We start from the raw sequence: 72,089 nt of genomic DNA, 5'->3' as shown, positions 1-72,089 counted from the left end.
GTGAGCAGCGCCCGCATATGTAAACGGTGTTCAAACCACACATGTGAGGTATCGCCGCGATTGGTAGAGTGAGAGCAATAATTCTAGCCCTAGATCTCCTCTGTAACTCAAAACATGCAACCTGTAGAGTTTTTTAAACGTCGCCTATGGAGATTTTAAGGGTAAAAGTTTGTCGCCATTCCACGAGCGGACGTAATTTTGAAGCGTGACATGTTGGGTATAAATTTATCTTTCATAATATTAAAAAAAATGGGGATAACTTTACTGTTGTCTTATTTTTTTATTAAAAAAAGTGTATTTTTTTCCCCCAAAAAAAGTGCGCTTGTAAGACCGCTGCGCAAATACGGCGTGACAGAAAGTATTGCAACGATCGCCATTTTATTCTCTAGAGTGTTAGGATAAAAAATATATATAATGTTTGGGGGTTCTAATTAGAGGGAAGGAGATGGCAGTGAAAATAGTGAAAAATTACATTAGAATTGCTGTTTAACTTGTAGGGGCATATTCTTAAAGATCTGAGGCGGCGGAACGTATGTCCTTTACGTTACGCCGCCGCAAGTTTAAGTGGCAAGTGCCTGATTCCCAAACCACTTACCTGTAAACTTGCGGGGGCGTCGCGTAAAGTCCACCCGCGCAAGCCCTCCTAATTCAAATGATCCTGGTAGGGGGCGTGGATCATTTAAATTAGGCGCGCTCCCGCGCCGATCGTAATGCGCATGCTCCGTCGGGTAAATTACCCGACGTGCATTGCGCTAAATGACGTCTCACGGACATCATTTGTTTTGACTGTAACGTAAATGGCGTCCAGCGCCATTCACGGACGACTTACGCAAACGACGTTAAATTTTCAAATTTCGACGCGGGATCGACGGCCATACTTAACATTGAGTACGCCACCTAGGGGGCATGTTTATCTTTACGACGCGTATCGCTTACGGAAACGACGTTAAAACACTACGGCGGGCAAGCGTACGTTAGAGAATCGGCGTGACTAGTCATTTGCATATTCTACGCTGACCGCCACCTAGCGGTCAGCGTAAATATTGCAGCCTAAGATACAACGGCGCAGGCCGTCGTATCTTAGGCATGTTTAAGTGTATCTCAGTTTGAGAATACACTTAAACATAGGATCGGACTTACGTCGGCGTATCTGCTGATACGCCGGCGTAAATTATTTGAGAATATGGCCCTCAATGCTTAACTTGTAATACCAACGGCCACCACCGGATGGCGCCAGCTTACACATCTGGTGGTAATAACTTGTAATACCAATGGCTCACCACCAGATGGCGCCAGCTCGCAGAAAAAAAATATGTATTTCTAGTCGCCATGGCGACCTGGCGACCGGGATTTGTCGAGCCCTGTGTAAAGGTATGTGTTTTTTTTTTCACCTTAATGCATTCTATGCATTAAGGTGAAAAAACATCTCATTTTATTTTTATATATATATATATATATATATATATATATATATATATATATATATACATATATTTATTTTTTCCCCAATGAAAGTGAAGTTACCCTTTAAGTCTAATTAATCATGGCCACAAAAAATAATAAAATGAAAGGTATTTCTCAGGTCGGTATAGTATGCGATGCGAGAGACAATTTTCTCTGACCTTCGGAGTCTCTCTCTCTCTCTCTCGTCTCACCTGCAATGTGGATAACGATAAGAATTATTTGATTGCCTTCACTTTTCACCATGGAGAAATATCCGCATCGTTTTACTAAAAGCCTTTCATTTTTATGGCTGGATGGTAATTAGCTGTTTTTAATGAACTATATTAAGCAATACTGTTAGAAACCAAAATGGAATCGGCATTAACTGGCCTATTATTGGTTATCTTAATTACGACGTGAGTTGCATGGTAATGGGAGATGATACACGGTCAGAAACATAATCAGGAACCCCAAGCAAGTTTGAATCAAGCTTCTGGAGCAAATAGGGAAACAACGGGAGGAAAACGTTACAAAGTATCCATTACTGAGAATATTAGCTGGATTCAGAGAGAGTTAGGTCGGCGTATCAGTAGATACGCCGACCTAACTCGGAATCTGCGCCGTCGTAAGTTTAAGTGTATTCTCAAACTGAGATACACTTAAATCTATCTAAGATACGACAGCCTGCGCCGTCGTATCTTAGGGTGCAATATTTAGGCTGGCCGCTAGGTGGCGCTTCCATTGAGTTTGGCGTAACATATGTAAATAACTAAATACGCCTATTCACGAACGTACGTGCGCCCGTCGCAGTAAAGATACACCGTTTACGTAAGAGATACGCCGCCTAAAGATAAAGATGCCCCCTATTTGGCGTAGCCAATGTTAAGTACGGCCGTCGTTCCCGGGTCGAAATTTGAAAATGTTACGTTGTTTGCGTAAGTCGTCCGTGAATAGGGCTGGACGTAATTTACGTCCTCGTCGAAAACCAATACGTCCTTGCGGCGTACTTTGCCGCAATGCACACTGGGATATGTACACGGACGGCGCATGCGCCGTTCGTAAAAAAAACGTCGATCACGTCGGGTCACAGTTAATATGCATAAAACACGCCCCCCTCATCCTCATTTGAATTAGGCGCGCTTACGCCGGCCTATTCACGCTACGCCGCCGTAACTTAGGAGGCAAGTACTTTGGAAAAAATACAGTACTTGCCTCTCTGACTTACGGCGGCGTAGCGTGAATAAGCTATGCTACGCCGCCGCAAAGATGCGCGCCCCTACCTGAATCCAGCTATATGAGTCCTTAGTGGCTACAAGTGGTTTAAGGTTTATTAGTGATTTATTAGTGTTTTCAGCTTAAATCAGTATTAACCTTTTCACTGCCATTTCCGTTTTTGCATTGTTTTTTTTTTTCCCACCCATGTTTAACCACTTGATCTCCGGAAGGTTTTACCCCCCCTTCATGACATGGCAATTTTTTTGCGATACTGTGTTACTTTAACTGGCAATTGCGCGGCCGTGCGACGTGTGAGTACACTTCTCACATTTTCGTATCTTTTCATGTGTCAACACTGAAGAAATGACACTTTGCTACAATGTTGTGTAGTGAGTGTACAGCTTGTATAACAGTGTACATTTTCTGTCCCCTCAGAATAACTCAACACACAGCCATTAATGTCTAAACCGCCGGCGACACAAGTGAGTACACCCCTAAGTGAAAATGTCCAAGTTGGGCCCAAAGTGTCAATATTGTATGTGGCCACCATTATTTTTTAATCCTGGAGGTCACTATATATATATATATATATATATATATATATATATATATATATATATATTTTTTTTTATTTATATATATATATATATATATATATATATATATATATATATATATATATATATATATATATATATATATATATATATATATATATATATATATATATATATTTTTGTGTTTGTCACATTTTACTGAGCAAAGTGCCCACATTACCCTCCACTAATGAAGGTCTATATACTGTGACCCGGATTCAGATACGAGTTACGACAGCGTATCTCCAGATACACCGTCATAACTCTGAGTGTGCGTGGTCGTATCTATGCGCCTGATTCGTAGAATCAGTTACGCATTGATTTCCCTAAAATCCGACCGGCATAAGTCTCTTACGCCGTCGTATCTTAGGCTGCATATTTACGCTGGCCGCTAGGTGGCGCTTCCGTAGATTTCCGCGAGGAATATGCAAAGTAGGTAGATACGCCCATTCAGAAACGTACGTCCGCCCGGCGCATTTTTTTTTACGTCGTTTACGTTAGGCTTTTCCCGGCGTAAAGTTACCCCTGCTATATGAGGCGTATCCTATGTTAAGTATGGACGTCGGGCCAGCGTCGAATTTTCCGTCGATTGCGTAATTCGTTCGCGAATAGGGCTGTACGTAAGTTACGTTCACGTCGAAAGCATCGCCCATTTGCGGCGTAATTTGGAGCATGCGCACTGGATTACGTTCACGGACGGCGCATGCGCCGTTAGTCAAAAACGTCATTTACGTGGGGTCAGCCTTCGTTACCATACAATACGCCCACTGCATGGAGAATTTGAATTTCGCGGGCTTACGCCGGACCACATACACGACGCGCCTTAACTTAGGGCGCAAGTTATTTCTGAATACGGAACTTGCGCCCTAAGTTACGGCGGCGTAACGTATCTGAGATACGTTACGCCCGCCGATAGATACGAAAATGTATCTGAATCCGGGCCCCGGTGAATTTAATAGGATTTCTTCTGAATGTGATTTCCCCGGCGCAATATTGTATAATAATCCCCTTACAATAAGGAGTGAACATCAAACAATTTGTCTTGTGACCTGCGTGGCCTCCGATCTGCACAGGTATAGAAGAGAACACTCGACTGACTTTCTAATATCTTTTTGAAGTTGTATAAATCCATACTTTGATGTCCGACTGTTACCTCTGATGTACTTTCTGATGCGTCCTTCTAAGAACTTAACTTTTGCGGATAAGTTAATTAGCAGCCATATTATTATCATCTTTTCCTCCTCTTTAAGTCCTCATCCAAAACGCTACTTTTTAAGGGCGTTTGACAATTTTATTTTTCCTGCCTCTAATTGTGTTTGTGTGCATTAAACTTCATTGAAGGTTTACGCCTGCGTGTAAAGGCAGGTGTCCCAATGCTTTTGACAACATAGGCCCAGATTCTGAAAGGGCTTACGACGGCGCAACACCATGTACACCGTCGTAAGTCCTAATCTGGGCCGGCGTATCTATGCGACTGATTCTTACAGTAGAATCAGTTATGCATAGATAACCATAAGATCCGACAGGCGTAAAGCTCTTACGCTGTCGGATCTTAAATGCAATTTTTTTGTCGCCGCTAGGTGTCGCCTCCGTCGTTTTCCCGATCGAGTATGCAAATTAGCATAATACGCAAATTCCCGAACGTACGCCCCCTAGTGGTTAACTCCTTCCCTGCCAGTGGCATGTACACAGTAATCGGTGCATTTTTATAGGACTGATCGCTGTAAAAAAGATGACAATGGTCCCAAAATAGCATCAAAAGTGTCCGATGTGTCCGCCATAATGTCGCAGTCACGATAAAAATCGCAGATCGCCGCCATTACTAGTAAAAAAAAATGAATTATTAATAAAAATGCCATAAATCTATCCCCTATTTTGTAAACGCTATAACTTTTGCGCGAAACAATCAATACGCGCTTAGGGCCAGATTCACAAAAGAGATACGACGGCGTATCTCCTGATACGCCGTCGTATCTCTGAGATACGATTGTCGTATCTATGCGGCTGATTCATAGAATCAGGTTACGCATAGATAGCCCTAAGATCCGACAGGTGTAAGTGACTTACACCGTCGGATCTTAGTCTGCAATTCTAGGCCGGCCGCTAGGTGGCGATTCCATTGCGGTCAGCGTAGAATATGCAAATGACTAGTTACGCCGATTCACGAACGTCCGTTTTGCCCGTCGCTGTAATTTTACGTTGTTTCCGTAGAGATACGCGGCGTAAAACTAAGCATGCCCTCTAGGTGGTCTAACCAATGTTAAGTATGGCCGTCATTCCCGCATCAAATTTTTAAATTTCACGTTGTTTGCGCAAGTCGTCCGTGAATGGCGCTGGACGCCATTTACGTTAACGTCGAAACCAATGACGTCATTTAGCGCAATGCACGTCGGGAAATTTTAGGGACGGAGCATGCGCAGTACGTTCAGTGCGGGAACGCGCCTAATTTAAATGGTCCCCGCCCCATTTGAATTAGACGGGCTTGCGCCGAGCGGATTTACGCCGCCACAAGTTTACAGGTAAGTGCTTTGTGAATCAAGCACTTACGCTGTAAACTTAAACGTAACACATTTGTATGTGAATCTGGCCCTTATTGCGTTTTTTTTTTACCGAAAATATGTAGAAGAATACGTATCGGCCTAAACTGAGAAAGAAATCAATTTTGGGGGATATTTATTATAGCAAAAAGTAAACAATATTGCTTTGTTTTTTCAAAACTGTCGCTTTATTTTTGTTTATAGCGCAAAAAATAAAAACCACAGAGGTGATCAAATACCACCAAAAGAAATCTCTATTTGTGGGGGAAAAAGGACGCAAATTTTGTTTGGATGCAACGTCGCACGACAGCGCAATAGTCAGTTAAAGCGCCGCAGTGCAGAATGGCGAAAAATGGCCCGGTTATTGGGCAGCCAAATCCTCCGGGGATGAAGTGGTTAAGCAGTCCAGTATTTTGGGACGGGGGATCGGAGCCGATCAGCGCCGTTCGGAAATGCACGGAAAGGCCAGCTCGGCTAACCTCGAGAACGGAGTCTTTTCGAGGTTTGCCGAGGTCAGCCAAGGTGTCCTTGGGCCTTTCTGGCCGTTTCCGACGATCTCCGGTGCCCCCACCTCTGGCCACATGCGGTATTGCATGCCATTGAAGTCAATGCAGAACAAATTATTTTCGTTTTCCATTGACTTCAATGGGGAAAACTCGCTTTGATATGCGAGTGCTTTGGATTACGAGCATTCTCCTGGAACGGATTATACTCGTAATCTGAGGTTCCACTGTACTTGAATATCAAGACATCGCTTGTATATCAAGTCAAAATGTATTAAAAAAATGTATATTGTCTTGGAAAACGCTCTCAAACCAAGTTACTCTTAAACCAGGGTTTTACTGTATAGCCATTTTTAGAAGGGGTTCCCTGAGATCAAAATGTTACTTCAAGGGTTCCTCTGTATTAAAATGGTCGAGAAAGGCTGCTCTGACCCCAGATCACTACTGTGTCCAATAGTATTAGAGGCAGGGCCGATCCTAGGGTCACAGACGCCTGGGTGCAGTAATATTTCTGGCGCCCCAACATGGGCGTGGTCAACTCCTACCCATGTTTCTATGGCTACGACTCAAACACAGAGATGCTCCCCTAAGAAGTCTTCATTAGTGTCCCCCATCAGAGTCCCCCCAGCAGGTGTCCCCCATTAGACAGTGGGAGGTATGCGCTCTTGTCAGTTGCCAGCGGAGAGAGCAGGTGGGATGGGGAACCGCAGCACCCGCTATATGCGCTCCGCCTCTGGACACAGACAAGGAGGAGGGAGGGGAGCGCTTTGGAGCTTCAGCGCCCCCACCTCTGCGGCGCCTGGGTCCAGGGCACCCCGTGCACCCTGCCTAGGATCGGCCCTGATTGTAGGATGCATGAGCTCTGCAGGAGCTTTTGTAATTTGGTTGCCCAGCCACCACCCAGTCCCAGGGCACAGAGGGCAAGGAAAGAGTCCATAGCCCTATGTTAGCCATGCAAAAAAAAGGACAATCTTAAGTTTTCTTTTCTTCCTGTACAAGAAGTTGGGGATTATTATAATGGATGAGCATAGGTCATTTTCATCTAGGAAAACTATAATATAGGTAACAAAAAATCTCAAATGTCAAGTAAGGTCACAGCGGCTTCAATTCTGAGAATACTAAATGTGCAAATGGGCAAAGTCATCGTAAAACCATAAAAAGAAAAAAAAAAAGAATTCACACAAAAAAATATTATCCATTATTGGGCTCTTAAAAAAATACTCAACCCTGCCCGCATTCTCCACCATAAAAAAAAAAGAATACTCAACCCTGCCCGCATTCTCCACCATAAAAAAAAAGAATACTCAACCCTGCCCGCATTCTCCACCAAAAAAAAAAGAATACTAAACCCTGCCCGCATTCTCCACCAGAAAAAAAGAATACTCAACCCTGCCTGCATTCTCCACCAAAAAAAAAAGAATACTCAACCCTGCTCGCATTCTCCACCAGAAAAAAAAGACTACTCAAACCTGCCCGCATTCTCCACCAAAAAAAATACTCAACACTGCGCATTCTCCACCAAAAAAAAAGAATACTAAACCCTGCCCGCATTCTCCACCAAAAAAAAAAAGAATACTCAAACCTGCCCGCATTCTCCACCAGAAAAAAAAAGAATACTCAACCCTGCCCGCATTCTCCATCAGAAAAAAAAAGAATACTCAACCCTGCCTGCATTCTCCACCACAAAAAAAAGAATATTCAACCCTGTCCGCATTCTCCACAAAAAGTAAAAGAATACTCAAACCTGCCCGCATTCTCCACCAAAAAAATAAAAGAATACTCAACTCTGCCCGCATTCTCCACCAGAAAAAACAATTCTCAACACTGCCCGCATTCTCCACCAGAAAAAAAAAGACTACTCAACCCTGTCCGCATTCTCCACCAACAAAAAAAAGAATACTCAATCCTGCCAGCATTCTCCACTGGAAAAAAAGAATACTCAACCCTGCCCTCATTCTCCACCACAAAATTAAAAGAATACTCAACTCTGCCCGCATTCTCCACCAAAAAAAAGAATACTCAACCCTGCCTGCATTCTCCACCACCACCACAAAAAAAAAAGAATACTTAACCCTATCCGCATTCTCCACCACAAAAAAAATAATACTCAACCCTGTCCGCATTCTCCACCAGAAAAAAAAGAATACTCAAACCTGCCCGCATTCTCCACCAGAAAATAAAGAATACTCAACCCTACTCGCTGTCTCCACCAGAAAAAAAAGAATACTCAACCCTGCCCACATTCTCCACCAAAATAAAAAGAATACTCAAACCTGGCCGCATTCTCCACCAAAAAAAAAGAATACTTAAACCTGCCCGCATTCTCCACCAGAAAAAAAAAGACTACTCAACCCTGTCCGCATTCTCCACCATAAAAAAAGAATACTCAACCTTGCCCGCATTCTCCACCAGAAAATAAAATGAATACTCAACTCTGCCCGCATTCTCCACCAAAAAAAAAAGAATACTCAACCCTGCCCACATTCTCCACCACCACAAAAAAAAAAGAATACTCAACCCTATCCGCATTCTCCACCACAAAAAAAAGAATACTCAACCCTGCCTACATTCTCTACCAGAAAAAAAAAAGAATACTCAACCCTGCCTACATTCTCCACCAAAAAAAAAAAGAATACTAAACCCTGCCTGCATTTGCCACCAAAAAAAAAGAATACTCAAACCTGCCTGCATTCTCCACCAGAAAAAAAAAGAATACTCAATCCTGCCCGCATTCTCCACCAGAAAAAAAAAGAATACTCAAACCTGCCCGCATTCTCCACCAAAAAAATAAAAGAATTCTCAACTCTGCCCACATTCTCCACCACAAAAAAAGAATGCTCAACCCTGCCCACATTCTCCACCAGAAAAAAAAGAATACTCAACCCTGCCCACATTCTCCACCAGAAAAAAAAGAATACTCAACCCTGCCCGCATTCTCCACCAGAAAAAAAAGAATACTCAACCCTGCCCGCATTCTCCACCAAAATAAAAAGAATACTCAACTCTGCCGCATTCTCCACCAGAAAAAAAAGAATACTCAACCCTGCCTGCATTCTCCACCACCACCACCACCACCACAAAAAAAAAAGAATACTTAACCCTATCCGCATTCTCCACCACAAAAAAAATAATACTCAACCCTGTCCGCATTCTCCACCAGAAAAAAAAGAATACTCAAACCTGCCCGCATTCTCCACCAGAAAATAAAGAATACTCAACCCTACTCGCTGTCTCCACCAGAAAAAAAAGAATACTAAATGGGCAAAGTCATCGTAAAACCATAAAAAGAAAAAAAAAAAGAATTCACACAAAAAAATATTATCCATTATTGGGCTCTTAAAAAAATACTCAACCCTGCCCGCATTCTCCACCATAAAAAAAAAGAATACTCAACCCTGCCCGCATTCTCCACCATAAAAAAAAAGAATACTCAACCCTGCCCGCATTCTCCACCAAAAAAAAAAGAATACTAAACCCTGCCCGCATTCTCCACCAGAAAAAAAGAATACTCAACCCTGCCCGCATTCTCCACCATAAAAAAAAAGAATACTCAACCCTGCCCGCATTCTCCACCATAAAAAAAAAGAATACTCAACCCTGCCCGCATTCTCCACCAAAAAAAAAAGAATGCTCAACCCTGCCCACATTCTCCACCAAAATAAAAAGAATACTCAAACCTGGCCGCATTCTCCACCAAAAAAAAAGAATACTTAAACCTGCCCGCATTCTCCACCAGAAAAAAAAAGACTACTCAACCCTGTCCGCATTCTCCACCATAAAAAAAGAATACTCAACCTTGCCCGCATTCTCCACCAGAAAATAAAATGAATACTCAACTCTGCCCGCATTCTCCACCAAAAAAAAAAGAATACTCAACCCTGCCCACATTCTCCACCACCACAAAAAAAAAAGAATACTCAACCCTATCCGCATTCTCCACCACAAAAAAAAGAATACTCAACCCTGCCCGCATTCTCCACCAGAAAAAAAAAGAATACTCAACCCTGCCTACATTCTCCACCAAAAAAAAAAAGAATACTAAACCCTGCCTGCATTTGCCACCAAAAAAAAAGAATACTCAAACCTGCCTGCATTCTCCACCAGAAAAAAAAAAGAATACTCAATCCTGCCCGCATTCTCCACCAGAAAAAAAAAGAATACTCAAACCTGCCCGCATTCTCCACCAAAAAAATAAAAGAATTCTCAACTCTGCCCGCATTCTCCACCACAAAAAAAGAATGCTCAACCCTGCCCACATTCTCCACCAGAAAAAAAAGAATACTCAACCCTGCCCGCATTCTCCACCAGAAAAAAAAGAATACTCAACCCTGCCCGCATTCTCCACCAGAAAAAAAAAGAATACTCAACCCTGCCCGCATTCTCCACCAAAATAAAAAGAATACTCAACTCTGCCGCATTCTCCACCAGAAAAAAAAGAATACTCAACCCTGCCTGCATTCTCCACCACCACCACCACCACCACAAAAAAAAAAGAATACTTAACCCTATCCGCATTCTCCACCACAAAAAAAATAATACTCAACCCTGTCCGCATTCTCCACCAGAAAAAAAAGAATACTCAAACCTGCCCGCATTCTCCACCAGAAAATAAAGAATACTCAACCCTACTCGCTGTCTCCACCAGAAAAAAAAGAATACTAAATGGGCAAAGTCATCGTAAAACCGTAAAAAGAAAAAAAAAAAGAATTCACACAAAAAATATTATCCATTATTGGGCTCTTAAAAAAATACTCAACCCTGCCCGCATTCTCCACCATAAAAAAAAAAGAATACTCAACCCTGCCCGCATTCTCCACCATAAAAAAAAAGAATACTCAACCCTGCCCGCATTCTCCACCAAAAAAAAAAGAATACTAAACCCTGCCCGCATTCTCCACCAGAAAAAAAGAATACTCAACCCTGCCTGCATTCTCCACCAAAAAAAAAAGAATACTCAACCCTGCTCGCATTCTCCACCAGAAAAAAAAGACTACTCAAACCTGCCCGCATTCTCCACCAAAAAAAATACTCAACACTGCGCATTCTCCACCAAAAAAAAAGAATACTAAACCCTGCCCGCATTCTCCACCAAAAAAAAAAAGAATACTCAAACCTGCCCGCATTCTCCACCAGAAAAAAAAAGAATACTCAACCCTGCCCGCATTCTCCATCAGAAAAAAAAAGAATACTCAACCCTGCCTGCATTCTCCACCACAAAAAAAAGAATATTCAACCCTGTCCGCATTCTCCACAAAAAGTAAAAGAATACTCAAACCTGCCCGCATTCTCCACCAAAAAAATAAAAGAATACTCAACTCTGCCCGCATTCTCCACCAGAAAAAAAAATTCTCAACACTGCCCGCATTCTCCACCAGAAAAAAAAAAGACTACTCAACCCTGTCCGCATTCTCCACCAACAAAAAAAAGAATACTCAATCCTGCCAGCATTCTCCACTGGAAAAAAAGAATACTCAACCCTGCCCTCATTCTCCACCACAAAATTAAAAGAATACTCAACTCTGCCCGCATTCTCCACCAAAAAAAAGAATACTCAACCCTGCCTGCATTCTCCACCACCACCACCACAAAAAAAAAAGAATACTTAACCCTATCCGCATTCTCCACCACAAAAAAAATAATACTTAACCCTGTCCGCATTCTCCACCAGAAAAAAAAGAATACTCAAACCTGCCCGCATTCTCCACCAGAAAATAAAGAATACTCAACCCTACTCGCTGTCTCCACCAGAAAAAAAAGAATACTCAACCCTGCCCACATTCTCCACCAAAATAAAAAGAATACTCAAACCTGGCCGCATTCTCCACCAAAAAAAAAGAATACTTAAACCTGCCCGCATTCTCCACCAGAAAAAAAAAGACTACTCAACCCTGTCCGCATTCTCCACCATAAAAAAAGAATACTCAACCTTGCCCGCATTCTCCACCAGAAAATAAAATGAATACTCAACTCTGCCCGCATTCTCCACCAAAAAAAAAAGGAATACTCAACCCTGCCCACATTCTCCACCACCACAAAAAAAAAGAATACTCAACCCTATCCGCATTCTCCACCACAAAAAAAAAGAATACTCAACCCTGCCCGCATTCTCCACCAGAAAAAAAAAAGAATACTCAACCCTGCCTACATTCTCCACCAAAAAAAAAAAGAATACTAAACCCTGCCTGCATTTGCCACCAAAAAAAAAGAATACTCAAACCTGCCTGCATTCTCCACCAGAAAAAAAAAGAATACTCAATCCTGCCCGCATTCTCCACCAGAAAAAAAAAGAATACTCAAACCTGCCCGCATTCTCCACCAAAAAAATAAAAGAATTCTCAACTCTGCCCGCATTCTCCACCACAAAAAAAGAATGCTCAACCCTGCCCGCATTCTCCACCAGAAAAAAAAGAATACTCAACCCTGCCCGCATTCTCCACCAGAAAAAAAAGAATACTCAACCCTGCCCGCATTCTCCACCAGAAAAAAAAAGAATACTCAACCCTGCCCGCATTCTCCACCAAAATAAAAAGAATACTCAACTCTGCCGCATTCTCCACCAGAAAAAAAAGAATACTCAACCCTGCCCGCATTCTCCACCAAAAAAAAAAAGAATACTCAAACCTGCCTGCATTCTACACCAGAAAAAAAAGAATACTCAAACCTGCCCGCATTCTCCACCAAAAAAAAAAGAATACTCAACTCTGCCCGCATTCTCCACCAAAATAAAAAGAATACTCAACTCTGCCCACATTCTCCACCAAAAAAAGAATTCTCAACTCTGCCCACATTCTCCACCAAAAAAATAAAGAATACTCAACTCTGCCCGCATTCTCCACCAGAAAAAAAAAGAATACTCAACCCTGCTCGCATTATCCACCAAAAAAAAAAAGAATACTCAAACCTGCCCGCATTCTCCACCAAAAAAATACTCAACACTGCGCATTCTCCACCAAAAAATAAAATATACTCAACCCTGCCCGCATTCTCCACCAAAAAAAAAAATTCTCAACCCTGCCCGCATTCTCCATCAGAAAAAAAAGACTATTCAACCCTGCCCGCATTCTCCACCAGAAAAAAAAGAATACTCAACCCTGCCCGCATTCTCCACCACAAAATAAAATGAATACTCAACTCTGCCCGCATTCTACACCAAAAAAAAAGAATACTCAACCCTGCCCGCATTCTCCACACCACAAAAAAAAAAGAATACTCAACCCTATCCGCATTCTCCACCACAAAAAAAAAGAATACTCAACCCTGCCTACATTCTCTACCAGAAAAAAAAGAATACTCAACCCTGCCCGCATTCTCCACCAAAAAAAAAAAGAATACTCAAACCTGCCTGCATTCTCCACCAAAAAAAAAAAGAATACTCAAACCTGCCCGCATTCTCCACCAAAAAAAAAAAAAAGAATACTTAACCCTGCCTGCATTCTCCACCAAAAAAACAAGAATACTCAACCCTGCCCGCATTCTCCACCAGAAAAAAAATAATTCTCAACCCTGCCCGCATTCTCCACCAAAAAAAAAGAATACTCAACCCTGCTCGCATTCTCCACCAGAAAAAAAAGAATACTCAACCCTGCCCGCATTCTCCACCACAAAATAAAATGAATACTCAACTCTGCCCGCATTCTACACCAAAAAAAAAGAATACTCAACCCTGCCCGCATTCTCCACACCACAAAAAAAAAAGAATACTCAACCCTATCCGCATTCTCCACCACAAAAAAAAAGAATACTCAACCCTGCCTACATTCTCTACCAGAAAAAAAAGAATACTCAACCCTGCCCGCATTCTCCACCAAAAAAAAAAAAGAATACTCAAACCTGCCTGCATTCTCCACCAAAAAAAAAAAGAATACTCAAACCTGCCCGCATTCTCCACCAAAAAAAAAAAAAGAATACTTAACCCTGCCTGCATTCTCCACCAAAAAAACAAGAATACTCAACCCTGCCCGCATTCTCCACCAGAAAAAAAATAATTCTCAACCCTGCCCGCATTCTCCACCAAAAAAAAAGAATACTCAACCCTGCTCGCATTCTCCACCAGAAAAAAAAAGAATACTCAACCCTGCCCGCATTCTCCACCAAAAAAAAAAAAGAATACTCAAACCTGCCCGCATTCTCCACCAAAAAAAAAGAAAGAATTCTCAACTCTGCCCGCATTCTCCACCAAAAAAAAAAGAATACTCAACCCTGCCCGCATTCTCCACCAAAAATTAAAAACAATTTAAATTAAAAAAAAAAGAATACTCAACCGTAGAATCATCTTATCAATACATTTATTTTATTTATTTATTTTTATTTCATGGTTTAGGCAAGTCCATTTGGATCATCTGTTTGGACACACGCGTGGCATGGCTGGTAATGAGGAAAGACTAAAATGGAACTTTTATTCTCGAAAATTATGGCAATTACTTGGTGCCTTGTCAGCTGGTGTCAGGCAAGCCTGCTTCTTTGTGGCGGGGAGAAGTCGGAACAAACACAATCATGTCATCGAGACAAAGAAGAGACAGGAACACAGCGATTCTGTCACCCAGGTAGAGGAAACTATATCACAATGGTAGTCTTGTTATTTTTAGAGATGAACCTACCAGAACAGAAGGATCATAACTCCGTCCAAACTTCAGTTCTTCCTAAAAGTTGAGCTACGTTTATAGCTGAATGCCAGATAAATAGCTATTTCCCTTCACTTTTTGTCCAGAAAGAATTAGGGGAAATTTTTCAAAAGTGAGGGAAAAATCGCCTTTCATAAGTTGTTCCCACGAGAAGACTTTGCGATATTCTTATTCTGGCGACAACTCAAAATTTTGGATTTTCCCTCATTTTTACTCAAACAGTCCTCTCCTCCCCTCCCAAGACCAAAGCTCCTGCTCTCAACTCCAATGCTTGTGTCCAGGACTTCTCCAAAGCCTCTTCCATCCTCTGGAAAAGGAGGTGTGTTATAGGCCAGATCACCAAGTAAAAACAGGGGGGGGGGGGAATAAAAATTTCAAATTAATGTAGCCACTAGGCATGTGCAATTTTTTAAGTTACGAATACGTTTTCCGTCAATTTTCGTTATTTTAGTTGATTCGTTAACATACGAATGAACGAACGCTTTAGCGCAATTAATAACGATATTTTCAAAATAACTAATATGAAAAACAACGAAGATACGAAAGATGAAAGAAACGAAAACATAGAAACAACGAAAATACCGAACCTAAAAAAAATAATAATTACGAAAAACAAAATGAACGAAAATGCAAACTTACTAATATTCGAAGACCGAAAAGAAAACAACCGAAATGCCGAACAAAGACTAAAAAACGAAAATCAAAACTAACGAAAAATAAATTACGACTATTCGGAAAACTGAAATGAAAACAACGAAAATACAAAATAATGTAAATTAGCTTTCGTTAGTACTGAAATATTTCTGGACATTGACCAATAGCCACTGAGCGCTGTCCCTTTCCTCTGAAGAGGTTTGTTCCTTCCCCCAATGAGCTTCTTTCTCATTACCTCCTGGCTCCTTGTGTCTTTTTCTGTGTTAGACTGCAGTGCATCTAATTTCTAGATTTGTATTTGTAATATCTGACAGATTTTAGTTTTCTTCTACGTCAGACGTCATTCTAGACAGGGTGTGTGTGCTAACTAATACATTCAAGTCAATCGCAGTAAAGTACGAATTACAAAATTACGACGAGTAGTGTGTCGAATAAACGTAAAATTTATTCTAACAGAATTACGAATGCAATAAAATCTACAAAAGTACGTTTTTACAATCAAAGGAAATTAGACCCGAAAATACGAATGATCATAAAGCAACGAAAATATATTTCTTACGAAAATATGAATGCGGCATGATGGAAAATATAATGTAAATACGAATAGCAAAACAACGAAAATTAAACTAACGTAAAAACGAAGGAACGAATAAAATCATTTTAAAAATACGAACGCGGCAGAATACAAAATATAACGAAAATACGAATCTCGATTCAACGAAAAATAAACGAACAGAAAAAAGCGGAAACGGAAAAAAGAGTGTTACGAAAATACTAAAGAGTACGAATACGATAACTAACGTCTTACGAAATTACGACTCGTTACGAATCACGATAAACGAACAGAAACGAAACAGAAATAAACATGTCTAGTAGCCACCGCATTGGTAAGCCGCAATAAATTAAAACATTTTGTTTTGAGTTTAATACCTCTTAATTCACATCCTTGGTACCCACCAAGACCCCTTTCACACTGTGGTTTGCAGGCGCTATTGCGCTAAAAATAGCGCCTGCAAACCGACCTGAAACAGCAGTTGCTGTTTCTCCAGTGTGAAAGCCTGAGGGCTTTCACACTGGAGCGGTGCGCTAGCAGGACCGCTCCAAAATCTAGCCGCATCTTTGGAGCGGTAAAGGAGCGATGTGTTTACCGTTCCTCCACCGCTCCTTCCCATTGAAAGCAATGGGGCACCACAGCTATACTGACAGCAATGCACCTCTGCAGAGGCGCATTGCCGGCAGTATTAACCCTTTTTCGGCCGGCTGAATACCGCCGCAATTCCAATGGTAAAGTGCCGCTAAAAATAGCGGCGCTTTTCCACCACTGCACCTCCCACCCCAGTGTGAAAGGGGCCCAAGGGAATCCTTGTTCTACTCGTGAGACCTTACCAGAGCTAATGAGTTGAAATATGAAATTTTCTCTGTATTATTAAACGTATACGTTTTAAAGTTCCAATGCCTGCTGGATATGTGGTTTGGAGTTTACATACTTACCTTTTTGCCAGTCAGGAACTTGAGTTGGTACTTTTCTTAACCACTTAAGCCCCGGACCATTTTGTTGCTAAATGCCCAGTCCAGGTTTTGCGATTCGGCACTGAGTCGCTTTAACAGACAATTGCGCGGTCGTGCGACGTGGCTCCCAAACAAAATTGGCGTCCTTTTTTCCCCACAAATAGAGCTTTCTTTTGGTGGTATTTGATCACCGCTGCGGTTTTTATTTTTTGCGCTATAAACAAAAATAGAGCGACAGTTTTGTTATTTTTTACTTTTTGCTATAATAAATATCCCCCAAAAACATATATACATTTGTTTTTCCTCAGTTTAGGCCGATATGTATTCTTCTATCTATTTTTGGTAAAAAAATCACAATAAGTGTTTATCGATTGGTTTGCGCAAAATTTATAGCGTTTACAAAATAGGGGATAGTTTTATTGCATTTTTATTAATTCTTTTTTTCTACTACTATTGGCGGCGATCAGAGATTTTTTTCGTGACTGCGACATTATGGCGGACACTTCGGACAATTTTGACACATTTTTGGGACCATTGTCATTTTCACAGCAAAAAATGCTTTTAAATTGCATTGTTTATTGTGAAAATGACAGTTGCAGTTTGGGAGTTAACCACAGGGGGCGCTGTAGGAGTTAGGGTTCACCTAGTGTGTGTTTACAACTGTAGGGGGGTGTGGCTGTAGGACTGACGTCATCGATCGAGTCTCCCTATAAAAGGGATCACTCGATCGATACGCCGTCACAGTGAAGCACGGGGAAGCCGTGTTTACATACGGCTCTCCCCGTTCTTCAGCTCCGGGGAGCGATCGCGACGGAGCGGCTATAAACGAATAGCCGCGCCGTCGTCCCGGATCGCTCCCCGAGGTAAGCCGCCCCCCACCCGCTAGAAGGCAAGGACGTATATATACTCCCATCTGCCTGCCATTTTGCGAACGTAAATAGTCGTGCGGCGGGCGTTAAGTGGTTAAAGTGGTTCTAAAGGCAGAAGGTTTTTGAACCTTAAAGGGGTTGTAAGGGTTAAACAAATGTTTTTTAAAAATAGCAAACATGTCATACTTACCTCCACTGTTCAGTTTGTTTTGCACAGAGTGGCCCCCATCCTCGTCTTCTGGGGTCCCTCGGCAGCTGTCTTGGCTCCTCCCCGCAAGAGCTAACCCCTTTCTGCAAAGCGTTCTCCCAAGGGGGGTAGTTTGCAGGCGCGCTCCCGTGTGATAAAGTGGCGACCATAGCCGCCAAGTGTATCACTCGGCTCCGCCCCCCGGCACAACGCATCATTAATTTGATTGACAGCAGCAGGAGCCAATGGCTGCTATCGATCTCCAATTAAGAGCTGCCTCAAGCTGGGGGAAAGCATTGCGGGATCGCGCCAACAACGTTTCGTGGCTCAGGTAAGTAAAACAGGGTGGCTGGGGGGCCCAAGAGTGCAAGTTGTTTTTTTACCTTAATGCATAGGATGCATTAAGGTAAAAAAAACACGAAGCTTTACAACTCCTTTAATGCATTCCATGCATTAAGATACAAAAACCTTCTGTGTGCAGCAGCCCCCCAATACTTACCTGAGCACCATCTTAATCCAGCGATGTGCATGGGAGCCTTGGCTCCCTGGGGACTCTCCCTCCTCATTGCATGAGACAGAAGCAGGCACCATTGGCTCCCACTGCTGTCAATCAAAGTCAGTGATCCAATGAGGAGAGAGAGAGGGGATGGGGCCGAGCCATGGCTCCATATCTGAATGGACACACAGAGAAGCAGTTCAACAGTGTGAGCCAGGGAGTTCCAGTAAGGGACCCGAGAAGAGGAGGATCGGGGCTACTCTGTGCAAACCACTACACAGAGCAGTATAACATGTTTGTTATTTAAAGCATAGCCTTCAATATTACTTTAAGACCTACGGTCTCCAGGAGAATCATTAGATCCAACACTTGGGAGTGTTGGACACCTGCTTAACCCACCATGCATTATGGTTCCATTCTCCAGCAGGACTGGACTGGGGCAAAAATTTGGCCCTGTACTTCATCCAGACTGGCCCACTTTGATAGGTCTCTCCCATGGCGGCCAGACAACTCCCACACCCCCCCCGGCCACCCAAGCCCCCTCTCCCCCTTCACTAGCCACTAGCCGTTCTAATTTATTAGAGTAGAACGGCTGGTACTGGTACTCTTATAGGCAGTACCAGTGGGGAAGCTAGACATTATTTCACCCGGGGCAAAGAATCAGTTCGGTGCCCCCCTTATGGGACAAGATTAGGCAGAAGTGAGAAGCTCCCAGACCATAGCTGTTGAGTCAGCTGTCTGTCCCCTCCCCCATGCTCCTCTGTCGTCCCCCTTGCTCCTCTGGTCCTCCCCCTGCTTCTCTGTCCCCCCCAGGTGAGCGCTGCGGGGAGGGAGAGGAGGTGAGCGCTGCGGGAAGGGAGGGACAGAGGAGCGAAGGGAGGGGGCAGTCCGCTGTCACTGAAGCCGGCCCACTGAGCCATCGGTCCACCGGAAAAACTCTCTGTAGTCCCAATGGCCAGTCCATCCCTGTCCTCCAGTCCACAGGACACAGTCGTGACATAGGGGCAGGTAGGATAAACCTCAGAGGGAGACCAACATAACCGGACGTGCATGTTTGGCTGTAGATCCTTAGCAAGGCTCTGATAAGTCGGTGCCTACTGGAGATGTAAGTCTTCTTTGCAGGGGGCTCTTCTTTGTGACAGAGCCCCTTTAAGTTTTTAAACCATAGAATGGCTGACAGGTTGGCTTTAATCCCAAGGTTATTTTTCATGGTTTGCAGATACATTGTTGCATCCATCCCCCATCTTAAGAAGTGCTGAGTCAATGTTTTTTTTTAAACTCCTTCTAATTATCCCTCTTAAACGTAAAAAAAAAAAAGAGCGCCATCCAGCAAGCAAAGGGTTATATAATCCGCAAGGCTACCATTGTCACCGCGCTCCCTCCATCCCCTCAATGTTATCTCTTTCGGCCTTGTGTCGCTCTTTTCTTCCTCCACGTCATCTCACGCCGCTCTTTCAAGGGGGAAGAATGTTCGGCTCGGCACAATTTGCTAAGTGGCTGCACATTTCCTGCAGATATTTCTTTTTTCTTTTTTTTCTTCTGGCTTACTTTGCATATGAGAACATGTTTCTAGGAGGGCCTGATAAGAGGATTCGCCAAAGTCAAAGTTCCACTCCGCAGATGCGTGTTATTATCCCTGAAATTATCACGGCGCACAGAGAGAGAGACAGAGACTCCCGCCGCTTGTAGAAATATAAAGACTTAACATTCATAAGCAGAAAGTTTTTCTAACAATGCATAGGCATTCGGATGAGAAGTTCTCAGGTAGAAGATGGAGCTATACAAAGAAAACTACCCTGGAGTTTAGAGAACTTAAAAGACCCCGCCAGGTCTTTAAATGCATGGAAACACACGTTTCCTGCAATAGAAGAGGTAGTATACTCACCCCTCCAGGCAGGGCTGCTGCTAGAAATCACAGGGCTCCATACAGCCTACCTGGCGGTATGGTGACCACGTGTCCCGGATTGGCCCGGGACAGTCCCGCATTTTGCAGGTCTGTCCCGGGCACATTCATTCCAAGACAATACAGTGTCCCGGAATAAAACTGAAACAGCCCCCCCCCCCCCGGGCCAATCTGATGCCCCCAAAAAAAGCCGCCACATCACCCCTTTACTCACTGACAGTACTTGTCCTGGCCGGGAAAGCCTAGAGGAGCACAGTCCTGTGATGGAGTGAAATAAAATGTCTATGTTATCTTTCTCTTTTAACCACTCAAATATTACTTTCCTTCTTTTTATTATTTTCTTTATTTTCTTTCTTGTTGCGATGTGTATGTGTATGTATATGTGTATATGTATACACATGTACGTGTGTGTGTATGCATGTGTATATATATATATATATATGTATATGTGTATTTCAGTATTCGTGTGACAAGACAGTGGTATTTTTCTTGACCAAGATATATATAGATGAAAAACATATGTTCTTTCCAACCCCCTCCTTTCTACTCCACTCCTTACTCACTCCTCCCTTCTTCCACCGAGCAAAGGGAAAATTGCCCCCATGTCCTGGAATGCTTGCCTCGTGGTCAAGAAACAGATGTAACAAGAGAACACCATATGTGGACGAACCAATCAGATGCACCCATATGTGATGACGTTTGCTTATGTCACTTTGGCTATAAAAGCTGTAACCTTAACCACTTCAATACCGGGCTTTAATACCCACCTCCATACTGGGCCTATTCTGGCACTTCTCTCCTACATGTACAAATCATCATTATTTTGCTAGAAAATTACTCAGAACCCCCAAACATTATATATACATATGTTTTTTTAGCAGACACCCTAGGGAATAAAATGTCGTTCATTGCAACTTTTTATCTTGCACAGTATTTGCGCAATAATTTTTCAAACACCTTTTTTTTTGAAAAAAAATGGTTTCATGAATTAAAAAATAACAAAACAGTAAAGTTAGCCCAATTTTTTTTGTTAAATATAAAAAGATGATGTTACGCTGAGTAAATAGATACCTAACATGTCATGCTTTAAAATTGTGCACACTCATGGAATGGCGCCAAACTTTGTTACTTAAAAATCTCCATAGGCGACGCTTTAAAAAAATTTCAGGTTACCAGTTTAGAGTTACAGAGGAGGTCTAGTGCTAGAATTGTTGCACATGCTCTAACGCACACGGCGACACCTCACATGTGTGGTTTAAACAACGTTTACATACGTGGGCGGGACTTACGTGGGCGGGACTTACGTGTGCATTCGCTTCTGAGCGCGAGCTACTGGGGCGTTTTAATTTTTGACTGTGATCCTTGCCATGTTCCCATACCCTAAAACCTTCTACCTTGTTTCTACTCCCCCTTGTTTCTGATCTCAGTTTTGGTTTTCCAGAACTTTTCTTGTCGGAAAAATTTGAGAACCAGCTCTCAAATTTTTCTTGGCGGAAATTCCGACAGAAAAAGTCTGATGGAGCCTACACACGGTCGGAATTTCCGACTAAAAGCTCACATCTAACTTTTCTTGTCGGAAATTCCGACCATGTGTGTGGGGCATTAGAGCCTCTGTCAGAACAAACAAAAAATAAACTACATGAAGAGAGAGGAAGGTGCAGGGCTTTTTTTCAGATGGAACTTGGTGGAACTCACTTGTTCCCCAACAGCTCCCACAGATCAGATCTCTTGAGTGGCTCCCACTGAGTGAAGGATGGGGACAAGGGAGATGCTGGTACACGGGGTGCAGTGCAAATGCCAACATCACCACTGGATGATCTCCCCACAAGTGAGAGAGGTTGAGCCAACTACGTATGCGGGGAGGTACTAGAGCTGGCTGGGTGCTTCAGCTTAAAAAGCAACACAAATAAGACATGGTGGAGCATTTAAGGAGATGGGGAGAAGATGGGGGCAGTAGAGGGGGGTTGCATGCACAGGTCAGAGCTGAAGACGGGTAAATGTGATATATGGATGGGGGATGCAGAGGTAAGCAGCTGTGGAAGAAGGCTCGTGATTGAGTTCCTGTACCTATTTTCCAAGAAAAAAAGCCCATGGAAGGGTTAATGCATCACATGGTATCAAGATCTGGATCACCTGCTGGTGGCACTGTGCTTCCCAGAGGGGAAGTTTGTAGTTCCAGTGTCCACCAGCGGGTGTCTGCAGTCAGCGCCACCTAGTGCTGGATGCTGGAAGAGTATTAAGTCCCTCTTCTGCCGTTGCACCTTGCTCAGGTGTGACGACCTCATCGGTGTGCTGGGGTCAGCTCGGTGACCAAGCACTATTGTGAAGCTGCAGCAGAGAAAAGTGAGGTCACTACTGACCCGACCGAGCTGCTTGGAAGGAGTGCCTGGATCACACGACGATTGGCTGAACCCAACTACAAACTCTTTGGCAGGTAAAACAGTTAACGCACGTGTATTAAAACTGCGTATTTAGCTGTTTTCCTGGAGTTCATCACTGAGTTTCAGCTTCAGCTTTTCTTTAATACCAAATCTAAAACTCTTTTAATGTGCAGAAGAAATGTCTCTAACTTTCATCCGCTAAAGCTGCAACGTCAATGGAGCGTTATGGATTCATGCAAAGGGAAAAGGAGAAAAAAATGAGAGAAGCAAACAGCAGTCGAGGAGACATTAAGTAAATAGAGGAGAAAAAAAAAACACATACTCAAAACAAGTAATAGCGGTATAAATCCTCCCGGCTTTAAGAAGGCGAAAACGTCTGGACTGGAAGATTGTTCAACCTCAGCTCGAAATCCCCCCAAAGCTCTTCACTGCGAGCCGCTTGTGTTTCATGTCCCATTATCATAGAGCATACAGCTGCCTGCCGAGCCGCAGACGCCACAATCCCTGACAACGTGCGTGAGAAGAACAAACCGCGGTCCCACCAAGAAAGAAGGCCGTCAATACATGGGAGGTACTCCCAGCAGGAAAGCCAGACGACATTGACTATATGGAGTGTTAGCACAGCGGGGAAGCTGAAGGTCAATGAATGCTACACGGCACACAAAAAAAAAGTCAGAATCATCTGCCTAATGTTTCGTCTTTCGGGAAATTAAAGGTAATCCATAGCTTTTTTAAAGTTTTGGAGTTATTTATTTATTTAATGTCTATGTGGAATCTTAAAGAAACAAGTGCATAGGCTGCCATTGCTTTTGACGTTTGACAATGATGGTTGCGTGGTTATTGCTGACCTGGAACATGCATGTAGCCAGTTTAATCAGGACTCCTTCTCAACCCTTGAAATAACTTTCCGGCCTCAGGGAACCCCTGCTAAAAATCTCTATATCTACAGCTCATGATACATTAGTGTGATGGTCAGTGGGAAGAATGCTCCTTACTATTGTGGTCATTGGGAAGAATTCCCCCTTTACTGATAGCTAAAAAGATCAATGGTGTCAGTGGGAACTTATCTGACAGGCAGAAATTGCTCTATGATCAAGAAACCCCTAAAAAACCTCTGGAGGAACCCTGGTTGAGAAACCCTGGTCTAGGCTAATAGCCAAGACATTGTCAAACAAATGGCATGGGGGCTAAGCGCTGCCCTAGTGACTATGTCCCCTCTTACAAATAGCTAAAAAGATCAATGGTGTCAGTGGGAACTTATCTGAGAGGCAGAAATTGCTCATGGCTCAAGAAACCCCTTAAAAACCTCTGGAGGAACCTTAGTTGAGAAACCCTGGTTTAGACTAATAGCCAAGAGATTATCAAACAAATGGTATGGGGGCTGAGCGCTGCCCTAGTGACCATGTCCCCCCTTACATACAGCTAAAAAGATCAATGGTGTCAGTGGGAACGTATCTGACAGGCAGAAATTGCTCTTTGCTCAAGAAACCCCTAAAAAACCTCTGGAGGAACCCTAGTTGAGAAGCCCTGGTTTAGACTAATAGCCAAGAGATTGTAAAACAAATGGCATGGGGGCTAAGCGCTGCCCTAGTGACCATGTACCTACCCTTACAAATAGCTAAAAAGATCAATGGTGTCAGTGGGAACTTATCTGAGAGGCAGAAATTGCTATTTGCTCAAGATACCCCTAAAAAAACCCTGGAGGAACCCTAGTTGAGAAACCCTGGTTTAGACTAATAGCCAAGAGATTGTCAAACAAATGGTATGGGGGCTGAGCGCTGCCCTAATGACCACGTACCCTCTTACACATAGCTAAAAAGATCAATGGTGTCAGTGGGAACTTATCTGAGAGGCGGAAATTGCTTGTTGCTCAAGGAACCCCTAGCAACCTCTGGAGGAACCCTAGTTGAGAAAACCTGGTCTAGACTAATAGGCGAGATTGTCAAACAAATGACATGGGGGCTGGGCGCTGGCCTGGGGAAAATGTTCCAATGCAATTTTTAAAGTAGCATTTGGTGGACGGCAGTAATTTTAATAATGCTTACAGTGAAGGCTGCTGGGAAACACCTGCTGGTGGACACTGAATTTACAACACCCATGGAGTAGATATAAAAAAGGAAAAAGTGCGCTTACCAAAACAAATGAATAGTGAACAAGCTGCTAACTCAAAAATGTTATACTAACATAAAATCTTATACAAAAAAAAAAAATGGAGTAGCGCTAAAAAACTGAACTGAAGGCCTTCAAATGACGGAAGGCTATGTGGAAATGTCAATCAAGATAGTGTAGTACACATGAGTGAAAACAAATAATCAATAGTCCAAGTGAAAAACAGGTTTGGAGCGTGACACCCCAAGCAGAAGAGTGAAGTCTGGCTCCAATATGGAAAAATGCAACTTGCTGACCCTTACCACAAACGAAGGTCCCAACGGACCTAGTCAAGCTGAAAACGCTGGGTGTGTTGAAGAACTTGTTTGTATAAACGGTCCCTCCCGGGGTCACCAATCCATTAATAGAGCAACCAGAAAAGAAAGGAAACTCATATAGTGTAAATCCGTGTTGTATCAAACACATAAGTGCATCCCCCAGTGACTGGCAACAGACAGTGTGAACATAAAAAACCACCACCAGTACACACACTGACCCTTACCAGAGCATAGGATCCATCAGGATCAGTCAGAGCATAGGGCAGCAATGGAGCGTCTCAGCCAATGTTGGAACGGGAGATGCAGCAGGTCCAATATATAAGAGGAGGAAAGAGAACTCACATGGCGTGATATCGTATAGATATTTAATAAAAAAATAGTAACACTTACAGTTGGGTACAGAAATATCAGCAGAGAAAGAAAAGCCGGCCGGCGTGTCAGAACAGATCCTCAAATCGCGGTGACGTCAGCACGTCGCCTCCCTACGTTTCGTCTACTCTAGACGTGGTCACGGGAATGGAGTAGATACAAGAGACTCCACTCTCCCGACCAGCCCCCTGCTTCTCCAATCACAAGCAGGGGGCGGGATTGTGCTCCTCCAGGCATTCCCAGCTAGGACAAGTACTGTTAGTTAGTAAAGCAGTCATGTGGCGGCCTTTTTTGGGGACCCCCAGGGGTAGCTGTGTCAGTTTCATTACGGGACACTGTATTGTCCTGGAATGAAGGTGCCCGGGACAGACCTGCAAAATGCGGGATTGTCCCGGGCAATCCGGGACACGTGGTCACCCTACCTGGCATCATTGTCTCGCACTCCTGCCTTGATCACAAACGTGTACATGGGCGAATATATGGAGTTTACTGTTAACCCAAGTGAACAAAAACAACACTTGTATAACATAATGGAGGCAGAAGTTCTAGAGACATTAAGTCCTTCTCATGTGCTTAAGATGGTCTGAACTGTAAAAGCAGTCCTTCTCGTCTTGTTTACTCTTTCTTTAAGGGTTTAGTCTAAGATATGGCCTTTCCTTCCCTCTCCGGTGAGAAATCTGCTTTTCCATCAGAGAGTCCTCTTGTCTGTGGTTGTCGTGGAGATACGGATGATGTATTATTGAAGGCTGCACTTTCATCTTTGTGCATTGATACAGAGAATTCTAAACACCCTGCCTAGCGATCGATAGGGGCTGCTTGGAGGGGATGCCTGCGGCTGCTATTCCTCTTGTATGCTTGCTCGGGGTAACGTAGGATGCTCTGTGGATTCAGGTTTACACAGAGCCAGCCAACAGGCGCAGCCCTTTGTTGGATATAGATGGATTTTTTTTTAAAAGGTTTATAAATGCTAAAATTGCAACCATAACAATCGTGGTCCCATTTTGGAAAATGTCATTCGTGCAAGACACAGATCAAAGGCTTAAAGACGTTCTGCAAAAAAAAACTAGAAAACTAATATAAGATAATATTTTTATATAGTTATATATAATATTAAAAACTTCAGAATCTGCCTTCCCTGGGCAAATGTTCCTGAGGTTCAGGGGTGGGTGGGTGTTAGACCGGTAGGGTACAGGGCCCCTGCCCAATGACCATGACCAATACAGGACCCCGAGTGGTCTTGAGGTTTAGAGGTGGGTGTGTGTTAGTCCGGTAGTGTACAGGGCCCCTGCCCAATGACCATGACTAATACAGGACCCCAAGTGGTCTTGAGGTTCAGAGTTGGGTGTGTTAGGCCCCGTACACACCAGCGGATCTGTCCGCTGAAACCGGTCCACCGGACCGTTTTCAGCGGACATGTCCGCTGCGTCCTCTGCCGGATTTCTGTCTGATGGTTGTACACACCATCAGACAGAAATCATCGCGTAAACAATACGCGGGGACGTGGCCGCGCCGTCGCGGCGACGATGACGCGGCGACGTGGGTGGCCCTGGAAGTTCAAAGCTTCCACGCATGCGTCGATTCAGTACGACGCATGCGAGGGATCGGCGGTCGGTCGGACATGTCCGGTGAGTCTGTACAGACGACCGAACACGTCCGACGGACATGGTTCCAGCGGACAGATTTCTTAGCATGCTAAGAAACATTTGTCCGCTGGAAACTGTCCGATCCACCGGACAATTGTCCGGTCGGGCCTACACACGACAGGATCTGTCCGCTGAAACTGGTCCGTCGGACCAGTTTCAGCGGACAGATCCGGTCGTGTGTACGAGGCCCTAGACCTCTAGGTTACAGGGACCCGGCACCATTACCAATACAGGTCCCCGAGTGTCCTTGAGGTTCAGAGGTGGGTATGTGTTGAACTGGTAGGGTACAGGAACCCTGCCCCATAACCATGACCGATACAGGACTCCAAGTAGTCTTAAGGTTCAGAGCTGGGTGTGTGTTAGACCGGTAGGTTACAGTGCCCCTTACTCATTACCATGACCAATACAGGACCCCAAGTGGTCTTGAGGTTCAGAGGTGGGTATGTGTTAGACCGGTAGTGTACAGGGCCCCTGCTCAATGACCATGACCAATACAGGACCCCAAGTGGTCTTGAGGTTCAGAGTTGGGTGTGTTAGACCTGTAGGGTACAGGAACCCTGCCCTATGACCATGACTGATACAGGACTCAAAGTGGTCTTGAGGTTCAGAGTTGGGTGTTTTAGACCTGTAGGGTACAGGAACCCTGCCCTATGACCATGACTGATACAGGACTCAAAGTGGTCTTGAGGTTCAGAGATGGGTGTGTGTTAGACGGGTAGGTTGCAGGGCCCCTGCCCTATGACCAATACAAGACCCCACAGTAGAGGACACAATAGTTAAGGGTGTTCTACCACACCTCTAGATGCAAGGGGCCAGATTCAGAAAGAACTTACGCTGACGTATCTGTTGATTCTTAGAATCAGTTACGCATAGATTTGTATTAGATCCGACCGGCGTAAGTCTCTCACGCTGTCGGATCTTAACTGCATATTTACGCTGGCCGCTAGGGGCGTGTACGCTGATTTACGCCTAGAAATATGTAAATCAGCTAGATACGCAAATTCACGAACGTACGCCCGGCCGACGCAGTACAGATACGTCGTTTACGTTAGGCTTTTCCCGTCGTAAAGTTACCCCTGCTATATGAGGTGTAGATGAGGCGTACCAATGTTAAGTATGGATGTCGTTCCCGCGTCACATTTTTAAAATTTTACGTCGTTTGCGTAAGTCGAATAGGGCTGGGCGTCATTTACGTTCACGTCGAAAGCATTGGCTTCTTGCGGGTTAATTTGGAGCATGCGCACTGGGATACTTTCACGGACGGCGCATGCGCCGTTCCTAAAAAGCATCATTTACGTGGGGTCACATAAAATTTACATAACACATGCCCACATCTATTACATTTTTTTTTTGTTTTTAAAGTGTATTTTGTGCGTGTACTCGAGAGAGGAGCTGGACTGCAGGAGTTGGGAGTAGGCAGGCCTCCCCCAGAGGCAATCTGCCACCTTTCTCCATGCCCCAGGTGGCAATGGTGGGTGTGTGAGGGGGTCCTCCCACACAGCCCGCCCTACCTGCTCCGCTTTGAAGCCCAACGGGGCAGAGGGACTCCCTATAAGGGAGTGAGAGGATTAGCCCGCTCAACCAGCCCCATTAGTCCTTCGCCTCTCTTTTAGAGACCGCGTGGTCAAAGTGCGTGTGTTAACCCAATTTAGAGTGCGTGTGTAGGTGTGGTGGTTTTTGTGGGAGGGGGGTGGGCGTACTAAGCACAGGCTTACCTTGCATAGCACACCCACCGGGAGCCGGGCTGAGACCACCAAACTCAATTCACATGAAGCCGAGACCGGGATCCGAACCTCTAGCTGCAGAGGTGAATGGCTTGTCAGCGCAGTGCCAATCGCGTTGAGCCACCGCAGCTCCCTTCACATCTATTACATTTGAATTAGGCTGGCTTACGTCGGTCTATTTACGCTACGCCGCCGCAACTTTCGTTTGAGAATACGGCACTTGACTGTAAAAGTTGCGGAGGCGTAACGTAAATACGATACGCTACGCCCGCCCACACTTACGCCGCCCTACGTGAATCTAGGCCAGGGTCTGCAGGTGAGTCATCTGTACACAACAATAGGGAAGAGCTGGGCAGCATTAGTAGCAGCACTTCACACTGAGATATCAGGACACAGCACATGACTTAAACCTCAAGGGAAGAAGGCATTTAAACTGAGATAATTGGCAAGTAGGAGGCAGCTGCTTTGGGCCCCACAACAATGACAGGGCCCAGGGCAGCTTCCCCTTTTGCCCTGCCTTGGGGTGAAATGCTAGCCTGGTCCTGCCTCTGGAGGTGCTATCCTGCCTTGGGGGAGTCAGAGGGATGCTACATATATATTATTATTATTATTATTACAAATGATTTATATAGCACCAACAGTTTGTGTAGCACTTTAAAATATCTTACAGGACCTCAACATTCCAGGTTATGTATTATACAGATAAATTCGGGGCTATGTGAAAATTGGCCTCTGAATGCTGTGGTGGTCAACCTCAAGTTGTCACCATAGTTGGTCAGGTTTGATCGCTGACATACATTCTCAGTCTCACCTCCTTCCTTTACTGGCTGTTTCAATAACACTCCAAACTGTTTACTTATAGTCATAATTCACCAGACAGGGCGACGTCAGTTCCTCCAGGAGGAGATCAGGGCCACCGCAGGGCACCACTTGACATTTCTCCCATTGTCTTTACACAGCGGCCTGGCGGTGTCCTAGCTGCCCGGGCGCCGTTTCTCATTAACCCTCTGATCTGTCACATCAGCTGCGCTCACGGATGACATTCAAGAGCCGTCTACGGGTCCTGTCAGCAGTGTGCCGGCGGAACTTCACAGCAGTCATCTCCACCGCCGTGACTAGAAGATAATACTGAAAGGTTTCATTTCCTCGCCTGATGATTTGACAAATATTTACCGTAGTTATTAAAAGGAAGTTCCGAAATTGGTAAAATACGAGAAGGAAATCACGATACTCAAAGGAAACGTTCTATGAAATGACTGTTCCAAACATGTCAAAAATGTGCAATTAGTAGACTTCTTGTTGCCCTCAGATACCATTTAGAGACTTTGTGGTCCATACTGTATCTAAAACTTGCTTCACCACATCCATGTATTAAGCAGTAGTATGGGCCTAGAACATCCATGTATAAGGCAGTAGCATGGCCTCACTACACTACATCCATGTATAAAGCAGTAGTATGGCCCTAGCACATCCATGTATAAAGCAGTAGTATGGCCCTAGCACATCCATGTATAAAGCAGTAGCATGGCCCTAGCACATCCATGTATAAAGCAGTAGCATGGCCTCACTACACTACATCTATGTATAAAGCAGCAGAATGGCCCTAGAACATCCATGTATAAGGCAGTAGCATGCCCTCACTACACTACATCTATGTATAAAGCAGCAGAATGGCCCTAGAACATCCATGTATAAGGCAGTAGCATGGCCTCACTACACTACATCCATGTATAAAGCAGTAGTATGGCCCTAGCACATCCATGTATAAAGCAGTAGTATGGCCCTAGCACATCCATGTATAAAGCAGTAGTATGGCCCTAGCACATCCATGTATAAAGCAGTAGTATGGCCCTAGCAAATCAATGTATAAAGCAGTAGTATGGCCCTAGCACATCCATGTATAAAGCAGTAGTATGGCCCTAGCACATCCATGTATAAAGCAGTAGTATGGCCCTAGAACATCCATGTATAAGGCAGTAGCATGGCCTCACTACACTACATCCATGTATACAGTAAAGCAGTAGTATGGCCCTAGCACATCCATGTATAAAGCAGTAGTATGGCCCTAGAACATCCATGTATAAAGCAGTAGTATGGCCCTAGAACATCCATGTATAAGGCAGTAGCATGGCCTCACTACACTACATCTATGTATAAAGCAACAGTATGGCCATAGTACAATCATGTATAAAGCAATAGTATGGCCTTACTACATCCATGTATAAGGGTGTAGTATGGTGTTACTACATCATGTATAAAACAGTAGTATGGTGTTGGGGTTCCCCCCCAAAAATCCATGCCAGACCCTTATCCGAGCACGCAACCTGGCAGGCCGCAGGAAAAGAGGGTGACGGCGAGAACGCTCCCCCCTCCTGAACCATACCAGGCCACATGCCCTCAACATGGGAAGGATGTCCCCATGTTGATAGGGACAAGGTCCTCATCCCCACAGCCCTTGCCCAGTGGTTGTGGGGGTCTGCGGGCGGGGGACTTATCGGAATCTGGAAGTCCCCTTTAACAAAATGTAAAAAAAATGGCGTGAGGTTCCCCCCAAAAATCCATACCAGACCCTTATCCGAGCACACAACCTGGCAGGCCGCAGGAAAAGAGGGGGGATGAGAGAGCCCCCCCGGGAAACCCCCGTTGCATATGTGAATTGGTAACGGGGTACCCCTACCATTTCACCCAAAAAAGTGACAAAAATTGTAAAAAAACACAGACACACCTTTATTAAAAAAAGAAAGTTCCAGCGATGTAATCCTTCCACGACCCACTGAATGACGCGAGACCCGCCGTGACAGCTCTTAAATAACCAAACCAGGGCCAAACCGCGATGTGCGCGGGTGACCCTGGCCCCCTCTGACGCAATGGGGAAACGCCGTGGGGTTACCCAGTGACATGTACAGGTGACCCCGCCCCCTCTGATGCAACGGGGGTTTCCCTATGGGGGCTGGGTCAACCGTGACACCACGAGGAAACAGCCAGAAACCACTGTTGCTTTAGAAGATCACATCACGGGTGGCCTTGCCCTCAGCTATTTAAGAGCTATCACGGCGGGTCTTGCATCATTCGGCGGGCGTCTCCCATGGAGGTGGAATCGATCAAATGTTTTTCCGTATCGTTGGGTTGTGGAAGGATTACATTGCTATAAATTTTTTTATTTTTTTATTAAGAACTTGTCCCAAGCTGTGTCTGTGTGTTTTTTACAATTTTTGGCACCTTATTTGGTAAAATGGTAGAGGTGCAATGTACCCCGTTACCAATTCACATAGGGGGCCAGGATTTGGGGGTCCCTTTTGTTAAAGGGGGCTTCCAGATTCCGATAAGCCCCCTGCCCGCAGACCCCCACAACCACCCGGCGAAGGTTGTGGGGATGAGGCCCTTGGCCCCATCAACAAGTGGACATCCTCCCCATGTTGAGGGCATGTGGTCTGGTACGGTTCAGGAGGGGTGGGGGCGCTCTCTTATCCCCCCTCTTTTCCTGCGGCCTGCCAGGTTGCGTGCTCAGATAAGGGTCTGGTATGGATTTTTGGGAAGAACCTCACGCCATCTTTTTTACATTTTGGCGCGGTGTTCCTCAACCCTGAGCATGGCAGGATCACCAATCCTGGGTATGGTAGGACCAGTAACCCTGAGCATTGCAGGACTACCAACCCTGAGTATGGCAGGATCACCAACCCTGAGCATGGCAGGACCACCAACTCTGAGCATGGCAAAATCACTAACCCTAAGCATGGCAGGACCACCAACTCTGAGCATGGCAGGATCACCTACCCTAAGCATGGCAGGATTGCCAACCCTGCAGTTGGGATCACCTGTACTCTAGGAGCATGATCTTCCTGCCCCGGTACAGGACCAGCAACCCTGAGCATTGCAGGACTACCAACTCTGAGTATGGCAGGATCATCAACCCTGAGCATGGCAGGACCACCAGTCCTGAGCATGGCAGGAAAACCAACCCTGAGCATGGCAGGACCACCAACTCTGAGCATGGCAGGATCACCAACCCTGAGCATGGCAGGACCACCAACTCTGAGCATGGCAGGATCACCAACCCTGAGCATGGCAGGACCACCAACTCTGAGCATGGCAGGATCACCAACCCTAAGCATGGCAGGATTGCCAACCCTGCAGTTGGGATCACCTGTACTCTAGGAGCGTGATCTTCCTGCCCCGGTACACCCCCTCCGAATTTCCTCTTCCCTAGGCTGGGCCCTGTGTGCCTTCTCCATAGCTGAAGCCTTCCACCGGCTACAATAACAAATGGATGCATCCCGAGGATAAAGTTGCTGACTCTGGTGACTCGGAGTCACCTTGCCGTTCATCAGCATTGCTAAACATCCCCCGTAACCTTTTCATTATCAGCCCGGCGCCCGCTCTGCACCGGGTCCAACTGCTCCAATAATTTCAATTACTTTCCCTGACAAATTTTATGTTTCATGTATTTTAGTGGCCCGATAATTATGATTTCTTTCATTCCTCACTATCAAGCTTAATGGGTTCCAGAGCGCGTATGCGGTTTCAGAAATGAAGTTCCACTTGATTTCACAAGTTATTATCTACTTTCGCTAATGGAATTCAAAAAAAAAAAAAAGGGGGGGGGGGTTGGAATGGAACAAAAGATAAGGATGAGTGTTGCTCAAAACAAGGGAGAAGACGGGACAGAAAGAGGGACGAGGAGCTACGTCACATTTTGTATTCCCTGAAGGGCTTAAAGGGAAAATACAACAAGTCTATGGAAACACAACAATGGATTTCACTTATTTGCACCCTTGGTAAATATGCCACTGAAAGCATTTTTCGATATCTGTTTAATAAGTGCAAAAAAAAAGTTGATCCTGCCAGAAATCTTGTGAGCCGATAACTTCCTGTGCTGCACTCAGGTTTGTTGTTTCCAGCTACCATTGAGGACAATTGAGGATCATAAAACCCCGTCCCTTTATGTTATGGCTCATTTACATTAGTGGTGCTCCAACCCCCCTTGAAGCTCCCACTAGGGCGGCGCAAGTGTGTGCATTGCATGTTGTTGTGGGGCGCAATCAGGGTTGCGTTTGGTGGGCACAAGCGACAGTAGTTATAATTTCTGCCATGGCATGCGTACACCACCCCCCGCCGCCGCTACCTCTGCAGCTAAAGGGGGTAGCGGTTAAAGGGGTGGAAAAATCCCGCTCAACCATGGGGTTTTACCGACCCTCTACAGTTAATCAGGTAGATTCGCGCAATATTTGCGTGGGCAAAGAGCAAACATTTTTCTCTGCGCCCACGCAAATATTGCGCTTTGCCCGCGATTCACGGAGCAATTGCTCCGTAAATTGCGCGGGCGCTATGCTAATTAGCCCTGCGTAAGGGCGCCTAATGTAAATGATCCCGCCGGGGGCGGAAATCATTTAAATTAGGCGCGCTCCCGCGCCGAGCGAACAGCGCATGCTCCGTCGGGAAACTTTCCCGACGTGCATTGCGGCAAATGACGTCGCAAGGACGTCATTTGCTTCTAAGTGAACGTGAATGGCGTCCAGCGCCATTCACGGTTCACTTACGTAAATGACGTAAAATTTGAACGTCGCGAGCGGGAAGCGCAGCTATACTTTAGCATTGGTTGCGCCTGCTATTAGCAGGAGCAGCCTTATGCTAAAGTCGCCGTACGGAAACTCCGTACCTTGCGTGCGCAGGGCCCGCGCAACTTTTGTGAATCGGTGGTAGTATGCAATTTGCATACTATACGCCGATCACAATGGCCGCGCCCCCTAGCGGCCAACGCAAGAATGCAGCCTGGGATGTGAAGGCATAAGGAGGCTTATGTCTGTCACATCCTAGGCTGCAGTCGGTGTAACGAGGTTCCTGAATCAGGAGCACTCGTTACACCGGAGCAAGTAAGCCCTTGCGCCGCGCAACCTATGGTTGCACGGGCGCAAGTGCTTCTTGAATCTGGCCCACTGTATCCAAGTATTTTGCTCCTTTTACATGGGTGACCAGGAGGCAGTGAAAACAGGCGATCGATCTGTGTTTTATAAAAAAAAAAAAAAAAACTAATAATAAAAATAAAATTGTAAAAAAATAATAATAATAATAATAATAATTATACAAATAAAAGATAAACTACTGACACCGATCTCTGCCCTGCTGACAAAGCCCTACTGACTTGCCCACTGTCATATATGGTATATTACACACGCATGTGTGTTTGAGCTTTGGTGTGCACACCCTAATGCAATAGGCTGAGCACACCTATGCGCCTGGGTACTTTAGGTACGGGTGCTATTTAAATTTAGAGGGAGATCAGAGTGTAGTTAAACTCTGATCCTAATTGTTATGTGCAAAACAGGGTCTCTGTCTCATCTTGGCTGTGCTGTGGGCTTATTCTGTTGCGCTGGGGTGTTCTTCCCACCCCTGTGCAGTAGGTGGCAGCAGTGGAGTCAAGGTTTGGGTGCTCTTCTCCAGCAGCCAATCAGGAGGGTTTGGCCTCGCTGTGCATGCTGGGGGAGGGTATTTATGGGGAAGACGCCATTAGTTCTGGGTTCTCCTTCGTCCAGTGTGGCACCCACCTTTAGGGTGGCCACATCACGGCATTATGGCCTACCTGGCCAGGGCGTGCGTGCCACACGATGTTCCTGGTTCTGTGGGCATGTTGGCCTGGAACATTTGAGCAGCAACGGGGACCCAGTGAGCGACTGGGTTCCCACCTTTGAGGATCCCAAGCTGTATTGCTGTTCGGTGGGGAGTCCGTCTGAGGAGCGCCATTGAGAGGCTGGCGGTCCAAAAGGGCCTCAAAAAACCACCGGGATCAAGGTAGCCAGACACTGAGGGATTGATCACCTGTCAGTCGGTACCTGGGCAACAAGTTGAAGGAGATCCAGGCGTAATTCATCTAAGGAGGATCATCTCCGTAACTACAATCAGAGAGGGCCTGTGGCAGGGGTGTCTCCCTGATGTTCACCAAGAAGGGTCTGTGGCAGAGACTTTATCCTATAATTGTTCGAGTGATACTCCGGCTGCCAGGTCAGTGAGAGAGGCCTGTCCGGGTCAGTGAGAGAGGCCTGTCCGGGTCAGTGAGAGAGGCCTGTCCGGGTCAGTGAGAGAGGCCTGTCCGGGTCAGTGAGAGAGGCCTGTCCGGGTCAGTGAGAGAGGCCTGTCCGGGGTCAGTGAGAGAGGCCTGTCCGGGGTCAGTGAGAGAGGCCTGTCCGGGGTCAGTGAGAGAGGCCTGTCCGGGGTCAGTGAGAGAGACCTGTCCGGGTCAGTGAGAGAGGCCTGTCCGGGTCAGTGAGAGAGGCCTGTCCGGGGTCAGTGAGAGAGGCCTGTCCGGGGTCAGTGAGAGAGGCCTGTCCGGGGTCAGTGAGAGAGACCTGTCCGGGTCAGTGAGAGAGGCCTGTCCGGGTCAGTGAGAGAGGCCTGTCCGGGTCAGTGAGAGAGGCCTTTCCGGGTCAGTGAGAGAGGCCTGTCCGGGGTCAGTGAGAGAGGCCTGTCCGGGGTCAGTGAGAGAGGCCTGTCCGGGGTTAGTGAGAGAGGCCTGTCTGGGTCAGTGAGAGAGGTCTGTCCGGGTCAGTGAGAGAGGCCTGTCCGGGTCAGTGAGAGAGGCCTGTCCGGGTCAGTGAGAGAGGCCTGTCCGGGTACACTAAACCCACTCAGGCAGGAGTGACACAGAGAAGTGTTACGCCTGGGAGCAGGACTGTTTCCTATCATCACACCTGAATCTGCTGTTCTCCTTTCTTCCTTCACCTTTACCTTCCTCACCACAAGTCTGTGGTTTTTACCCGGCTGGGTAATAAAGAGCACCTGTTGCGGACATTCCTTTACTTCTACTAAATACATCATGCACCCCTAGGAATTCGGAAAAGCCACGAGGTAATCGCGCCACCCAAAACAACCAGCAGCTCCTCCGGGGGTAGTGCTACAGAAGTAGTGTATGTAATCTGATCTCCCCTTCTTTCTCTGGAGTTGTAGCTGCTTTACAAGCCTGCTGCTGCCCCCTGCTTGCTGCAAATGGTAAATATAAATGCTAGGGGATTTTTCTCCAATGTATCAGTTTCTAAACTTAATTTAATTATTATATTTTCCTGCAGTGGTAATGTGAACTCTTTTACTATTAGCGGTATACATACAGCGCTGAATTATCCGCAGAATTTCACACGGTTCAAAGGTCGCCTTCGTTTTTATTTTTTTTTACTGTAGAAGCAGCGCTATGGGGAAGAGTCAAAACAACACGCAATTATGGTCTTTTAACTTTCATTTCAGAGAAATGTGCCGCGCTGTTTGGGCCAGCTCTCATCTGCCAATTTCCTTTTATGAATGCCGGGCTCGGGATTGGCTAACCGTGCTTTAGCAGAAAATAAGAACATCTAATACGGAGGCGATGCGATGGGTCACCTCTGCCGTAATGATGGTCATTACAGCCTGTGTGTTTTTTGCTAGTTGGTGCCGTGATGGATTTTTTTGCTTATCATTTGGAACATGAGAGGATAATGTGAAATGTCAAGTAAATATTCGGTGGCATGTCATAGCTTTTTTTTTTTTTTTTTAAATATGCAACTTGGTTTTTGTTCAACAGATACATTTATTTCTGTAGAGAGGCCTCTCTCAAACTTTTTACCCCACAAGAACTCCTATATTAATCTGCAGGTCTCGAGGAACCCCTATAATAATTTTCAGGTCTTGAGGAACCACTAAAATCATTTTCAGGTCTCAAGGAACCACTATATTAATTTTCAGGTCTAAGGAACCCCTAAAATAATTTTCAAGGCCTCAAGGAACCCCTATAATAATTTCCAAGTCTTGAATAACCCCTATATTCATTTTCAAGGTCTCGAGCAACCCCTATAATAATTTGCGGGTCTTGAGGAACCCCTATAATAATTTCCAAGTCTCGAGGAACCCCTATATATATTTTCAAGGTCTCGAGAAACCCCTATAATTTTCAGGTCTCAAGTAACCCCTATATTCATTTTCAGGTCTTGAGGAACCCCTGTAATAATTTTCAGGTCTGAAGGAACCCCTATAATAATTTTCAAGTCTGAAGGAACCCCTATTATAATTTTCAAGATCTCAAGAAACACCTATAATAATTTTCAGGTCTTGATGAACCCCTATAATATTTTCCGGTCTTGAGGAACCCCTATGATAATTTCCAAGTAACCCCTAAAATAATTTTCAGGTCTCAAGGAACCCCAATAATAATCTTCAGGTCTCGAGGAACCCCTTTAGTAGTTTTTAGGTCTCAAGGAACCCCTATAATAATTTTAAGGTCTCAAGGAACCGTTATATTAATTTGTAGGTCTCAAGTAACTCCTACAATCATTCCCAGATCTCTAGAAACCTCAGTAATAATTTTTAAGGTCTCTAGGAACCCTTATAATAATATTTTTGTCTTGAGGAACCCCTATATTAGTTCTCAATGTCTCGATGAACCCCTATATTAATTTTCAGGTCTTGAGGAACCCCAATAATAATTTTTAGGTCTTGAGGAACCCCTATAATCATTTTCAAGTCTTGTAGAACCCCTATTCTAATTTTCAAGGTCTTAAGGAACCCCTACAATAATTTCCAAGTCTTGAGGAACCCCTATATAATTTTCATGGTCTCGAGGAACCCCTATAATAATTTTCAGGTCTCAAGGAACCCCTATATTCATTTTCAGGTCTTGAGGAACCCCTATACTAATTTTCAAGTCTCAAGGAACCCCTATAATCATTTTCAAGTCTTGCAGAACCCCTATTCTAATTTCCAAGGTCTTAAGGAACCCCTATAATAATTTTTAGATCTTGAGGAACCCCTACAATAATTTCCAAGTCTCAAGGAACCCCTATATTAATTTTCATGGTCTCAAGGAACCCCTATAATAATTTTCAGGTCTCAAGGAACCCCTATATTCATTTTCAGGTCTTGAGGAACCCCTATAATAATTTTCAAGATCTCAAGAAACACCTACAGTATAATTATTTTCAGGTCTTGCGGAACCCCTATATTATTTTTCAGGTCTTGAGGAACCCCTATGATGATTTCCAAGTAACCCCTAAAAAATGTTTTAGGTCTCAAGGAACCCCTATAATAACCTTCAGTTCTCGAGGAACCCCTTTAGTAGTTTTTAGGTCTCAAGGAACCCCTATAATAATTTTAAGGTCTCAAGGAACCGTTGTATTAATTTTTAGGTCTCAAGGAACCCCTACAATCATTCCCAGATCTCTAGAAACCTCAGTAATAATTTTTAAGGTCTCTAGGAACCCTTATAATAATATTTTTGTCTTGAGGAACCCCTATATTAGTTCCCAATGTCTCGATGAACCCCTATATTAATTTTCAGGTCTTGAGGAACCCCAATAATAATTTTTAGGTCTTGAGGAACCCCTATAATCATTTTCAAGTCTTGTAGAACCCCTATTCTAATTTTCAAGGTCTAAAGGAACCCCTACAATAATTTCCAAGTCTCGAGGAACCCCTATATTAATTTTCATGGTCTCGAGGAACCCTATAATAATTTTAAGGTCTCAAGGAACCCCTATATTCATTTTCAGGTCTTGAGGAACCTCTATAATAATTTTCAAGTCTCAAGGAACCCCTATAATCATTTTCAAGTCTTGCAGAACCCCTATTCTAATTTCCAAGGTCTTAAGGAACCCCTATAATAATTTTTAGATCTTGAGGAACCCCTACAATAATTTACAAGTCTCGAGGAACCCCTATATTAATTTTCATGGTCTCAACCCCTATAATAATTTTCAGGTCTCAAGGAACCCCTATATTCATTTTCAGGTCTTGAGGAACCCCTATAATAATTTTCAAGTCTCAAGGAACCCCTATAATAATTTTCAAGATCTCAAGAAACACCTACAGTATAATAATTTTCAGGTCTTGAGGAACCCCTATATTATTTTTCAGGTCTTGAGGAACCCCTATGATAATTTCCAAGTAACCCCTAAATTTTTTTTTAGGTCTTAAGGAACCCCTATACTAACCTTCCGGTCTCGAGGAACCCCTTTAGTAGTTTTTAGGTCTCAAGGAACCCCTATAATAATTTTAAGGTCTCAAGGAACCGTTATATAAATTTTCTAGGTCTCACGGAACCCCTACAATCATTCCCAGATCTCTAGAAACCTCAATAATAATTTTTAAGGTCTCTAGGAGCCCTTATAATAATAATTTTGTCTTGAGGAACCCCTATATTAGTTATCAATGTCTAGATGAACCCCTATATTAATTTTCAGGTCTTGAGGAACCCCAACAATAATTTTTAGGTCTTGAGGAACCCCTATAATCATTTTCAATTCTTGCAGAACCCCTATTCTAATTTTCAAGGTCTTAATGAACCCCTATAATAATGTTTAGGTCTTAAGGATCCCCTACAATAATTTCCAAGTCTCGAAGAATCCCTATATTAATTTGAAAGGTCTCGAGGAACCCCTATAATAATTTCCAGGTCTCAAGGAACCCCTATAATAATTTTCAGGTCTGGAGGAACCCTATAATAATTTTTAGGTCTCAAGGAACCCTTGCTAAAACTAATTCATTGAGGGTCTATGAGAAAAAGTTGCGTACCTAGATTTAGGAGCGGTGTAACTCTTCTGTTCCATGGCAGCTGCTGGTCTCATTCCAGCATGTGCTCCCCTAAACTAGCAGTCAGAGGCAGCAGTGCATATCTTATGCTGCCAATAATCAACTATGTGGCCATATACGCAAGAGTGCCTAGGCACACTCACATACCAGGAAGTTCTCTGCTATTTTTCAGACGTTCAGAGAACTGTAAACAGTTCATGGTCAACCCAAACCATGCAGTGCCCTAGAGCTCACTCTGAGGGTATACAACTATGAGGAGTACCTAGGCACACTCACATACCAGGAAGTCCTACACAATTTTTCAGGAGGAATACCAGACAAAAGGTCGATTTTTCAGGGTACTGCCTAGGCACAATTAGGCTTTATGCGTATTACCAATAGTATAGCAAATCTTCACTTTTTGAGTTCAGTTCCACCTTAAGGGGTGCTTTAGTATAAGGCAGGGGTCTCCAAACTACAGCCTAGGGGCCAGATGCAGCCCCTTTTTATCCACTGGAACCAACAATGGGGCATGGTTCCCCCCACTGCCACCAATTATAGAACACAATTCGTCTAATTACACCATTTATTGGGCACAATTTCTCCCAATAACACCAACAATGGAGCCCAATGACACCGATGACAGGACACATTCTCTCCCAATGATACCAATGATGGGGCCCAAGAACACCAATGGTGGGCCACAGTTTCTCCAATTGACACAAATGATGGTGCACACTTTCTCACAATGGCACCAATTATGGGACACAATTCCTCCCAATGACACCAATGATGGTGTACAATTTCTCACAATGACACCAACAATGGAGACCAATGACACCAATGATGGGATACAGTTTCTCCCAATGACACCAATGATGGGGCCCAAGAACAACAATGGTGTTCCATAATGATGGGCCACAATTCCTCCCAATGACACCAATGATGGGACACAATTACTCCAAATGACAGCAATGATGGAGCACAATTTCTCACAATGACACCAACCATTGAGCAACATTTCTCACAATGACACCAATGATGGAGCACAATGACACCAATGATGGGACACAGTTCCTCCCAATGACACTAACAATGGAGCCCAAGGACACCAATGGTGGGCCACAATTCCTTCCAATGATGGGGCACGTTTTCTCCCAATGGCACCAATGATGGTTTATCATTTCTCCAAATGACACCAAAGAAGGTACACAATTCCTCCAAATAAAGGAACAAATTTTCTCCCAATGACACAAATGATGGGGCACAATTTCTTCCAATGAACCAGCAATGGGGCCCAGCTACACCAATTATGGGACACAATTCCTTCCACTGACACCAAAGATGGGGCATTGTTTTTTAACACTGATGTTTGGACCTTCTCTACTCCCATTGGCCACAGTCCAGCCCTCCTGAAGTCTGAAGGGCAGTAAACTGGCCCTTCCTTTCGTTAGAAAGTTTGGAGACCCCCAGTTTGTAATTTTTGTTTTTAACATTAAAGGATATAAATAAATATGTGCTAATGTTAAGGTTTATCACAATATGTCAAAGTATATTAAAGTGTGGCACAACTGTAGAAGTTCAAGTCACACGATTGCCATAGTAAAGTCATAACAAGAAAAGAAACACATAATATCCAATTAAAGAACTAATAACACATAATTCATTAATAACCAATTCATAGGGGTCAATTTACTGAGCGGCGGGAGTTCTTTTAACCGTGTTCATTATTTTATCAAATTATAATTGTCTCGTAAAAATGTTCAATTCGCATTTATCACATAGGTGTGAAATGATTATGTTTTTCTTGCATGAAATAGCCGTTTAACCATCGCAGTCCCGTATTTCTCGTAAGTTGCTATTTAATCTTCACCTGAAACGGATTGTTTTCCCGCTCTGCCTGGCAGATCATCAAAGTGTACATGAGAACCCAGTGAAAGGTCATTCTTCTGATTTGACTTTTACATAAAGAATTCTGATTTGTTTAAATAACACTCATGCGGTAAATTCAGTCGATCCCCACAATACATTATTTGTATTGCCCATGATGATGGCCGACCACGTCAGACATTAATTACAGCAGAAAGTTTGTAGTGTAGGGGTCTATATATATATATATAATAAATGTGCCTCAGCATTCACACAGCCATAATGCATATTCCCCACAATGTACCGTATTTATAGGGGTATACCGCGTGCCAGAGTATAACACGCACCCCAAGCTTAGCAAGGTAGTTTAAGGAAAAAAAAGAAAACTTACATTTTTGCCCTGCGTCCATCGGCAGCCTTGTCCGGCGTCCATCTGCGGCCTTGCGCGGGGTCTGTCCAGCCTTGTGGGTGTCCATCTGCGGCTTCCTTGCGCGGGGTCCGTCCTGCCTTGTGGGTGTCCATCTGCGGCTTCCTTGCACGGGGTCCGTCCTGCCTTGTGGGTGTCCATCTGCGGCTTCCTTGTGCGGGGTCCGTCCTGCCTTGTGGGTGTCCATCTGCGGCTTCCTTCCGCGGGGTCCGTCCTGCCTTGTGGGTGTCCATCTGCGGCTTCCTTCCGCGGGGTCCGTCCTGCCTTGTGGGTGTCCATCTGCGGCTTCCTTGTGCGGGGTCCGTCCTGCCTTGTGGGTGTCCATCTGCGGCTTCCTTGCGCGGGGTCCGTCCTGCCTTGTGGGTGCCCGTCTGCGGCTTCCTTGCGCGGGGTCCGTCCTGCCTTGTGGGTGTCCATCTGCGGCTTCCTTGCGCGGGGTCCGTCCTGCCTTGTGGGTGTCCATCTGCGGCTTCCTTGCGCGGGGTCCGTCCTGCCTTGTGGGTGTCCATCTGCGGCTTCCTTGCGCGGGGTCCGTCCTGCCTTGTGGGAGCCGAGCGTGGCCGAGCCTAGCCGAGTGCGCAGTACACTCGGCTCGGCTCTAGGCTGCGGCGGGCGGAGCCGAGCGTGGCTAAGCCTAGCCGAGTGCGCAATACACTCGGCTCGGCTCTAGGCTAGCGGCTCAGAGACAGCGGGGATCGGCGTATATCGTGCACCCACGATTTTCCCCTGATTTTAAGGGGAAAAAGGGGGTGGTATACGCCGATAAATACGGTATTTATTATGTATATCTCTTTTGATCGACAGCTCCATCTAGTGGCCATAATGCTGTATTTTTCCTTTTCAGTATTTCAGCAAAATGCCACATTATGGCCACAAGATGGTGCTGACAATCATGGGAAATAAGTATATTAGACACAAAATCGGGATTACTCATGAAGGCTGTGTGAATGCCTAATATATATACAGCACTCAAATTTTCCACTCCCCTGCTTGCATTTTGCGAGTATAAAATGATTGAGGGTGAGTGTGGGCTACCTGGGGGGAGGGGGGCAAGCACATATTATTATTATTATTATTTATTAGACCCCTGAGAGCCGGTTCACACTACCGCAACCAAGGGGGCGACTTGTGTCGCCCCAAGTCGTGGGACATGACAAATTACATGGAAGTGAATGAGAGACGTCTTAATGCACACTACTGAAGTCGCTCTGACTTCAGAAAAGTTTCTTGTACTACTTCAAGGCGACTTGCACTCACTGATTTCAATGGAAGTCGCCTCCAAGTCGGATCCCCTGTCTTAACTGAAGCAATTTCACTGGAAGAGAAACTAGTTTTCTCAGGCAAACTCCTCCCTCCCACAGAGCTGATTACTGTTTGATTGGTCACTGGCAAAGTCGCCTGTCCTAAGCTCCAAAGTTCTCCCCTTCCTCCTCCTTGTCTGTGTCCAGAGGCGGAGCGCATGTAGCGGGTGCTGTGGTTCCCCATCTCGCTTGCTCTCTCCGCTGGCAACTGACAAAAGCGCATGTCCCCAGAATCCAGGCTGGGTACCACAGCGGAGCCTAGTACCGGAACATGTTCCGGCACTAGGCTCCACAAATTAATTCTGTCCAGTGTGCATGAAGCAGTCTCCTGTCTGCCCCGCCCCCTCTGCGTGTGTCAGCTCTTCTCCCATAGGTGGTGTGATGAGAGGCTTCTGGGTTGGCTGAAGCTACTGCCAATCATCCTGTCCACTCCCAGAAATGCTCTCCAAATGCCACCCTCCAAGTAACCAAAGATGCTACGTATGCCCCGCCCCCTGTAATGTGCTTCTGCTCCCAGCGCGCCCAAGCTACAGGGATCTATTGGACAAGTACTGATCTATGGGGACACCTGATGTGGGGGGCTCTGATGGGGGACACCTGCTGTCGGGGGCTCTGACAGGGGACACCTGCTGTGGGAGGCTTTGATGGGGGACACTAATGAAGACTTCTTAGGGGAGCATCTCTGTTTTTGAGTCATTGCCATAAAAACATGTGTAAAGGGGAGGAGTTAGTAAGATGACCATGCCCATATGTGGGCGCCAGAAATATTTTTGCACCCAGGCGTCTGTGACCCTAGGATTGGCCCTGATTGTGTTCCCTAGTAGTTGGTGGGATCCACAATTCATACTTATAACCAGTTGTGCCAAGGGAGGGTTCGAGCCAGTTTCAGGGGTTGATAGCCAGAGCGTAGGCCCGAATTAAACCAGCAGCTCCTTCGGGGGCAGTGCTACAGAAGATTGGAAAAACATTGCCTGGTCTGATGAGTCTCGATTTCAGCCGCGACATTCAGATGGCCCGGGTCAGAATTTGGTGTAAACAACATGAAAGCTAGGATCCATCCTGTCTTGCACCCACAATTCAGGCTGGTGGTGGTATAATGGTGGGGGGGGGGGATATTTTCTTGGCACACTTTGGGTCCCTTATTACCAACTGATCATCGTTTAAACGCCACAGCCTTGCTGAGTATTGTTGCTGACCATGTCCATCCCTTTATGACTACAGTGTCCCCATCTTCTGATGGCTCCTCCCAGCAGGATAATGTCACCATGTCACAAACATCCGATCATCTCACCACTGGACAATGAGGTCACTGGACTCCAATGGCCTCCACACTCACCACATCTCATCCCACCTTTGGGATGTGGTGGAAGGGGAGATTGGCATCATGGATGCGCAGCTGTCAAATCTACAGCAACTGTGTGATGCTATCATGTCACTATGGAGCAAAATCTCTGAGGAACGTTTCCAACACCTTGTTTAATCTACGCAACAAAGAATGAAGTCAGCTCTCAAGGCAACAGGGGGTCCAATCGGGGACTAGCAAGGTGTACATAATAAAGTGTATATATATATATATATATATATATATATATATATATATATATATATATATATATATGTGTGTGTGTGAAGTGCTGCATAAATTGTCGTTGCTATATACATTACCTGTAGTACATAATAATAATACAGTGGAACCTTGGATTACGATCATAATGCAGTCCAGGGGAATGCTTGTAATCCAAAGCACTCGCATATCAAAGCGAGTTTCCCCATAGAAGTCAATGGAAACGAAAATAATTTTTTCCAAATTGGGGGGTGCCGGAGAGACTCAGAAATACTCGGAAATTGTTCGGCTGCCCTCGGAAAACCCCGAAAAGGCTTGGAAACAGAGTACCGTATGTCCGAGTATTTCCGATAGGCTCGCAAACCGAGTCAGGATTTTAAAAAAAATATTGCTCGTATTGCAAAACACGCGTTAACCTCGTTCCTCGCAATCCGAGGTTCCACTGTAAATAAAAGAAAAATGTCTGAAACTTGTTTTATAACTCAACTCCTAAGTGTAATAAGTCTAGTTGCTTTTTATTTGGCAAAATGTGAATCACAAAAATAACCAATGAAACGCGGGGGCTCGACCGGGATGAAATAGTTAAAAAATAGCACGTGGCGGTCAGACAGCAAATAAAGCGCTTTGGCTGGAGTTATAATTCATAGCCTTCTGGACTCATAATATAAAAATATCAATATACATTAAATTCTGAAGTACGGGCAGCCGCTCGCACAACATCCCAACATTTAACACCAGAGATTTACATGATGCATTGCGCTTCGCATCTTTTCATTTCCTTCGCTCTGAAAGTCATACAAGCGATAATCCAGTACAGCATGCTGCTACCATGCGGAACTAATATGTGGTCATTATATGGCCTGGGGCTCCGACAGCGAAGGTTAACACACTAACAAAACAGACATTAGCCGCAATAATAGCCATTTTAGGCAATGGGACTACCATCAGGACCACAGCGCTGCCATATTTCATGTTTCCTCTGTCAGAGATCACTTAATATCCATGCGCATAGATGGAACGAACGCCGCTTCTTCACATCTGCGGGGGATAAAGCCGAGCAACATCAAAGCTACCATCCTCGCCTTGCAACGTGAAAGATGTTTCCGCGTTAATCCTGGCGGGGAGATAATGCTTTATAAATAGTTGGATTTGGAAGTAATAAACTTCATAAAGTTAATTCTCTTGTTCGGCGCAGACTGGTTTGAATGTGGCGGTTTCGAGGGATCCGCAGAGAACGATCAAGTTTTGAGAAGATAATAAAATGTTCATACAAGATTCAAAGGCTAGTCAGGTGTCGGTAATAAGGTGAAAAATTCAGCCAGCCGTGGCCTGCGCAGTTCCATAAAATATAAAAAATAAAAAAGCTAATGCGGTCGTAGGAAGTAGAGACACTTTGTAAAGGTTTTGATGCACAGAATGCAGCAGAAGACGGTCTCTGTACTTCCCGCCGGAGGGGGGGGGGGTGGGTTTACAGCTAGCAACAAACTAAAATGGTTATTTTAAAAACAAGACTGCTAGCAAGTATATGTGCGGGACTGAGCTGAAATAGCCACCCAACGTAGTCCCACTGCATGTGGTGTGGATCTACCCAAACAGCTACTTGGGCTTATCCACATAAACAGCCCCCTACTCAATGAAATTCAGTATATCTCTGGTAACACAGGTGAACAGCTGGAAGCATCCAAGGCTCGAGGACACAGGGGGCCTCCCCACTGGAACTCAGGCCTTGGATACCTCCAATTGACACCTCCATTGTTTTGTTGTTCTCCACCCTATCTGCTGTATACCATTGCAGCGAAAGGTGTCAATGCAGTGATGTGAACCATGCACACAGGAGACGCCTTATCCATGCAATGGGACTGCGCTGAAATAGCCACCCAACGTAGCCCCACTGCATGTGGTGTGAAGATCCCCAAGTTGTCCCACTGCATGAATGAATGAATGAATGAATGACTTGTATAGCGCAACTCATGCGAACTGAATCGCCTCTGGGTGCGTTTTCCAGCCAGAGTCTGCTTGGCTGGTGCGGTCATTTTACCCCGTAGGATCGTGACACGCTTGCATATGGTGTGAAGATGCCCAAACAGCTACCTGGGCTTATCCACATAAACAACGCCCCACTCAATGAAATTCAGTATATCTCTGGTAACATAGGTGAACAGCTGGAGGCATCCAAGGCTCAAGGACACAGGGGGCCTCCCCACTGGACCTCAGGCCTTGGATACCTCCAATTGGCACCTCCATTGTTTTGTTGTTCTCCACCATATCTGCTGTATACCATTGCAGTGAAAGGTGTCAATGCAGTGATGTGAACCATGCACACAGGAGACGCCTTATCCATTCAATGGGACTGCGCTGAAATAGCCACCCAACATAGTCCCACTGCATGTGGTGTGAAGATCCCCAAGTAGTCCCACTGCATATGGTGTGAAGATGCCCAAACAGCTACTTGGGCTTATCCACATAAACAATACCCCACTCAATGAAATTCAGTATATGTCTGGTAACACAGGTGAACAGCTGGAGGCATCCAACGCTCGAGGACACAGGGGGCCTCCCCACTGGAACTCAGGCCTTGGATACCTCCAATTGGCACCTCCATTGTTGTGTTGTTCTCCACCCTATCTGCTGTATACCATTGCAGCGAAAGGTGTCAATGCAGGGATGTGAACCATGCATACAGGAGACGCCTTGTCCATGCAATGGGACTACGCTGAAATAGCCACCCAGCGTAGTCCCACTGCATATGGTGTGAAGATGCCCAAACAGCTACTTGGGCTTATCCACATAAACAACACCCCACTCAATGAAATTCAGTATATCTCTGGTAACACAGGTGAACAGCTGGAGGAATCCAAGGCCCAAGGACACAGTGGGCCTTCTGACTGGAACTCAAATGCTCCAGTAGCTATTAGGGATTGGCTCCCCACAGTATCTGGGTCTTCCAGAGAGGCTATGAGCTTTTAGGTTTCTACCCAGCTGGCCGCAGTAGTGCAATACAATTCAAATTAAAGGATTGGCGTGCATTGTGGTGTGCTGCAATGCAGGTGCAACGCTTTCCCGGGATGTGTATTGCACAGCCATGGGAAGCTTCTCTGGAAGACCCAGCTACTGTGTGGAGCCCTTCCACATTTGCTTCTGGAATATTGAAATTCCACTGGGGAGCCCCCCTGCATCCTTGGGCCTTGGATCCCTTCAATTGGCTCCTCCATTGGTTTACCATTCAAAGGGACTGCAACGCCTCATGCACAGTGCATTAATGCATGCTGTAGTAAGTCAATGCTGGTGTGAACAAGCCTTCAGATGCCTTTGGCAATACTTACCAAAAATTGTCGTGTTCTCCTCCCTATCTGCTCTATGTCATTGAAGGGAAACTGTCAATGCAGTGGTGTGAACCGTCCACACAGGAGACAAGGCATTTTGCCTTGTCCATGCAATGAGACTGTACTGAAATAGCCACCCAACGTAGTCCAACTGCATGTGGTGTTAAGATGCCCAAACAGTTACTTGGACTTATCAACATAAACAGCCCCCCACTTAATGAAATTCAGTATATCTCTGGTAACACAGGTGAACAGCTGGAGGCATCCAAGGCTCAAGGACACAGGGGGCCTCCCCACTGGAACTGCAATGTTCCAGTAGTTATTGGGGATCATTTTGCCCACAGCAGCTGGGTTTTTCAGTGGAGCTATTAGGTTTCTACCCAGCTGGCTGCAGTAGTGCAATACAATTCCCGGTAAAGAATTGGCATGCATTGTGGTGTGCTGCAATGCAGGTGCAGCGCTTTACCGGGGAGCCGGGTAAAAACCTAACAGCTGCCACAGGAGCTGGGTCTTCCAGAGAAGCTGGGATCTATACGTTTTTTAATCAGTGGTCCGCGGCTGTGCAATACAATTCCCGGTAAATAATTGGCATGCATTGTGGTGTGCTGCAATACAGGCGCAGTGCTTTACCGGGCAGCCGGTTAGAAACCTAATAGCTCCCACAGGAGCTGGGTCTTCCAGAGAAGCTGGGAGCTATTCATTTTCTACTCAGTAGTCCACGGCTGTGCAATACAATTCCCGGTAAACCATTGCACCTGCATTGCAACACACCACAATGCATGCCAATGCTTTACCCGGACTTGTATTGCACAACCAGGGCCGCTGATAAGTCAGTACAACTGGCCCTGTTGTAGTGGGCCCCGGGCCAGCAGGGGCCCGGATGGCAACCCCCTTTAAAAAAAAAAATAATAATTATGGCTCCGGAGGTCCACAGGGCCCCATATGACAACTCCCATTTTTTTTTTTATAAAAAATATATATATATTTTTTTAATATATTTTTATTTAATTTTTTATTAAAGGGACATTCTTTTTTTAGAGGTCCGGAGGTCCCCAGGGCCCCGGATGGCAACACCCCTTTTTTTTATTTATTTTTTATGAAAAATATATATTTTTTCTAATATATATTTTTTATATTTTTTATTAAAGGGCCAATTTTTTTTTCTTAGGGGTACACGGGGGTCCCCAGGGGCCCGGGATGAAAACACCCCTTTTTTTATAAAAAAATAAATACATTTTTATATATTTATAAGGGGCAACCCCCCCTTTTTTTATAAATTCTTTTTTTTATATTATTTTATTTCTTTTTATTCCTTTTTTGAGATATATATATATATATATATATATATATATATATATATATATATATATATATATATATATATATATTAAAGGGCTCATGAGGTCTCCAGTGTGGCAAACCCCCCTTTTTTTTTTGTAAATGTTTATTTATTTATTTTATATATTTTTTTATTTTTTATTTTTTTATTTTAAATTTGTATTAATAATTTGTAAAGGGCCCCCCTCCGCTTCTCAATTCGCGGCAGCCCCCCCTTACCGCTTCTCAATTTCAATTTCAGACGGCAGCTACTGTGGGGAGCCCTTTCCCGATTGCTACTGGAATACTGCAATTTCAGTGGGGAGTCCCCTTGTGTCCTTGGACGCCTCCACCTGTTCATCTGTGTTACCAGAAATATACTGGATTTCATTAAGTGGGGCGCTGTTTATGAGGATAAGCCCACGTAACTGCAGTAAGGCAATGCTGGTGTGAACAAGCCTTTGGAAGCCTTTTGGCAATAATTATCAAACATTGTATTGCTCTTTCCTCCCCCCCCCCCCCCTCTGTCCCTGACTCTCCTGTGTGCCATTGCAGGTAAAGGTGACAGTCAGTGACAAGTGGGCAGGGACTGTATGCATTTGCAGCAGTAACCCTGTACAACCCCAGTATCACATCATGTCATATGGCTAGTTTAGATGCAAATAGTCCTTAGCAGAGCTAATCTTAAGATTTTCTCTTGCTCCGAGCAACAAAAGACGTCCAGAAAATAGAATTATGGGCCCATTAGTGCAAAAACTTTCCATAAGGTGAATTGCGAGATTGCTGTGCATGTCTTGCCTTGTGAATACAAATATGAATTTTACTCGCTGTGACTCCGCCGTGGATGTACTAATGGCGGGTGGATAAAATCTAGCTCTAATATGACAGGGTCATCAGTTTTTTCCCAAAGTTCCCCAGTCGCTTTTATCTGATGCATGTCGATAAAACGAATATTATTTCCCGGCAGAGAATCTATTTTCTCTTGGTAAAGCGAAAATGTTGCAGAACACTCAAAAGTGAAATTGTGGTTTGGGAAATACAAAAGAATGACATTGTTTCCTTCTGAAAATGCTAGTTTTCTGGCTGTTGATGCTGTACTTCACCACCAGGAACGTGGTTGAGCAGGGCTTTTTTTTTTAGGTGCGGGAACTCCTCCCTTCTGAGTCACCCCTTGACTCTGCGCCCTACCCACCCCCGAGCACCATTCCTTGGTTCCACCCCTTACTCACCACCGAACACCATTCCTTGTTTGCACCCCTTACCCACCCCCAAGGACCATTCCTTGATTCCACCCCTACCCACCCCTGAGCACCATTCCTTGGTTCCACCCCTTACCCATCCCCGACCACCATTGCTTGGTTCCACCCCTTACCCACCACCGAACACCATTCCTTGTTTGCACCCCTTACCCACCTCTAAGGACCATTCCTTGGTTCCACCCCTTACCCACCCCCAAGCACCATTCCTTGGTTCCACCCCTTACCCACCCCCAAGCACCATTCCTTTGTTCCACCCCTTACCCACCCCCAAGCACCATTCCTTGGTTCCACCCCTTACCTAACCCTGAGCACCATTCCTTGGTTCCACCCCTTACCCACCTCTGAGCACCATTCATTGGTTCCACCCCTTACCCACCTCCCAATACCACCCCATTTAGAGAATACAGAACCAAGTATAATGTTGTGGTAATATTTTGTATGTAACTTGTTAATGATAACAAGAAAGGCAGTAAAATAGATCTAGAAACAACGGACAGCCCAGCAACAATAGATCCACCCCAGCAACAATGCACTCCCAACAGCTAGCATCAATAGACCCTCCAGCAACAATAGACCCCCTTCCTTAACAGTAGACCCCACCCAGCAACGATTGACCCCCCTTCCCATAGGAAAACTGCCAGGTTAAAAACTGCCAGGAATCCCGGCGGGAAAAAAAGCTGGTTCTTTTTTTTTCCAGCAGTTTTCCTGTCGCGAATACTACGATGGACCATACACACGGCCGGTTTTCCCCGGCCAAAAGCTCTCATGGCAGTTTTCCCGACGGGAAAACCGGTCGTGTGTACGAGGCTTAAGACTGGGATGCCATTAAAGTTCATGTGTCCCAATACTTTTGACAATACAGTGTATGTATTGTGTTTTTAGCTACCCAGCTTTAGGAATAGTGGCGTGCCCTTAATTTGCCTTTATTTTAATCGTCTACCTATGTGGCGCCTGAGCTTTTCTTATCACCCATTTGTCGATTTGAAAAAAAAATCAATCAAAGCAACATGACATTCTTGTAAAAATGAAACTTTAATTCATATCGGCAGAATTAAAAGTGCTTTTTTTTCCTATTTATTTCAAGCACTTATTTATTTCAGATTACTCTGGGAAAAAAAGAGAAACGATCAATATTAAAATTGATATTTTCTCTGTGAAGGAGTGTATAATAAACAAGTCTAAGGCTATAAGTTTCAAGGAAAAAAATGGTTGTGTATTCTTGTGTTCAGGCGATCAGGATACTGGTGGACCTTAAAGGCCAATTCACTCCTAAATAATCCATTGCGGTGCCTGGATTATAAATAGGCTATCATTATAAATGGGCTATCATTATAAATGGGCTGCCAATGCACCATGATGAGAGAAAGAACATACATGACCCTTTTTGAAAACGTTGTACACCAGAATGTACAATAGAAGGATTTTTGTGTCCTTGTGTAGACACCAAAGAAGGATTTTCGTGTCCTTCTGTAGACACCAAAGAAGGATTTTTGTGTCCTTGTGTAGACACCAAAGAAGGATATTTGTGACCTTGTATAGACACCAAGGAAGGATTTTCGTGTCCTTCTGTAGACACCAAAGAAGGATTTTTGTGTCCTTGTGTAGACACCAAAGAACGATTTTCGTGTCCTTCTGTAGACACCAAAGAAGAATTTTTGTGTCCTTGTGTAGACACCAAAGAAGGATTTTCGTGTCCTTTTGTAGACACCAAAGAAGAATTTTTGTGTCCTTGTGTAGACACCAAAGAAGGATTTTTGTGTCCTTGTGTAGACACCAAAGAAGGATTTTTCTGTTCTTGTGTAGACACCAAAGGGGGTATTTTTTTCCTTCCTCTGGATCCACTGCAGTATTGGGGTTCAGTATAGGGCCCTATTGTATTTTCCTGGTGTGGGTTAAAGTGAAGACTTTAAGACCACCACTAGATGTCCTGATATTAAGTCAGTTGTGGATTACCCTTTTAGGGAGTGAGGGCCCCACCAAGGAGGTATTAGGTTTTCCCATCACTAATGTTACGCCAAAAAACCTTGAGCCTTTTCATTTCAATGGCCTTGGAGTGCAGTGGGTCCCTTGGAGCAATAAAAGATATACCAAGGATGGAAATAGACACCAAAGAAGGAATTTTGTGTCCTTGTGTAGACACCAAAGAGGGATATCTGTGTCCTTTTTGAACAAAACTGAATACTTTTTAAGGGGTATTTTTTGCCTTCCTCTGGATCAATTGCAGGATTAGGGTTCGGTATGGGACCCTATTGTATTTTCCTGGTGTGGGTTAAAGTTAAGACTTTAAGACCACCATTAGTAGTCCCGATATTAAGTCAGTTGTGGATTGCCTATTTAGGGAGTGAGGGCCCCACCAAGGAGGTATTAGGTTTTCCCCTCACTAATGTTACGCCTTAAAACCTTGAGCTTTTTCATCCCATTGGCCTTGGTGTGCAGTTGGCCCTTGGAGCAGTCAAAGATATACCAAGGATGGAAGTAGACACCAAAGAAGGATTTTTGTGTCCTTGTGTAGACACCAAGGGAGAATTTTTGTGTCTTTTTTGAACAAAAATTCATGTTTTTTAAGGGGTATTTTTTGCCTTCCTCTAGATCCACTGCAGAATTAGGGTTCGGTAAAGGGCCCTATTGTATTTCCCTGGTGTGGGTTAAAGTGAAGACTTTAAGACCACCACTAGTAGTCCCAATATTAAGTCAGTTGTGGATTGCCCTTTTAGGGATTGAGGGCCCCACCAAGAAGGTATTAGGTTTTCCCCTCACTAATGTTACGCCTTAAAACCTTGAGCTTTTTCATCTCAATGGCCTTGGTGTGCAGTTGGCCCTTGGAGCAGTCAAACATATACCAAGGATAGAAGTAGACACCAAAGAAGGATTTTTGTGTCCTTGTGTAGACACCAAGGGAGGATTTTTGTGTCCTTTTTGAACAAAAATTCATGTTTTTTAAGGGGTATTTTTTGCCTTCCTCTAGATCCACTGCAGAATTAGGGTTCGATAAAGGGCCCTATTGTATTTTCCTGGTGTGGGTTAAAGTGAAGACTTTAAGACCACTACTAGAAGTCCCGATATTAAGTCAGTTGTGGATTGCCCTTTTAGGGAGTGAGGGCCCCACCAAGGAGGTATTAGGTTTTTCCCTCACTAATGTTACTCCTTAAAACCTTAAGCCTTTTCATCTCAATGGCCTTGGTGTGTAGTGGAGCAGTCAAAGATATACAAAGGATGGAAGTAGACACCAAAGAAGTATTTTTGTGTTCTTTTTTGAACAAAAATTAATGTTTTTAAGGGGTATTTTTTGTCTTCCTCTGGATCAATTGCAGGATTAAGGTTCGGTATGGGACCCTATTGTATTTTCCTGGTGTGGGTTAAAGTGAAGACTTTAAGACCACCACTAGTAGTCCCGATATTAAGTCAGTTGTGGATTGCCCTTTTAGGGAGTGAGGGCCTCACCAAGGAGGTATTAGGTTTTCCACTCACTAATGTTATGCCTTAAAACCTTGAGCCTTTTTATCTCAATGGCCTTGGTGTGCAGTGGGCCCTTGGAGCAGTCAAAGATATACCAAGGATGGAAGTAGACACCAAAGAAGGATTTTTGTGTCCTTTTTGAACAAAACTGAATACTTTTTAAGGGGTATTTTCCGCCTTCCTCTGGATCAATTGCAGGATTAGCGTTCGGTATGGGACCCTATTGTATTTTCCTGGTGTAGATTAAAATGAAGAATTTAAGACTGCTACGAGAGGTCCCGATATAAAGTCAGTTGTGGATTGTCCTTTTAGGAAATCTGGGCCCCTCCAAGGAGGTATTAGGTTTTCTCCTTACTAATGTTACGCCTTAAAACCCTGAGCCTTTTCATCTCAATGGCCTTGGAGTGCAGTGGGCCCTTAAAGCAGTCAAAGATATATTGAGGATAGAAGTAAACACTGGAAGCAGATGCCTAATGTTACGCCTAGACAGGTGTCTGCCCCCCCCCCCCCACTCCCCCCTGAAAGGTGCCAAATGTGACACCGGATGGGGGAAGGTTCCGAAAAGTGGAAGTTGCGGAACTCTGCTTTAATAAATATTTTTTTACTAGTAATGGCGGCGATCAGCGATTTTTATTGTGACATTATGGTGGACACATCAAACACTTTTGGTGCTATTTTGGGACCATTTACATTTACACAGCGATCAGTGCTATAAAAATGCACTGATTATGGTGTAAATGACACTGGCAGTGAGGGGGTTAACCACTAGGTGGCTAGGAAGGGGTTACGTGTGTCCTAGGGAGTGATTCTAACTGTTAGGGGGCGTGGCTTACTGTGACACGACACTGATCGCTGTTCCCGATGAGAGGGAACAGACGATCAGTGACATGTCACTAGGCAGAACAGGGAGATGCCTTGTTTACACAGGCATTCCCAGGCCCGGATTTACTTTCTTTGCTGCCCCAAGGCCAGGTCCTTCAATGCCGCCCCCACCTGCGCAGTACAGGGGGGACATTATCTGCTGGGGGACTTTTTCATCAGGACACTGAGAAGCGGGGGGATGTTGCTGCCAAAAATGACATTGAGCATTGGGGGGTGCTGCTGCCGAAAATGACAAAATTACATTGAGAAACGGGAGGGGGTTGCTGCTGCCAAGAAATATCTCACCTCCTCTTCCCTCTGTTTTTTCTCCTCTCACCATCCGCGTGACAGGGGGGAACTCCCGATATGAAAGTAAAAGTTTCCTCTCCTCTCAGCTGCAGTGCCGCCCCTGCACCCACTGCCGCCCCGAGGTCTGGCCTTGTTGGCCTTGTCTGGAATCCGGCCCTGGGCATCCCCCCGTTCTGCAGCTCCGTGACACACGATCGCGGGACACTGGCGGACATCGAGTCCGTGGGTCCCACGGGCACGAACACGGAGCTCGCGGCAGGAGTGGCAAATTTAAAGGGACATACCTGTACGCCCATTTGCCTCTCCTTGCCATTCTGCCAACGTAAATGTTCGTGCGGCGGTCGGCAAGTGGTTAAGAAAGACATGGAAGTCAAAAAACGATTGAAAGCATCCTAGATATTCCACGTTATGCCACCAGTGAAAACCACCGAAGGCAGAGATGGACAAACATAACAGGTTATTAATATAATGCATGTCTGCTAAAGAACATGTCGGTTCTTTACAAAACTGCCAATGTAATTTCCCATCTCCCGTACTACTCGCAGGTACTGTGTTTGCACAGCTTTATTAAAAAACGAAACTCACTTGGTATTTTCTATACAGGAGCAATCGAAAAACAATTACCTGCGCCTTCGGGGGAAACAGAAAAGTACATTTCATTGAGTGGATGCTTTAATAGCCTGTGTAAACTGTGTCCTACATGTACTTAAAATTCACAGGTAGACCATTTCCCTCATGATCTGTCAGTACCGGAGGCTGCTGAAATAGCTCAATCCGGGTAAGTGGTAGCAAAACATGGCTGAGATCTGTACCGCGGGTCAAAGTGGGGGCCATCTTGGTGATCTCATTGGACCGGTGAATGGATACAAACAAGTTTGTACACAAACTGCATTGCCTTTCCTTCCAATTTACTCCAGAAACATTAACTGTCCTTAAGTGCCCGCCAACACCCGGACGAGAAGGCGAAAGAAGGAAAACAAGAACTTTCCTGAATATTATCTCTATGCTCTGCGGGAACTCGGGAGATATTACCAAATCACTGATATGCTTGTCTGTTTCATGACTGTAAAAAGTTTATTTAATTGTAAATACGGTAATAGCACCCCTATGTCAAATTATCAGTGGAGCAGAAGATTCTGGCAATGGGATTTTGGCAAGTTGGTTCAAGGCACACTGCATAGAGTAGAGTTCAGATCTGTAAAAAAATTGGTAAAAAATGCGCAACCAACATAAAAAACAAAAACAAGCAAAGTGTCCAGACAAGTTCGTAGCTGCAATGCAATGGAGGCGGAGGACAGCATGACAGGGTGTAGGGAACTTAGGTGTAGAAAGGGTTAAAGTTAGAGGGGGTGGTTAATAGGATCCTAGAAATTAACTATTGGAGGAGGTGAGGAGAGGGGGAGGAGAGTTCAGTGAGCTAGGTGATGCTGGAGGAGGGGCAGCATCAGTCCGGGGGAAGAAGCAAGGAGAGAAGTCCTGCAGCCTGTCTGTGTATCGGGTCAGCGCTCTGGGTCATCTGTGGAAAAGGCGAGGAAGGGAAGAAAAATGTCAGAGGTAGCCGGGTTGTTAGCGCAGCTTCAAGCTGTTGCGGAGGTCCACGGCGCGGACTGGCTGCAAAGCCAGATCACCGCCACTCTGCGGGGGGTGCAGCAGGCCCCGGTCGGGTCTAGGCCTGCTTCAACGCGCGCGAGGCGGTCGATACCGCCGGAGCGCTTTAGCCCAGATAATACCCCCAGGTCACAGCGTCGGGTGCGGAGTCCCAGTAGGCCCCCGTCGGGCCCCCCCGCCAAGCAATCTCAGTCTGCCACTGCACGGGCGGGGGGCGGGGGGGCGGGAAGCGCGCAGCGCGGGGGAGCCTCTCGGGTGCCCAGGCCTACCTCCCCTGTGTTGGTGCAGGCCCAGATTCACATGGCTGTCCCCGGTGGCGATGTTCCGGTCGGGGGGGCGGCCCGGCGTGGGAAGGACCCTCAGACAGGCGCCGGCCTAGCTCGGTCCACAGGCGGCGGCCTCGCACGCGGTGGGGATGCGTTCAGGGATGCAGATGGAGCGACACCAGGCCAGTCACGTCAGTCGGGAGGTCCCGCCTCCAGGCACCGTTCGGAGTCTGGGAGGGTTGACCGGAGGGGCAGTGGTGCTCAGGCTGCAGCCGCAGTGCTGAGGGATGATCTGATTGAAGAGTTCAGCAGCGATGGAGACGAGAGCCCTCGGGGGGTGGTGGCTCCCATACCTGTCACAACGCCAGCTGTGTCCAGAGGTCGGGGAAGGAGTGAGGAGGTTCGTCAACGACCACACGGGCAGGCGGCGACCGGTTCCAGCAGCAGTGAAGAGGGGGAGCTGCCGGAGGACCCCGCGGAGGATGGACGTTATGGGAACCTGTCGGCTGGAGGACCTTCACGGCCGCGCCGAACCGGTAAGACTACATCTAATGTGGTTGCGGGGGGTAGGGGTGGGGTTAGTGCGCAGGACATTAGTGGGGGGGTGGCGGTGCTTAGTCCCTCAGGGGAGGGGGGTGTGTGGGATGCCTTACGGGAATTGTTACGTAGGCTAGATGGGGGTGCTCCTCAGGTTGCGAGCCCGCTGGGTCCTTGGGTCCCCCCGGTGCCAGTACCCCCCCTCCCGGTTCCTGCCCCCGCCGTTCAGGCGCTGACAGCGGTAGTTGTCCCTCCCCCGGTGCCGGCGAATCCAGGGACAGGCGTGGCAGGGACACAGACGGACAAGGACGGCGTGGGAACGGCGGCGGAACGCAAGGACAAAGACAAGGACAAGGACGGGGACAAGGTGCGGCTGGATGACGCGGCTAGGGGGGAAATTTACATTTGCTTTGAAGGGCCGTTGGGTGCCCATCTTAAGCCAGAGGTGAGGGAGAAAATTCAGAAGGACGAGTTTGTGGAAATATTTTCCCTGCTCCCGTTGGAAAAATTTCACCTTGACCGGGTGAAGCCGGACGAGAGAAAAAAGGATGAGGAAGAAAAACGTCGGTATAGGCTCATTCCGCGGACGTTTACGAATTGGCTACAGGCGTTTGCGATTATGGCTAGCGTGATCGGGGAAAAGGCCCCCGAGAAATGCACGGCCCTATTCTGTTACCTTGATGCCATTCACGAAGCGCATAGGGTGTACGGGGGTCTGGCGTGGTTGAGGTATGACGAACAGTTTCGTCAGCGCAGGGCGGTGCGTCCCTCCATCCGCTGGGACCATAAGGACATTAGCCTGTGGATGAGGTTGATGACCTCGACCAGGGCGGCGGGCCAGTCCTTTCCTGGGGGGGCCGGCGGCGCTTCCTCCGCGGGATCGCCGGCCCTCAAAAAGAAAGGGGTGTGCTGGCAGTTCAACGACGGAACCTGTCGTTTTGGAGGATCATGCCGCTTCAAGCACGAGTGCTCAGGGTGTGGTGGGTCGCACGCGTTCAATAGGTGTTTCAAACAGGGGAAGCGGGCCGGAGATGGCGCTGGAAAAGGGAATGACGCCGGTGAGACTGGAAAGGATGCTGCCTTTTCTAAGTAAGTATCCGGACAGGGCGGCGGCGCGTTTGCTAGAGCAGGGGTTCGGGGAGGGTTTCGTGATTCCGAGTTCGTTGGCGGAGGTCCCTCCGGTGGCGGACAATTTGCGGTCAGCTCTGCGACATCCGGGGGTGGTGTCGGCTAAGCTGGCCAAGGAGGTGGCGCTCGGCCGGATGGCCGGCCCGTTTCGGGAACCACCTGTGGGGGGTTTGGTGGTGTCCCCGTTGGGCGTAGTCCCGAAGAAGGAAGTGGGTCAATTTCGGATGATACATCATCTGTCGCACCCAAAAGGGGGGTCGGTCAACGATGGTATTGATCCGCAGAGTTGTGCGGTTACCTATACATCATTTGATGCGGCGGTGTCTTGGGTTAGAAAGTACGGGAAAGGGGCTTTGATGGCAAAGACGGATGTGGAATCCGCCTTCAGGCTGTTACCGGTGCACCCCACTAGTTTGCGTTTGCTGGGGTGCCACTGGCAGGGGGAGTATTTTGTTGATCGTTGCCTGCCGATGGGTTGTTCCATATCGTGCGCTTTGTTTGAGACGTTTAGCTCGTTCTTTGAATGGGCGGTCAGGGAAGTGGCGGGGGTGAATTCCGTCATCCACTATTTGGATGACTTCCTGTGCATAGGACCCCCGGACTCCCGCTGTTGCGGGGTTCTGTTGGGTACGGTACAGTATTTGGCGGAACGTTTTGGGATCCCCTTGGCCCCCGACAAAACGGAGGGCCCTGCGTCTGAGCTGGTGTTCTTGGGGATCACCATTGACTCGGTGGCGATGGAATGTAGGCTACCAGAGGATAAGGTGTTGGCTTTGAGGAGGGAGGTCAGTGAGGCCCGGGTGAAGCGGAAGATTCGATTGAAGGAGCTCCAATCCTTGTTGGGGAAGTTAAATTTCGCGTGTCGGATTATTCCCATGGGACGCATTTTCAGCCGAAGGCTTTCAGGGGCCACGGCAGGGGTCCGGGTGCCAAACCATTTTGTGCGCCTGACCAATGAACTGAGAGACGATCTGAGGGTTTGGGGAACGTTCCTGGACTCTTTCAATGGTCGTTCGATGTGGCAGACGGGGCCGGTCAGCAACGCTGACCTGGCTCTATTTACCGATGCGGCGGGGTCAGTGGGCTATGGGGCCTATTTCAACGGACGGTGGAGCGCGGAGCCCTGGCCGGAGTCTTGGAGGGCAGCAGGGTTCCTCCGGAACCTGGTGCTGCTGGAGTTGTTCCCCATCGTGGTGGCGATGGAATTGTGGGGGGAGTTCTTCAGGAATAAAAAGGTGCGCTTCAATTGCGACAACATGGGGGTGGTGTGGGCGATCAACAGCATATCGGCATCCTCGCCCCCGGTGATTAGGTTACTGCGGTACTTGGTACTTAAGTGTCTCAAAGTGAATGCCTTGATATATGCGGTGCACATTCCTGGGGTGGATAACAGATTGGCGGATGCTTTATCTCGTTTCCAGTGGGCGGAATTCCGGATCCTGGCGCCAGGGGCAGAGGGGCAGGGGGAACCCTGTCCTCAGAAGTTGTGGGACATTGCACTGGAGTCGCCGCAGGATTGATTCGGCAGTCGATCAGCGAGGGAACGTGGCGAGCTTACTCTAAGGTGTGGCAGGAATGGTCCGCACTGAGGGAGGAGGTAGGAGGGTCGGAAGATCCAGAAGACCTGCAGTCGTTGGTCTTATACTTTGTGTGCTGCAATTACGAGAGGGGAACCTCGGGTGGCGCCATTAGCAAAAAGATGGCGGCATTGGCTTTTTTATTTCAGATGGCGGGCCTCAGGGATTTTACAAAATCCTTTGTGGTGCGCAGGGTGTTAAAGGGATACAGGAAGGGCAGTACTACACGGGATTCCAGGCGTCCGGTGTCGTTCGCGGTCCTGGGTACGGTATTGGGGAATTTGGAAAAGGTTTGCGCATCGCTTTATGAGCAGATACTTTTTCGGGCTGTTTTCGTTCTGGCCTTTTTTGGGGCATTCAGGGTGGGGGAATTAGTTTCCCCCTCCAAGGTGGTGGGGGGAGGACTACGAATGCAGGACGTTAGGTGCCTGGAGGAATCGGTGGTGATTTGGCTTAGCCGTTCGAAGACGGATCAACTAGGTAGGGGCGTAAAAATAGAGTTGTTCCGGGGGAATTGTCCACTAACATGCCCGGTTGAGGTGGTAAGGCGGTTTTTGGGCGTTCGCCCAAAAGGGGGGGAGGCTCTGTTCATCCATCAAAAAGGGGAATGTTTGTCTCGGTTCCAGTTTACGGCGGTGTTCCGGAAATGTCTGAAGGAGGGGGGTCTAGTCCCGGGAGAATATTCGGCGCATTCGTTTCGAATAGGGGCAGCAACGGAAGCGGCAAGGGGAGGCCTGCCTGCAGATTCTGTAAAGCGGATTGGCAGATGGGAGTCTAATAGATATAAACTGTATGTACGGCCTCATTTGTTGTAAACAATGAGGTATCGGTGGTTGACAATGCTGATGTTAATGTTTTCGGGGGGTTGTTTTTGGTCCTGCTGGGTATTGTTTTTCTCTTTTATGTCTTTACAGATCCCCAAGGTTGTCTGATTTGGATCCTAGGACATTCATTTGTGTTTTGGGGGGCAAGAAGGGCGGATGTCAAGCCTGGGGGGAGACAGCTGGGGGTGCCCAGGGAGGAAGGAAGGGTACGATGGATAGGGATTAGGGGTCTCATGTGGCAGAAGGTGTTACCCGAAGTTCACAGGGGGGCTAGCTTAGACAGGGCCCCGGACATTTTGGTGATACATGCGGGGGGGAATGATTTGAGCGTCCGGCCGATGCGCCAGGTGATCAAAGACATACAATGGGATATACGCCGACTGCGGGCCTCTTTCCCTGACCTGATCATTGTTTGGTCAGATATTGTGGCTCGCATGGCCTGGAGGGAGGCCAGGTCATTGGAGCGTTTGGATAAGGCCCGGATAAAGGTGAACAGAGAGGTGGGCAGGTTTGTGGTGCAGCAAGGTGGGATAGCGGTTCGCCATTCAGATTTAGAAGTTGAGACTTGGAGGTACCTGAGGGGGGACGGGGTTCATCTCAACCCGATCGGGATCGATCTTTGGGCTCTGGGATTGGAGGAGGGCGTTAGGAGGGCTTTCCTGGTGTGGCGGCGGGCCCAAGTGTGAGGTGGTCCCACTTGTGCCGCGGTGGCGGTGGGTTCCCCTGCCGTTTGGTAGAAATAGACGGTGGTTAGGTAAAAACGGTGGGGGGGCATAGTTACAGGGATGGTGTCTGCCTTTGTGGTCTGGTGTCAGTCTGGACCACCAGGGGAGAAGTGGGTGGGTCTGTGGTCAGCTAGGTCTTCGAGTCGGTAGTCGCGACTGGGGACATGTCGTTAGCTAAGAGGGTACCACAGGCCCAAAAGAGTGATCAGGGGTTGTCAGGGGGACTGACAACCAAGGTATGGTTAAAAGGTTTAACAATTGAGGAATAGGTTAAATATTTAAAGTTGGGTGATATATATATGTATATGATGGTGTATATATATATATATATATATAGTTTTTGTATTTGTTAATAAAGGCCTACCAGGCCATTTTAAATCCAGCAGGTGTCAGTGTGATTATTGGGAAAGGTTTAATGTTAAGGGGTATATGCTTGTATTGGTTGGTGCGGTAAGTTATCCGGCTGCCCTAGTCAAGACAAGTTCGTAGCTGCAATGCAATGGAGGCGGAGGACAGCATGACAGGGTGTAGGGAACTTAGGTGTAGAAAGGGTTAAAGTTAGAGGGGGTGGTTAATAGGATCCTAGAAATTAACTATTGGAGGAGGTGAGGAGAGGGGGAGGAGAGTTCAGTGAGCTAGGTGATGCTGGAGGAGGGGCAGCATCAGTCCGGGGGAAGAAGCAAGGAGAGAAGTCCCACCCTCCCGCCCTAATTATAGGAGTTAGGTGGTTTTGACAGTACAGGATGGCGGTGGGTTCCCCTGCCGTTTGGTAGAAATAGACGGTGGTTAGGTAAAAACGGTGGGGGGGCATAGTTACAGGGATGGTGTCTGCCTTGGTGGTCTGGTGTCAGTCTGGACCACCAGGGGAGAAGTGGGTGGGTCTGTGGTCAGCTAGGTCTTCGAGTCGGTAGTCGCGACTGGGGACATGTCGTTAGCTAAGAGGGTACCACAGGCCCAAAAGAGTGATCAGGGGTTGTCAGGGGGACTGACAACCAAGGTATGGTTAAAAGGTTTAACAATTGAGGAATAGGTTAAATATTTAAAGTTGGGTGATATATATATGTATATGATGGTGTATATATATATATATATACAGTTTTTGTATTTGTTAATAAAGGCCTACCAGGCCATTTTAAATCCAGCAGGTGTCAGTGTGATTATTGGGAAAGGTTTAATGTTAAGGGGTATATGCTTGTATTGGTTGGTGCGGTAAGTTATCCGGCTGCCCTAGTCATGTTATGAAAAAACAGGGCTGGATTCAAGAAGCAAATTGCGCCTGTGTAACCATAGTTACAGAGCGCAATTGCTTACTTGCCCCAGAGTAACGAATGCTCCTGATTCAGGAACCTCGTTACGCCGACTGCAGCCTAAGATATGCGCGGCATAAGGCTCTTATGCCCGCATATCTTAGGCTGCATTCTTGCGATGGCCGCTAGGTGGCGTTCCCGTTGTGCTCAGCGTATAGTATGCAAATTGCATACTAACGCCGATTCACAACGTTCCGCGAGCCCTGCGTACGCAGTTTACGTTGTTTCCGTACGGCGTCTTTCGCGTAAGGCTGCCCCTGCTATTAGCAGGGGCAGCCAATGTTTCACACGTGTACCTGTCGTTCCCGTGTCGCGAAATTTCAAATTTACGTAGTTTGCGTAAGTGATTCGTGAATGGCGGTGGACGCCATTCACGTTCACTTTGAAGCAAATGACGTCCTCGCGACGTCATTTGCCGCAATGCACGTCGGGAAAGTTTCCCGACGGAGCATGCGCTCTACGATCGGCGCGGGAACGCGCCTAATTTAAATGATTCCCGCCCCCTACGGGATCATTTAAATTGCGCGCACTTATGCCGGGCATTTTGCCGGCGTGCCCACGCAATTTACGGAGCTACTGCTCCGTGAATCAAGGGCAGCGCAGTAAATTTGCAGGGGGGCAGGGCAAAAACGTTGCCCTGCGCCTCCGTAAAAAAAGCGCAAATCTAACTGAATCCGGGCCACAGTGTACAAATAGGTGTAAGGGTCCTTTCACACGTGCGGACCATTCGTCCGTTTTTTCATACGTCCGTTTACGGACAGCAATGCTTTCCAATGGGATAGTGTACGTTAGCGGATGAGCATCCGCTAACGTCCGTTAACATCCGTCTCCGTTAAGCTCCGTTTTTTTTTAACTGAAGAAAACCCTATTTTTCTTCCGTCAAAAAAACGGAACGGACGAAAAACGGATGTTAGCGGACGATCTGTTTAACATCCGATCCGCTAACATCTGTTTTTCATCAAAATATGTAATAAAAATAAAGTTCTAACAAAAAAAAAAACGGATGACAACTGATGAAAAACGGATGAAAAACGGATGAAAAAACGGATCAACTGATGATAAAAAACTGATCTGAAAAACGGTCGGCACGTGTGAAAGGACCCTAAGGCTCTGTTCACACCTAGGCGTATATACGCCTGAAGCGCGACGCCGCCGCAGCCCCTAATACGCTGGAGGGATGATTTTACATTGCCCTCTATGGAGATGGTTGACATCTCCACACCGAACGCCGAAACGCCGCACGCCTGAAGCTCAAAACAAGTCCCGGACCTTTTTTTTCAGGTGGCTTCGGCGTTCGGCATAGGAGATGTGGACCTGGGGTAAGGCTGCATTCACAATCGCGGCGTTTTGTCGCCGCAAATTGCGGTACAAAACGCTGCAATTTGTCACCGCAATTCGCGGGACAAAACGCCGCGATTAGGTACGCCAAGGTGTGAATGCAGCCTAACAATTAAGTGCATCCCACGGGTGAACAATGCAAGTGAAATTATACAAAGAAAGTGTCCACTGCAGATGATATTGATTAGATGTAATCACAAGATAAATTCATCCAACAAAGTTATCCATAGGATTTTCAGCCGTTGATATATATTCAGACAGAGATGCCGCTTACCATATTCGATGGACCTCCATTAAAAAAACCAGGGGTTAACCCATTCCCTGCCAGTGTCATTTACACAGTAATCAGTGCATTTTTATAGCACTGATCGCTGTATAAACGACAATGGTCCCAAAATAGCGCCAACGTGTCCGATGCAATGTCGCAGTCCCGGTAAAAATCGCTGATCGCCGCCATTACTATTAAAAAAAATTTATAATAAAAATGCCATAAAACTATCCCCTATTTTGTAAACGCTATAACGTTTGCGCAAACCAATCAATATACGCTTGTTGCAATTTCTTTTTACCAAAAATATGTCGAAGAATAAATATAGCCTAAACCGAGGAAATTTTTTTTTTTTTTTTTAAATGGTGACATTTATTACAGCAAAAAATAAAAAATATTGGGCCAGATTCACAAAAGAGATACGACGGCGTATCTCCTGATACGCCGTCGTATCTCTGTTTTAGAGCCGTTCTAACTATGCAACTGATTCATAGAATCAGTTACGCATAGTTAACCCTAAGATCCGACAGATGTAATTGAATTACACCGTCGGATCCTAGGATGCAATACTTCGGCCGCCGCTGGGGGGAGTTCGCGTCGTAAACCAGCGTCGGGTATGCGAATTAGCAGTTAGGGTGATCCACGAAGGTTTTTCCCGTCGTTATGTCGGCGCAAGTATGCCCGTCTTTCCCGCGTCGCTTTTGAATTTTTTTGTTTTCCCGGCGTAAGTACGTTACGCACGTCGCGATTCTCAACACGTCGGCGCACCGTAATTTCGCGCAAAGCACGTCGGGAAATTTGCGACTAATTTAAATGGTACCCTCCCCATTTGAATTGGGCCGCCTTGCGCCGGACGTGTTTACGATACACCGCTGCAAGTTTACAGGTAAGTGCTTTGTGGATCGGGCACTTAGACTGAAAACTTGTGGCGGTGTAACGTAAACGGGTTACGTTACGCTGCGCCGCAGGTACGAGAATCTGGCCCATTGTGTTTTTCTTCAAAATTGGCGCTCTATTTTTGTTTATAGCGCAAAAAATTAAAACTGCAGAGGTGATCAAATACCACCAAAAGAAATCTCTATTTGTGGGGGGGGGGGGGGGGGACATATAACAATTCATTTGTGGTACAGTTTTGCATGACCGCGCAATTGTCATTGAAAGTGTAACAGCGCTGAAAACGAAATATTGGTCTGGGCAGGAAGGGGGTGAAAATGCCCTGTATGGAAGTGGTTAATAAATGAAATGATAATTTAAAAATCTGCATCTTGGATTTACTCGGGTTATCTTTGAGTAATATTAAAATTTGTTATTTACAGTAAGTGTGACAAATATGCAAAAAAATTAAAGATCAGAAAGGGGGCAAATACGTTTTCACACAACTGTAAAAAATTCTATATATATACTGTATATATATGTGTGTGTGCGTGTATATATATATATATATATATATATATATATATATATATATACATATATATATATACATATATATATATATATTAATATATATACATATTATATATATATATATATATATATATATATATATATATATATATATATATATATATATATATATATATATAATGAATATATAGATATATTTAAAGTTGCAACCTAACAGCTTATCAAGATAATCTAATATTCAGCAGGTGTAAAGTCCGCCGTTCGGAATTCATATTAGTTTCTTCTCTTTCAGCCTCCAAGGAAAATCTGATGTCAAGATTATGAATATCTGGTTAATTGGCTTCTGAAAATGAGTTGTCTAAACTGAGATTTCAGTATTTTTATATCATGTATAGACTATGAATTAAACTCTAAAACAGGCAATTTAAGTGAGTTACTGGAAGAGAGTTAATGAATTTTAAGTGTGCAGCTTTGGCCCCGGTTCAGCGGGCTGTTGGAGATTCAGTGGACTTGTTTCCAGGATGTGGATCCTATTAAGGACTAGAAATTATTTTCTTCTTAAAGGTCCACTCCATTCTTACATGCTAACGTTGGGCCAGATTCTCGTAGAATCGGCGTTGGCGTAGCATAAGCCATTTACACTACGCCACCGCAACTTACTGGAGCAAGTGCCGTATTCCTCAAGCACTTGCTCCGTAATTTGCGGCGGCGTAGTGTAAATGGCCCGGCGTATGGCCGCCTAATTCAAAGGGGGCGGCTTGTATTCAAATTAAGCGCGCCCCCGCGCCGATTGAACTGCGCATGCGCCGGGCTGAAAAATAGCCCAGTGCGCATGCTCCAGCTCACGACGGAAAACGTCAATGACGCCGACGTGAGCGTCATTGACCTAAAGTCGTATTCAAGTACGACTTAGTAAAACGACGTACCCGACGGAAAAAGACGACGCGGACCCGACGCCATACTTAGCAGGGGTAACCTTACGCTTACGGAAACAACGTACGCGATGACTACGCGACGCAAATTTGTTCGGGAATCGGCGTATCAGGCTCATTTGCATAGTCAAATGAGACCTGAACGTAAACGCCACCTAGCGGTCAGCGTTGTATTGCGTTTAGGATCCGACGGTGTAAGTGACTTACACCAGTCGGACCCTAGCCTAATTCCGGCGTATCTTGTTTTGCGAATACAATGATACGCCGGCGGGAATTTCGAATTACGCCGGTGTATCTGTAGATACACCGGCGTAGCTCTTTTGAGAATCTGGCCCGTTGTATTTAAACTGACAGATATGTGGCTCTAGGATTGCATTCATCTTTGTACACCTGGTTGCTCAGCTAGCTAAATCCCCGTAGAGAATCAACCAATATATATATATATATATATATACAGTGATACCTCGGTTCACGAACGCTTCTGTTCACGAACAACTCGGTTCACGAACAGAAAAGTTCATATAAATATGCTCCGGTTCACGAACTCCGCCTCGGTTCACGAACAGGAGCCGCGGCCATTTTAATGCTATTTCCAGGCTGTCACATGGTCGTGACTTCCTGTAGGAAGATCGTGGAGAGAAGAAGACACACAGAAAGAAGTGTACTGCGAGTACTGTGCATACATTTCAAGGTATTTTTTGATTTTTGGTGTGCTTTTTAGCACATACAGTACTGTACTGTACTACAGTACTGTTCTTGCTGTTCTTGCTGTATTGTACAGTTCACTGGACACCCAATATGGCTCCCAAGAAGCATAGTGGAAAGAATAAAGTGCAGAGCAGCAATGAAGGTGACAAGAACAGCAATGCAGGTGACAATGTGCAAAGGGGAAATGCAAGTGACAATGTGCAAAGGGGAAATGCAAGTGACAATGTGCAAAGGGGAAATGCAGGTGACAAGAATGTGCAGCGCAATATGGCTCCCAAGAAGCATAGTGGAAAGACGAAAGTGCAGAGCAGCAATGAAGGTGACAAGAACAGCAATGCAGGTGACAATGTGCAAAGTGGAAATGCAAGTGACAATGTGCAAAGTGGAAATGCAAGTGACAATGTGCAAAGTGGAAATGCAAGTGACAATGTGCAAAGTGGAAATGCAAGTGACAATGTGCAAAGTGGAAATGCAAGTGACAATGTGCAAAGGGGAAATGCAGGTGACAAGAATGTGCAGCGCAAGCATGGGGGCAAAAAGAAAGTGCAGAGCAGTAGTAAAGGTGACAGCAAGGTTGTGAAGAAAATAACCATTGAGCTGAAGAAGGAAATTATAGAAAAGCATGACCGTGGTATTCGTGTGACTGATCTGGCCTCGGAGTACAAGATGGCAAAGTCAACAATCTCGACTATTCTGAAAAACAAAGCCGCCATCAAAGGAGCTGATGTTGCAAAAGGAGTAACAATGTTAACCAAGCAGAGGACGCAAGTGCTGGAAGAGGTGGAAAAACTTTTGCTTGTGTGGTTGAATGAGAAACAGCTGGCAGGTGATAGCGTTAGTGAAGCTATGATCTGTGAGAAAGCCAGGAAATTGCACAGTGATTTACTGCAAAGAAGCCCCTCTACAACTGCAGCAAGTGACGAATTTAAAGCCAGTAGGGGGTGGTTTGAAAAATTCCGCAGGAGAAGTGGCATCCACAGTGTGATTAGACATGGTGAGGCTTCCAGTTCTGACAAGGCCGCAGCAGAAGCCTACAAGTTAGACTTTGCGGAATTCATGAAGACAGAAGGATACGTCCCTCAACAAGTGTTCAACTGTGATGAAACAGGGCTCTTCTGGAAAAAAATGCCGAACAGAACCTATATCACGCAGGAGGAAAAGGCACTACCAGGGCACAAGCCCATGAAGGACAGATTGACCCTTTTGCTGTGTGCCAACGCAAGCGCCGATCTGAAAATTAAACCACTACTGGTGTACCATTCTCAGACCCCTCGTGCATTTAGGGAACAAAATGTGAACAAGGCCAGACTGCCCGTCATGTGGAGAGCCAATGCCAAAGCTTGGGTCACAAGGCAATTGTTTATGGAATGGCTGCACGAGGTGTTTGCACCCACCGTCAGAAAATATCTTTCTGATAACCAGCTGCCTGAAAGGTGCCTTCTTCTGATGGACAATGCCCCGGCACACCCTCCAGCCTTGGTGGATGATATGGATGCTGAGTATGACTTCATCAAGGTAAAGTTCCTCCCCCCCAACACAACACCACTTCTGCAGCCTATGGACCAGCAAGTCATCTGCAACTTCAAGAAGCTGTACACAAAGGCGCTCTTCACTAGGTGTTTTAATGTCACTGAAGAGACGTCCTTGACTTTGAAAGACTTCTGGAAGAAACATTTCAATGTTGCCCACTGCATTAACCTCATTGACAAAGCCTGGGAAGAGGTCACTCCCCGAACCCTAAATTCAGCCTGGAGGAAACTGTGGCCAGAATGTGTCGCTGAACGTGAACATGACATTGAAGTGCCTGATGCTGAGGTAGTGGAGGAAATTGTGTCCATGGGCAAGAGTATGGGTCTGGACGTTGATGGTGCTGATGTGGAAGAGCTTGTTGAGGAACATAGGGAGGAGCTGACCACGGAAGAACTTTCTGAACTCCACAGTGAGCAGCAGAAGGCACTTCTTGAGGAGCATTCCACTGAGGAAGAGGAAGAAAGGGAGGAGGTTAGCAGTGATGCCATAAAATCCATTATGCAAAAATGGAATGAGTGCCATGATTTTTTTGAAAAGCACCACCCCAACATAACTGTCGTGAACAGAGTGTTAAATCTCATGAATGATAATGTGGTCTCTCATTTCCGGAGGGTTATGCAGCGCAGGAAGAGACAAGTGACATTGGACAGATTTTTCAGCAAAACTGAGCCTGCAGCTAGGAGACAAAGGAGAGAGGAAACCCCTGAAGGAGATCCCCCTGATGTCCTTATGGAGGGGGACTCTCCCTCCAAACAATAACTGCCTCCCACCTGCCTCCCACCTGCCTTCCTCCATGCCAGAAGTCATCACAAGCAAGGTTAGTGTCCTCTCTTTATACATTACTATACTGTACTAATGTGTATTGTAATTTTTGTGCTTCAAAAACCCCCAAAAAAAGGTCAGCACGGATTAACCGGATTTACATTGAACCCTATGGGAAAATGTGCCTCGGTTCGCGACCAATTCGGTTCGCGACCAGAGTCAGTTCACGAATTAAGTTCGTGAACCGAGGTATCACTGTATATATATATATATATATATATATATTCATACTGATGTCCACCTTGTCTCTAATTCCCCGCCCTCAGCAGACTCATCCATGTGCAGATACTGAAGACTAAGGCCGGGTACTCACGAGCAAACATGTACGGTGAAACCGGTCCGTCGGACCGTTTTCACCGTACATGCCTGCCAGAGGGCTTCTGTACGATGGTTGTACTAACCATCGTACAGAAGTCCGCGCGTAAACACTACGCGGGGCGTGTCCGCGATGACGCGGCGATGACGCGGCGACGTGGGCGGGCCTGCCATTTAAAGGCTTCCACGCATGCGTGGAAGTCATTCGACGCATGCGAGGGACGGCGGGCTCTCGGACATGTACGGTAGGTCTGTACTGACGACCGTACATGTCCGAGCGGGCAGGATTCCAGCGGACGGTTTTAAAACACGTCCAGGAATATTTGCCTGCTGGGAAAAGGCCCGGCGGGCAAATGTTTGCTGGAATTCGGCCCGCTCGCGCCTACACACGACCGAACATGTATGCTGAAACTGGCCCGCGGACCAGTTTCAGCATACATGTTTGGTCGTGTGTACGGGGCCTAAGACCCCGTACACACGAGAGGATCTATCCGCTGGAATTTATCCGCGGATCG

At 45.9% G+C, this 72,089-nt stretch overlaps 2 protein-coding genes across 3 annotated transcripts; both read left to right on the top strand.

The window, feature by feature from the left end:
• Window positions 1-57,545: 57,545 nt before the first annotated feature.
• On the top strand, window positions 57,546-64,180 carry LOC120928040. Of its 2 annotated transcripts, XM_040339114.1 has the most exons (3): window positions 57,546-58,692; window positions 62,313-62,955; window positions 63,717-64,180. In XM_040339114.1, the coding sequence occupies exons 1-2, from the start codon at window positions 57,828-57,830 to the stop codon at window positions 62,906-62,908; spliced, it is 1,461 nt and encodes a 486-aa protein (XP_040195048.1). In that variant the 5' UTR covers window positions 57,546-57,827; the 3' UTR covers window positions 62,909-62,955; window positions 63,717-64,180. The 2 variants fall into 2 exon arrangements, with proteins under 2 accessions (XP_040195048.1, XP_040195047.1); XM_040339113.1 differs by lacking the exon at window positions 63,717-64,180 and having other exon boundaries at window positions 62,313-63,273.
• Window positions 64,181-69,573: 5,393 nt separating this feature from the next.
• On the top strand, window positions 69,574-71,196 carry LOC120928384 (tigger transposable element-derived protein 1-like). Its single transcript, XM_040339483.1, has one exon. It carries the CDS (start codon window positions 69,574-69,576, stop codon window positions 71,194-71,196), a length of 1,623 nt encoding a protein of 540 aa, XP_040195417.1.
• The last annotated feature ends 893 nt before the right edge of the window (window positions 71,197-72,089 follow it).

The sequence above is a fragment of the Rana temporaria genome, chromosome 2 (assembly GCF_905171775.1).
Source record: "Rana temporaria chromosome 2, aRanTem1.1, whole genome shotgun sequence".
Classification (NCBI taxonomy): domain Eukaryota; kingdom Metazoa; phylum Chordata; class Amphibia; order Anura; family Ranidae; genus Rana; species Rana temporaria.
This window is presented reverse-complemented; position numbering and strand designations above follow the sequence as displayed.

Coding starts and splice junctions, on each gene's coding strand:
- LOC120928040 (XM_040339114.1), top strand. CDS start 57,828: ATGTCAGAGGTAGCCGGGTTGTTAGCGCAGCTTCAAGCTGTTGCGGAG. Junction 58,693..62,312: donor TTCACGGCCGCGCCGAACCG/GTAAGACTACAT, acceptor ATGTCTTTACAG/ATCCCCAAGGTTGTCTGATT.
- LOC120928384 (XM_040339483.1), top strand. CDS start 69,574: ATGGCAAAGTCAACAATCTCGACTATTCTGAAAAACAAAGCCGCCATC.